Raw genomic sequence first — 71,798 nt, 5'->3', positions numbered from 1 at the left:
TTCTTCATTCACGCAGTTTCTGTTATGCAGTCAGCCGTCCTTGTGATAATGGCCTTCGATCGCTATGTCGCCATATGTAACCCCCTGAGATACCCCACCATCCTCACGAACGCACGAGTAGCTAAGCTAGGGCTTCTGGGTTTGATAAGAGCTGTTCTCTTCATGCTACCCCTGCCCCTGCTCCTGAGCAGGCTGCCATTCTGTGTGAACCGCATTATCCCCCACATGTACTGTGAGCACATGGCTGTGGCGAAGATGTCTTGTGGGGACATCACAGTCAACAGAGCATATGGCTTGGTGATGGCATTTGTAGTCTTAGGGTTAGACCTGATGCTCGTAGCCCTGTCCTACAGTCTGATCATTGGGGCCGTCCTCAGAATCTCCTCCAAGACAGCCCACCAGAAAGCCCTCAACACCTGCACAGCCCACATTTGTGTCATGCTGATGTCTTGTACTCTCTTCTTCTTTTCCACTCTGACACACCGGTTTGGTCAGGGCATCGCTCCACACATTCACATCATCTTGGCCAACCTCTACTTCCTCGTCCCCCCCATGTTCAACCCTATCATTTATGGGGTCAAAACCATAGAGCTTCGTGACAAAGTGGGCAAATACACCTGCAGAATATGCTTGCCTGGCGGCCTCTGACTTTAAACCTGCATGACAAGAGCGGGAAAGGATATCTCCTTCTTAATTAGGGGTGTTCTGTCCCAGCGTAGATAAGCTAAGCATTGTGGAAGTTCAAGTCTGAGAAGCTCAGACATCTTATCACTCCATCACCAAGCAATACACTCTCCTTTCCTCTCTGATCATCACCTGATCTCTTTCAGCGTCACCCTGAGAAACTGGAAAGGATCCGGAGGTGGGAGACAAACATGACCAAAGGGACGGAATGCAAGGCAGATGAGCTGAGGCTGAAGAAACTGGGGACTGCAAACAGGGGAGTTTGAGAGGGACTTGGTAAGAGAATCGCTGCGGTGAGGAAAGGCCGCATCGCCAGTGCGAACGCTGCTCCTCTCTCCTCCACCTGCGCCTGTGTCCAGACAAACAACCTAACCACGGACGCCTCTACCCGGTGATGAGCTGCCAAAATCCTAACAGCCTGTTCCCCCCTCACCCAACGAGGGGGTCGTGGCTTGCCCTCCCAGGACGCCTGCCCCATCCACCCCCTCCTCTGTCCCCTGACTGCCCCCGGAGCTGGGCAGGAGGGTCTCGTGGGCCACCGTAGTGGGTGCCCTCCCCGCCCCTAAGAGCCAGAGGGACCTGCCGGGGGTGAGGTGGGGAGTCTCCTGGGAAGCATCCGGCAGGGCCCTCTGGCTCCTAGGGGTGGGGTAGCATAGGTGGGGGGGGAATAGGGGGAGCAGCCGCTCCCCCCACTGATCACATCAAAAGTGGCACCTTAGGCACCGACCCCGTGGGTGCTCTGGGGCTGGAGCACCCACGGGGAAAAGTTGGTGGGTGCAGAGCAACCACCAGCAGCTCCCCACCCCATGCCTGGCCCCTGCTTACCTCTGCTCCACCTCCGCCTCCTCCCCTGAACATCCCCCACCCCAGCTTCCTGCGAATCAGCTGTTCGCATGGAAAGCCTGGGAGGGCCGAGAAGCAAGCAGCGACTTCGCGCTCAGGCCCAGGGAGGTGGAGGAGAGCTGGGGTGGGGAGCGGTTCCCCTGTGCCCCCCGCCCCGGGTTACCTGCTGCGGCATAGGCAGCCCTCCTGGGCCCCCCCCCGCAGCTCACCTCCGCTCCGCCTCCCTGGGCCTGAGCCTGAAGCCGCCTCTTGCTTCTCAGCCCTCCCAGCTTCGCACGCAAACAGCTGAATCGCGGGAAGCTGGGGGTGGGGGGCAGAGAAGCAGAGCAGGGCAGAGCGTAACTCAGGGGCAGAGGTGAGCTGGGGCCCGGCGGGGAGCTGCTGGTCAGAGGTCTGCACCCACCATATTTTCCCCGTGGGTTCTCCAGCCCCAGAGCACCCATGGAGTCGGTGCCTAAGGCACCACTTTTGGCCAGTTGTTAAATTTAGAAGCCTTTTTAGAACTGGTTGTCCCGCGCAGAACAACCGGTTCTAAGAAGGCTTCTAAATTTAACAACCGGTTCCAGCAAATTGGTGTGAACCGGCTCCAGCTCACCACTGCCTCTATCCATATTCTGGTGTGGATTTGCAGAGATAGTGGCCTGCATTTTCCACTCTCAGGAAGCAAGGCTGGGGGGACCATCCAGTGCAAAAGGTACCTGCTGGTGGAATCTCGCAGGCAGTATCAGGGAGAGCTACAGAAAGAGGTGGCTAGGCTGAGAATCACGCATGCCCATGAGGAATTCCTCAAGAGTATTTACATGTAGCCATCCAAGGCTGAGGAAGCCATCCAGCTACAGAGGATTGCTGTCACACCACTGGGAGAGGAGGATATGGCTCTGTGACAGGGAGGATACTGGCTGCTGGTTACTTCTGGCAGCAGACAGTGCCCCACCCCTGATCCCAAACCACTCAACATGGTGATGGAAAACTGATCTGCTTCCCTGGAAATGAGCAATGAAGAATCACCCCAAAGGAGGAGGAGGAGGAGCCATGTAACCCCAAGGCTGGGAATATCACAGCCACCATTCGCAGGAGGAAATGTAGTCTAGTGGTAGTTGGTGACTTTCTTCTGAGGGGGATGAAGGCACCCATCCTTGGTATGGAAGGATTGTTGAGGATCATTTGGCCCTCTGACCACTACCCCATGCTACCCATCCATGTGGGCACTAATGATACTGCAAGTTATGACCCTGAGCAGACTGGAAGGAACTGCAGGGCTCTGGGAGTATGGGTAAAGGAGTTTGGAGTGCAAGTGGTGTTTGCTTCAGTTCTTCTGGTCAAGAATAGGGACCCGGGCAGAGACAGATGCATCCTGGAGGTGAATCCACTAAGCACAGATGGGGTCCACGTTTCGAGGAAGGGGTGGAGCATATTTGGCTACAGCGTGGCTAACCTAGTGAGGAGGGCTTTAAACTAGGTTCAATGGGGGCAGGTGACCAAAGTCCACAGGTAAGTCAAAAACATGGACATCTGGGAGAAGGGTTGGAATCTGGGGGGAGTATGGGCTGTTATAGCAGAAATAAGGGAGAGACAAGACAGAAGTGTGTGGGGGAGAAATCAAATAGATTATCTTAGATGTCTGTATATTAATGTAAGAAGTCTGGGGTTTAAACAGGAAGAACTCAAAATGCTAGTAAATAAACACAACTATGACATCGTTGGCATCACAGAGACTTGGTGGGATAATACGCATGACTGGAATATTGGTATAGAAGGGTACAGCTTGTTTAGGAAGGGCAGACAGAGAGAAAAGGAAGGAGGTGTTGTCTTATATATTAAAAATGTATACACTTGGACTGAGGTTAAGATAGAAATAGAAGACAGACTTGATAAATGTCTCTGGGTAAGGATAAAGAGGTAAAAACCAAACCTTGATGTCATGGTAGGGCTCTACTACAGACCACCGAATCAGAAAGAAGAGGTGGATGAGGCTTTTTTAAACAAATAACAAAAACATCCAAAGCACGGGACTTTGTGCTGATGTGGAATTTCCACTATCCAGGGATCTGTTGGGAAAATAACACAGCAGGGCACAGATTATCCAACAAGTTCTTGGAATGTATTGCAGACATTTTTTTTTTATTTCAGAAGGTGGAGACAGCTACTAGGGGAGGGGTTCTTCTAGATTTGACAAATATGGGGGAACAAGTGGAGAATTTGCAAGTGGAAAGCAGCCTGGGTGAAAGTGATCATGAAATGGTAGAGTTTATGATTCTAAGCAATGGTAGGAGGGAGAGCAGCAAAATAAAGACAATGGATTTCAAGAAGGCAGACTTTAGCAAACTCAGGGAGTTGGTAGATAAGATCCCATGGGAACCAAGTCTAAGGGGAAAAAGAAGACAGTGGGCAGTTTTTCAAAGAGACATTATTAAGGACACAAGACCAAACTATCCCACTGTGTAGGAAAGATAGGAAGTATGGCAAGAGATCAACCTGGCTTAACCAGGAGATCGTCAATGATCCAAAAATAAAAAAAGAGTCCTACCAAAAGTTGAAACTAGGTCAAATTGTAACCCACACACCTCCTGGGTGAGGTGTTCTGTCCTATCTCATGGCCGGCACTGAGACTACTAAGAGAGAGGGTTATATATAAAATGAGTTTTTTCTACAGCCTTAGGAAAGAGGCAATTGTCTTTTAGCTCATTTGGTAGAGTCTCATGCACTAAGCTCCAGAGCTCTCAGGTTCAATGCTGCTTACTGACGACCGGGATTTGTCGGCGCTACAAAATTACAAAGGATGAGTGTAAACAAATAACACAAGTATGTAGAGACAAAATCAGTCCAGGCACAAAACAAGATCAAACTAGCCAGAGACATAAACGGTAAAAGAAAATAATATACAAATACATTAGAAGCAAGAGGAATACCAAGGACGAAGAAAGCCCATCACTCAAGGGGGGAGGGGGGTAATAATATAAGAAAATGTGGAAATGCAGAGTTGCTTAATGACTTGTTTGTTTAATTTTTCACCAAGAAGGTTTGTGGTGAGTGGACGTCTAACATAGTGAATGCCAGTGAAAATGAGGTAGAATCTGAAGAGGCTAAGGTGGACAAACTTCTGCTGGGGCTTGTAGCTTTTTTTAAAAAGTCAAATTTGTAGTAGGTATCCAAAGAAATCTTTCATTTCTTATTTGATATATAGAGGAATGTGTGAATAAAAAAAAAACCCTTTGTTTCAAGAAATAGCTGGGGCTACTTTTTGGTTAGTTTTTAAGTGACTTTGGGCTATTAATGCAGTAGACATGTGGCAACTCCAGCCAGAACCAGAGGGGCCAGAGAAGGAGCCCAGAAGGCTGAGCTGGGTCGGAGGCAGAGCATCAGTGCTGAGACAGAGCTGGGGAGATGAAGCTGGAGCACACCAGAGCCAGGAGATGGGGCAGCAAAACCAGTTGAACCAATGGGGAGCCAGGGCTGAGCTACAGCAGGGAGCTGCGGGCCAGGATAGTGGATGCTGGCCGTACCACAAATAACATGGCAGCCAAGCACAATAAACAGCTGTAGAGAGTAAGGTAGGGCCATGGGAGGGAGCCCAGCACAGGAAGATGTTACCTGACAAGACGGCCTCGAATGGTGGACTCGGGGGGTGGAGCAAGAATCCAATGGGAGAGCAGATTCTGGGAAGAAATCCCTGCCTTCAAGAGTCTGTGGGCTCTGCTGCCCCTGTGTAGAGGTTGGGTGCCACTCACACTACCTTGTGGATATCTTCATTATACAAACTCTTCCCACTCTGCCACCTTTAACAATGGAATAGTTCACAAGGTCACTTGTTTCAAAGATCATTGCTGGGCTTTAGGATGCACAGGGGCACAGAAATTCTCTCAGACTGTCTGCAAATGACTGAAGGCCAAATGCAGAAATGATATCAATAATGGTATGTGTGTTAGGCGCTAGTCAGCCAAGGTACAGCATTGCACCTGTTCTACTTGGCTTATGATGGGGAAAGTCCCTTTGCCAATGGAAGCGCTACAGATTCACAGGTTTGTTGATTTTAAATTCAAGCTGGGATTGTGGTGCACAAGATACATCTTACAGAGTATCAGACCAGCTCACTGAGGGATGTCAAATGGGCCCAACTGGAGTCTTGTTCCTCAGAACTTGGAATCAGTGTCCAGGATGAGCTTGGCTCAGAACCTCATCAAAGCATCAGCATCTCAACAAAGCGCCGAATCCCTCCACAACTGCCCCCTTTGTGCCTGTGCATCTTGCTCCCAGCATTTGGAACCTAACAACAAACTCCAGCCAAACCCACAATCCCCCACACAGCAGACGCACATATGCTGAGCGGGCAGAGGATATTGTGCCAACAGGGGCTGCTGGAGGCCAGAATTCAGGAAATCATCATTTCCACAATATACCTAAAACCCTGTTAGCAACAAAGATTTCACCCGTAGGATGCAAAAAGAACAGGAGTACTTGTGGCACCTTAGAGACTAACCAATTTATTTGCGCATAAGCTTTCGTGAGTTACAGCTCACTTCACGAAAGCTTATGCTCAAATAAATTGGTTAGTCTCTAAGGTGCCACAAGTACTCCTTTTCTTTCTGCGAATACAGACTAACATGGCTGTTACTCTGAAACCCGTAGGATGGATGGGGCTGGAGTGGGTGCATGAAAGAGGCAGCCAGGACTGTCACTGCTGAGTCTCCCGTCCCCCCCACACACATGGCAATTCACCTTGTGCACGTTAGGCAGAGTTACCACGGAGGGAGCCCAATTGTCTTGCTCCATGTTTTTCTCCTCACAAGCGAAGAAAGACCCATTAAAGTACTAGAGGGACGGGGAGAAGCACCCCAGGGTCTGAGACTCTCAGCAGGGGCTTTGAGCCTGTGAGGCAGGTCGCATATTGTTAGAACAGAGCGTGGTGAGTTTTCATAGCACTTGGACCATCCACTTCCAGTCTCAGGTGGGCAACTGTACAAGATGGGGGATTTGGAGGCAATATTATGTATAAAGAACAGGAGGACTTGTGGCACCTTAGAGACTAACCAATTTATTTGAGCATAAGCTTTCATGAGCTACAGCCATCCGATGAAGTGAGCTGTAGCTCATGAAAGCTTATGCTCAAATAAATTGGTTAGTCTCTAAGGTGCCACAAGTACTCCTTTTCTTTTTGCGAATACAGACTAACACGGCTGTTACTCTGAAACCTAATATTATGTATAACTCCCTTATGTGCTATACCTCAGTTTTGCTCTTTGTTGGAGCCCAGGCCAGATCTCTGACTTTCCAGGACTTTTCAGAAAGCGTTTCAAAAATTGAAGCCTTGGGTCTATTTTATATAAAATACTAAAGGTAATAGCTCTTGGTCAGTTTCGAGAAGAGAGAACTGCACATCGTTTAATGGAGAATCTCTATATTCTAATAAGGGGGAGAGGATGGAAGATGAGGAAATACAAGTAGCATCTGGTGAGAAAGAGTCAAACGTAAAAGAGCCCCATTAAATTGCATCATGTAATGCCAGACAGCTAAAGAGAGACCATTTTTAAGTGTTTATACACGAATTATAGAAGTCTAAATAATAAGGTGGGTGAATCTGAGTACATTGTACTTAATCAGGATATTGATATCATAGGCATCACAGAAACTTAAAGCTGATAATCAATGGCACACAGTAATACCAGGGTACACAAATCTATCAGCAGGACAGAACAGGTCATGCTGGCATAGAATCAAATAATATTAAAATCTTAAATGAATCAAATTGTGCTATAGAATCTGTATGGAGAGTAATTCTGTGCTTCAATAAGAGTGTAGCAGTAGGGATATCACCTGAGGAGGATGGTGATATTGACCGAGAAATGCTCATGTTGATTACAGAGGCTATAAAAATGTTAAAAAGCCCTCAATAATAGTGGGGAATGTCAACAATCCCCATATTGGCTGGGTACATGACATCTCAGGACTGAATACAGAGAGAAAGTTTATTGATACCTTAAACAACTGCTTCTTGGAACAGCTAGTCCTGGAACCCACAAGAGGAGAGGCAATTCTTGATTTAGACCTTAGTGGAACACAGGATCTAGTCCAAGAGGTGAATATAGTGGGGTGAATATAGTGGGGTGGGGGACACCACAGCAGTAGACCACAGTAGCATTTAATTTTAGAAAGGGGGCCTACACAAAAATGAGGAAGCTAGTTAAACAGAAATTAAAAGGTACAGTGCCAAAAGTGGAATCCCTGCAAGCCACATGGAAATTTTAAAAGACGTCATAATAGGCTCAATTTAAATCTGTACTGTAAATTAAAAACAACACGGTAAGAAGACCAAAAAAACACCACCATGGCTAAATAAAAAACATAAAAGAAGCAGTGAGAGGCAACAAGGCATCCTTTAAAAAGTGGAAATTAAATCCTAGTGAGGAAAATAGAAAGAGACATAAACTCTGGCAAATGATGTGTACAATTAAGAAGGCCAAAAAGGAAATGTGTACAAGTAGCCAAAGACTCTAAAAGTACCAGCATCAATTTTTTTAAGTACATAAGAAGCAGGAACACTGCTAAAAAACGTATGAGGTCACTGGATGATGGAGATGCTAAAGGAGCATTCAAGGACAATAAGGCCATTGAGGAGAAACTAAATAAATTCTTTACCTTGGTCATCACAGCTGAGGATGGGTGGGAGATTCACAAACCTGAGCCATTCTTTTCTGGTGACAAATCTGAGGAACTGTCCTACATTGAGGTGTCATTAGAAGACATTTTGGAACAAATGGATAAATTAAACAGTAATAAATAACCAGGACCAGATGATATACTAGTGTAGTAGGAAAAGAGCTAGAGACATAAGCCCTTGTATCAGAGGCCTGGAATGCGGCAGGACCTTCCCACAGAATTTGGCAAGAACAGGGCTCATATTGCAGAAATACACATTCCTAAGGAGAGCTAAGTACAGAGTACCCTCACAAACACATTCTGATACTCAATGATACCAGAACATCCCAATATCAAGGATGGACAAAAACATTCTCCAAGGATAACAGGAACACACTGCCCCCTGCTAAAAGATAAGGTCAGGATGACAGGACATAAATTGCTTGTATCAGGGTGTAAAGATGTATCTCAGAGGGAGTATCTTTGGCCAGCCCAGGGGGCAGTGGAAAGTCCCAACCCATGACTGAAATGCATCCATTGTCATGAGCATACAAGCCTTAGTGTTCTTGTAGAGTCTGCCAAGTGCAATTACCAAGCTTTGTCAACAACAAACCTGGCTGAATGCCTGTGTACCTTAATAGATCTTCTGGTCATTGGGCAGTTTCCTGCCAAAATCTGTGCAGAGCTGGGGCAGCACACACGGAGAACACACATGTTCCATTGTAGATGACTCACAAGCTGTGTCCCTGGAGGTGGGATCTGAGTTTACAGCTCAGTGGTTTGCAGTACTGCCCTGCCAAACCCAGCATTGTCCTGGGCCTGCTGGGTCCGCGCACAGTAGGGCATAACGGTATGGACAGACAACCAAGTGACTGCTCTGCAGACGTCCTGAATAGGCACATGGGTCAGAAAAGCTGCCAAGGAGGCCTGCACCCTGGTAGAGTGGGCAGTGACAATCGCTGGAGGAGGCATCTGTACTTGGTCATAGCAGAAGCGAATGCAGGCCATGATTCAAGAAGAAATTATCTGGGGGCTCTTTTTCATGTGACTGTTTCTCAATAGATCCTACTTGTATGTTATCATCCTCTGTCTTCTCCTCCTTACTAGGATGTAGAGAATCTCCATTATTAGCTGTATGGTCGTATCACTATTACTATTTTACACACAATAGCCCCAAGGCCTCGCTGTATGAAATGTCTGGAAAGACAGAGCTCTGGCCTGGGCCCCAACAAAGGGCAAAACGGAGGTGCAGGACAAGGGGGAGCACAAGAGAATTATACATAATATTCCCTCAGAATCTCTCATCCGGTACAGTTGCCCAGTACAGCATTCACCTGAAAGAGAAAGTGGATGGTCTAAGTACTATGAAAAATAACCAAGTTCTGTTATAAGAATGGGAGATCTGCCTCACCAGTTCAAAGTCTATACTGTGGGTCTCATTCCCTGGGGTGCATCTCCATGTCTCTCCAAAACTTTAACAGGTTTTCCTTTTGCTGGTGAGGAGTAAACCATGGAGCAAGACATTTGGGCTCCCTCCACAGTAGCTCTGCCTAAGCTGCCAAGGTGAATTGCCAGTGGGGGTCAGCAGTGACTGTCCTGGCTGCCTCTTTCCCACACCCGCTCCAGCCCCATCCATCCTACAGGTGAAGCTTTTGCTGCTAGCAGGGTTTTAGGTAATATGTGGAAATGACACATCCCCCAATTCTGGCCTTAGCCATGGCTCCTCATTGGCGCAGCTGGACTGTGCAAATCCACCTCCCAATTCTGGCCTGCCCCAGCTGCAGCTCCCCAGCTCTGCCTCAGAACCGCTGCCCTGCCTCTGGCTCAGTTCTGGCTTTTCTGGTTCAGTGCTGCTTCCCTGGCTCCAGCCCAGCTCAGCCTTCTAGGCTTCCTCTCTGGCCCTTGTGTTTCTGTCTGCTGCTGCTCTGCCTTCAGCTCAGCTTGAGGTGCTGCAGGTTTGTCAGATTTCTACTGCATTAATAGCCCCCAAATCACTTAAAAAAACAACAACTTTGTTTCAAGAAACAGGTCTGGTTAGTTTTTAACATATTGGTCTATTACAACAAGTAATAAAGGAAAGATCTTGTTAGATAACTTGTGTAGTACGATGAGGTCCTGAAACATAAGCCCGTGTATCAGAGGCCTGGTATGAGGCCTGAGACCTGAGCTGAAGTAATGGTCAAGACCTTGCTAATATAAAGCAAAGTTAAGCTGTGAGCAAGAGGCAGAGGCATTCTGCTCACAGAATATGGCAAGAACAGGGCTGATGCTCCAGAAATACATATACCTGAAAGGTACTGGGCACAAGTGATGGAAACAAATGCCAGGACGGTACCAGAACACTCCAGCACAAGTACATTCCCCACAGATAACAGGAACATGCCCACCCATCCTGAAGACAGGGTCAAAAGGATAATATAATGGATAAAGTTGTTTTGGTTGAACCAAAGTCATGTAGAGGGGTTGTACCTCAGTACGTCAGGAGTGAGGTGTAACTTGTTTGTACCTCTGTATAACAATGTACCTCTGAGGGGCTTTCTTTGTCTGGCCTCGGGAGCAGTGGAGAATCCTGCCACTGGTCCTTTGTCAGAGGGCACATATTCAGAATATGTCCTGCAGAGTCTGCGGGAAACTATCACTGTGCTTCGTTTGGCAATAAACCTGGCCGGGTGCCTTCGTACCTTATCAGAGTCTGTGGTCATTGGGGGTTCTCTCGGGGCCTGGTATTCTGGCTATCTGCTCAGAGCCAGGTCAGCACACAGAGGGAGCACACACATGCATCAGAAGAGGTATCAACATTAGACAGAGCAGAGCACCACACCTGTGATGTCTGATGACAACTAGTACAGGTTTGATTAAAAAAAAAAAAGCCACAAGCCCCAGCAGGAGTCAGTCCACATTAGTAACAAAGCTACGGGATGACAATCAGATTCAAATCAAAATCCCAGTACTTCTACTTGTATCCTGAGCATCTCAGCAGAACATTTTCACCTCGCCAGGAGTGGTCCCTTCATCCGGAGGTGGTTAGTTCACTCTTCCACACGTGGAGAACTCTCCAGATGAATGGGTTCATGCCCAGGCAGAACAGGGAATTTCTTCCCAAGGTCATCTCTCATTTTCATTCGAGTCAGGACATTGACTTACCAGTCTTCTTTCCTAAGCCACATAAATCAGAGGAGCATAGGCTACCTGCCTTGGGCATCCGGAGGGCTCTGGCCTTCTACATTGACAGAACCAGGCCGCTCCATAAGTTGACGCAATTATTTGTCCCCGTGGCTGACAGGATGAAAGGTTGCCCTGTATTAAAAGAACAGCAAAAATTGCTGTAAGTACATCCGAAGCAGGAAGTCAATTAAAAAACTAGTGAGGCCATGGGATGATGGAGCACTTAGGGATAATAAGGACATGAAAGTCAGTATGTACTGCTTTCCTCTGGGTGTCTTTTTTGGAAAAGGACCCAGAATATCCACAGCTACTCATTGAAATAGAACTTCAATGATGGGGAGTGGCTGGAGAGGAGCTTTGACCTGGTGTTGGGGTTTTCCCACTCTTTGGCACACCTCAAAAGACCGGACATAGGTAGAAACATCCTTGTCCATTCCCTTCCAGTGGAATGACCCCCCCAAACGGTCTTTGGTCCTGTTCACCCCAGCATGGCCACTAGGATGATCGTGGGCTAAGCTTAAGTACTTGGCCCGGTATTTAGTTGTAACTACCAACTGTCTCTGAGGATGCCAGTCTTCCTGGTGTCCACCAGAAAGAGTTTCCTTGTATAAAAGTCCTCTTTCTACAACAAACCTGGATCAATTAGAAGAGCTGAGAGGTGGTGGATTGCTCTGTGCCACCGTCCAAGCTCTCTGGAGGCTTTCATCTGCTTCCTGTTCGGTCTGGAACTGTTCCCTTGATGCTGGAGACATCAGTTCCTCATTGGATTGTGGACCTGGGCTTGGTCCCTCTGGAAGCGATGTAGGCAGTAGGGCTGTTTCCGTTGACTGTGAACCGCTCTCCGCTGGTGCACTATGTTGGGGTTCAGGCTCCGGCTGAATCTCTTGTGTAGGATTATGGGCTGCTGCTGGTTCAGGTTCCGTGGGACCCTCTGGTGTTGGGGTTCCAAGCACTGGATTCAGTGCTGACAATGGGTCTGGTGCTGGTTGTTCCACCCTTTTTGGTTCTGGGACTGGCTCTGTCTGGGTCTCTGTGACTGGATCCACTACTGCTGTTGCAGACGTTGGCATGGGGTCCGGTTCCATCACCTCTGACTGGGTCCTGGTAGATGTCTCCAGAACAGAGCTAAGTGTGACAGCTTGCTTAGCCTGGCTGTAGGTGACCATTCCCACCCTCTTGGCTAGCTTTACATGACTGGCCAAGTCTTTCCGCAGCAGCATGGGGATGGGATAATCATCATAGACTGCAAAAGTCCATGTTTCTGACCTCCATATCGAGTTGTTTTAATTTGACCAGTCTCTGGTGTTCTTTTTCTTTCTCTTCTGCTTCCAGTCTGACTATCTCCAGTTTCTGTTCGGCATTGCTTTTTGTCGTCTTAGCCTCTCTGTTTTTAACCTAGCTGTATCTGAGAGTTAGGAAAAAAAAACAAAAAACAACCTGTCTTGCAAAATTTGCTGTGCTGTAACCTGATACCTTTGTCTCTGATAAGTGTTCCCAGCCTACAGAAAACTCCTTTTCTCCTGGAGCTGCTCTGTCCCCAGGAAGAGAGACAGAACCTGCAGCTGTAATCACCTTTTAAAATCCTGCTGTGCTTCTAGTTCAAAATGATCCCATCACTCTGCCACCATGTCAGGGTTCCTTCCCCACTCTAAACTCCAGGGTACAGATATTGGGACCTGCATGAAAGACCCCCTAAACTTATTTCTACCAGCTTAGGTTAAAACTTCCCCAAGGCACAAAGTCTTTGCCCTTAGATTAGGTAAAACACCTGCCACCACCAAGTATTTTAGACAACGGACAGGGAAAGGACCACTTGGAGTTCCTATTTCCCCAAAATATCCCACCAAGCCCTTACACGTCCTTTCCTCAGGAGGCTTGAGAATAAATAAGATGAGCACAAACCACTTGGATTTTTAAGACATAAAAAAACAATCAGATTCTTAAAAATCAGAACTTTATTAGAAGAACAAAAAAAAAAGAGAACAACTCTGTAAGATCAGAATGGAAGATAATCTTACAGGCAGTCAGATTCAAAACATAGAGAATCCCTCTAGGCAAAACCTTAAGTTACAAAAAGACACAAAAACAGGAATACACATTCCCTCCAGCACAGTGAATTTACAAACCAAAAAAGCAAAGAAAACCTAAAGTATTTTCTAGCTAGATTACTTACTAACATTACAGAAGTTTGAGGGTTTGCATCCTTAATCTGTTCCCGGCAAAGGTATCACACTAGCAGACAGTCAAAAGCCTTTTCCCTCCCCCTCCAGATTTGAAAGTATCTTGTCTCTTCATTGGTCATTTGGGGTCAGGTGCCAGCCAGGTTACCTGAGCTTCTTAACCCTTTACAGGTGAAAATATTTTGCCTCTGGACAGGAGGGATTTTATAGCGGTGTACACAAAAAGGTGGTTACCCTTCCCTTTATATTTATGACAGAAGGTTTTGGAACAAATGGATAAATTAAACAGTAATATATCATCAGGACCCGACGATATACTGGTGTAGTAGAAAGAGAGCCTGAGACATAAGCCTTTGTGACAGAGGCCTGGTATGAGGCAGGCCCTGCTCACAGAATCTGGCAAGAACAGGGCTGATACTTGAGAAAAAACACATTCCTAAGAAGATCTAAGTATAGAGAACTCAGGCAAAGAAATCATATGTCCCCTTAGTCATCTCTTCTCCAAGCTGAAAAGTCACGGTTTTATCAATCTTTCCTCATTCGGAATCCGTTCCATACCCCTAAAAATTTTTGTTGTCCTTTACTGAGCTTTTTCCAATTCCAGTATGTCTTTTTTGAGATGGGGAGACCACAGCTACATGCAGTATTAAAGATGTGGGTGGACCATGGATTTATATAGAGGCAATATATTTTCTGTCCTATTATCCCTTTCTTAATTATTCCCAACATTCTGTTCACTTTTTTGACTGCCGCTGCGCATTGAGTGAACCTTTACTGAGAACTATCCACAATGACTCCAAGCTCTTTCTTGAGTGGTAACAGCTAATTTAGACCCCATCATTTTATATGTATAGTTGGGATTATGCTTTCCACTGTGCATTACTTTGCATTTATCAACATTAAATTCCATCTGACATTTGGTTGCCCAGTCACCAAATCCTTTGGTAGCTCTTTGCAGGCTGCCTGGGTCTTAACTATCTTTAGTAATTTTGTATCATCTGCAAATTTTGCCACCTCACTGTTTGCTCCTTTTTCCAGATCATTTATGAATATACAAAGTCTTCGGGGACACCGATATTTACTACTCTCGATTATGAAAACTGACCATTTATACCTACCTTTTGTTTCCTATCTTTTAACCAGTTACAGATCCATGAGAGCACCTCCCCTCTTGTCCTTTGGCAGCTTACTTTGCTTAGGAGCCTTTGGTGAGTGACCTCGTCAAAGATTTTTTATACTATATCCACTGGATCATAGAATCCCAGGGTTGGAAGGGACCTCAGGAGGTCATCTAGTCCAACCCCCTGCTCAGAGCAGGACCAATCCCCAATTTTTGCCCTGTTCCCAAATGGCCCCCTCAAGGATTGAACTCACAACCCTGGGTTTAGCAGGCCAATGCTCAAACCACTGAGCTATCCCTCCCCACAGTTTCTCCACATTTGTTGACCCCCTCCATGAATTCTTGTAGATTGGTGAGGCATAATTTCCCTTTACAAAAACCATGATGACTCTTCCGCAACAGATCATGTTCATTTATATGTCTGACAATATTGTTCTTTATTATACTTTCAACCAGTTTGCCTGGTACTGAAATCAGGCTTACTTCTGTGAGAGATGAAGCAAGATGCAGGACAACTAAAGAGCTCATGGCAGAAATCCTGAGCCAAAGATGATTTATTGGGACAAATGTTTCCTAAGGTCTTGAGGTATAGTCGTGTGAAATGCAAAGCATCTACAACCTCTTGAGAAGAACTAGCATTCCATATGGTATAGAAACTATTTAATGGAATTTGCCTTCTCACAAGGGCTGATTTGACTAAACCTCAGTGAAAGCAAATTTCTGTTTATTTTTCAGAGAAAATTACTTGGACTAAGACTAAATTGCCCACCTTTAAGAAGGGGAGAATACTGAGAGCTCTTAAAGAAATAGGTTTCCACAGTTAAGATATGCACTATCACTTGATCTTGACATTTGTCAATTATCATCCTGCATCTCATCTTCAGTTTTTGTTTCAGAGTACTGAAAAGATGGGGATGAAACACCTTTCAGAGACAGCGAAGGAGCCAGATACCCCTTAAATCTGATTTAAATGACAGGTTACAGACTACAGTTTAGTAATTCTGCAATTTCATCTTTGAGTTCCTTCATAACTCTTGGGTGAATCCCATCTGGTTCTGGTAACTTATTGCTGTTTACTTTATCAATTTGTTCCAAAACCTCCTCTAATGACACCTCAATCTGGGACAGTTCCTCAGATCTGTCACCTAAAAAGAGTGGCTCAGGTTTGGGAATCTCCCTCACATCCTCAACCGTGAAGACTGATGCCAACAATTCATTTTGTTTCTCCGCTATGGCCTTATCATCCTTGAGTGCTCCTTTAGCAGTTTGATTGCCCGGGGGCCACACAGATTGTTTAGCTGGCTTCCTGCTTCTGATGTACTTAACTTTTGTGCTATTACTTTTTGAGTCTTTGACATTCTGTCTTGGCCTTCCTAAATACATTTTTACACTTCATTTGCCAATGTTTATACTCCTTTCTATTTTCCTCACTAGTTTCTTGGTTAATATAGACATCCTTTCCATGTCGAGGAGAGGGCAAACTCTATGAATGAGCTTACATTATACAGATCCCTGAGCAGGAAGGTATAATTTGGGGTTTATATTCCAGTGTGTGGGGGCGGGGGGGAGAGGGGTTGAGCCTGGGGAGCTGGGAAATTAGCTGCTGTCTGATGTTTGTACTTGGGTGATAACAGGGCCTGGAGAGGCTGAATCACCAGCAAAGCAGTGTGGAAAAGGGCCAGCCCAGCTGGGTGGTTAGAGAGGCACCACACTTCTTATGGTTCCCAGACTGTACCCCAGGGGTCATAACCTATCACACTCATACTCTCTGGAGCCCAAATTAGGCCCCAGGGCACCTGTAACGCAATCATGGGGGAGGGACTGTAGCCTGAACAAAAGATGAAGATATAGCAATTGCTTGATTCCTTTATCCCTGTGTTATCAGTGGGGCACACCTACTAAAAATACCACCAAACTGAAATGGTCACCGAGCAACGCATCCTTCAAATTCTGTGGCTGTCCCCTCCTGAAAAGTGGAATACCATGTGAGATGAACTCCAGGTCATTTTGGCTCTGGGAATGGTAAAGGATTCACACAATAAGAGGACTACTACACAATAAGAGGACTACCCACGGTACTACTTCCGACGCAGGATAGCACAACCCGTTTCTGCATCGATTTCAGAAAAATCAACACATTATTGAAATGTGATGCTTTCCCGATGCAGAGAGTGGATGCATTATTGGAACAGTTTGAGCTTCCAGATATATATATCCACTTTAGACCTCACGAAGGAATACTGGAAAATATCTTTGATTCCACAATCCTGGGTGAAAAAAGCCTTTTTTCAAGTACTTAGGGTGGTTATGAATTTTCGGAGGCTAATGGACTGGATATTATAACTGCACGGGCAGGATTCAGTGGTGTGCTGCTACGAGCGATTGAAAGTGGTTGTTGTCCCATATCTTCTGACAGCATTCCCACACATAGTGCAGATTCCTATACAGAAAGGAAAACATTGTCAACTGCTAGGCTGAACAGTCTGCAAGACTCAGTTGGCCCTTACAATTTGAGCCCCCTGTGTCAGTGAATCATTTCTTCACTCCCGGGGGAGGCTCTCAAGCTGAAGTTCTCCAGGGTCTATTTTCTGTTTGTCCCACTGCTCATGGAGCTTAGGGAATTGTCTGGGAGGCCTTCCAACCTGAGAGTCTGTAGGGACTGTTCAGGGGAATTATAAAGGTTGTTGTCCTGAATGGCGAGTGTCAGACAAGTGAGATTTATACATTGAGTCTCAGGGCTCTGCCTTCCTGTCTCAATAAGGATATTTCCTCTCTCTGCTGAGCAGGATTTTGGTGAGTTGGCTGTTTCTGCATTAAAGTTAGTGCTAAGGGCTCAGGAAGGATACAGGGTTCAAGTCAAGAACCATTTGGGAAGAAATTCACCAGCACGGCAACTCGAACTGTTTAGCATTGTCAGAAACACCAAAGGATTTACCTGGTGAAATGTAAAAAAGGATTTACCTGGAACTAGAAATGTACTAGAAATTATTTCGATAAATATTTGTTTTTAAGATCAGTTCCTTGTCTTGGAATTAATTGAATTGGTATTGTAATTAATTGATAAACTTAACAGTAACAAGTCACTGGGACCAGATGGCATTCACCCAAGAGTTGTAAAAGAACTCAGATGTGAAATTGCGGAACTATGAACTATGGTTTGTAACCTGTCCTTTAAATCAGCTTCTGTACCCAATGACTGGAAGATAGCTAATGTAATGCCAATATTTAAGAAGGGCTCTAGAGGTGATCCTGGCAATTACAGACCAGTAAGTCTAACGTCAGTACTGGGCAAATTAGTTGAAACAATAGTAAAGAATAAAATTGTCAGACACATAGATGAACATAAATTGTTGGGCAAAAGTCAGCATGGTTTCTGTAAAGGGAAATCACATCTTACTAATCTATTACAGTTCTGTGAAGGGGTCAACAAACATGTGGACAAGGGGGATCCAGTGAACATAGTGTACTTAGATTTCCATAAAGCCTTTGTCAAGGTCACTCACCAAAGGCTCTTAGATAAATTAAGTTGTCATGGGATAAGAGAGAAGATCCGTTCACGGATTGAGAACTTGTTAAAAGACGGGGAACAAAGGGTAGGAATAAATGGTAAATTTTCAGAATGGAGAGGGGTAACCAGTGGTCTTCCCCAAAGGTCAGTCCTGGGACAAATCCTATTCAAATTATTCAGAAATGATCTGGAGAAAGGGGTAAACAGTGAGGTGGCAAAGTTTGCAGACGATACTAAACTGCTCAAGATAGTTAAGACCAAAGCAAACTGTGAAGAACTTCAAAAAGATCTCACAAAACTAAGTGATTTGGGCAACAAAATGGCAAATAAAATTTAATGTGGATAAATTTAAAGTAATGCACATTGGAAAAAAATAACCCCAACTATACATATAATATGATGGGGGCTAATTTCGCTTCAACTAGTCAGGAAAAAAATCTTGGATTCATCGTTCTATGAAGATGTCCATGCAGTGTGCAGTGGCAGTCAAAAGGGCAAACTGGATGTTAAAAATCATTAAGAAGGGGATAGAGAATAAGTCAGAGAATATCTTATTACCCTTTTATAAATCCATGGTATGCTCACAACTTGAATACTGTGTACAGATGTGGTGTCCTCATCTCAAAAAAGATATACTGGCATTAGAAAAGGTTCAGAGAAGGGCAACTAAAATGATTTGTTAGTCTCTATGGTGCCACAAGTACTCCTGTTCTTTTTTTAAAAAGATTAGGGGTTTGGAACGGGTCTCATATGAGGAGAGATTAAAGAGGCTAGGACTTTTCCACTTTGAAAAGATATGATAAAGGAATATACAATCATGAGTGGTGTGGAGAAAGTGAATAAGGAAAAGTTATTTTACTTGTTCCCATAATATAAAAACTAGGGGCCACCAATTGAAATTAATGGACAGCAGGTTTTAAACAAATAAAAGGAAGTTCTTCTTCACTCAGCGCACAGTCAACCTGTGCAACTCCTTGCCTGAGGAGGTTGTGAATACTAGGACTCTAACAGGGTTTAAAAGAGAACTTAATAAATTCATGGAGGTTAAGTCCATTAATGGCTATTAGCCAGGATGGGTAAGGAATGGTGTCCCTAGCCTCTGTTTGTCAGAGGGTGGTGATGGATGGCAGGAGAGAGATCACATGATCATTACCCGTTAGGATCACTCCCTCTGGGGCACCTGGCATTGGCCACGGTCAGTATACAGGATACTGGGCTGGATGGACCTTTGGTCTGACCCAGTACGGTCATTCTTATGTTCTTTTGTTCTTATGTGTCTGACTGTGTCCTTCTAGCTGTCTCAGTAGCTTCCTTTTTTGGTTTTATGTGGCTTTTCCTCTGGTTCAGTCAAGTTTTCCAATTCAGCAACTTTACTGCCCTGTTAGAAAGTGTAGCCAAACCCTCTGCAGCGGGTATCTGTGTTACCAGAAGATTCACAACAAGAATGGGTCACACACTGGCCAGATTCTGCTCTCACATTCTGCCTTCAGTGGGTCACTCCAGATTGACACTAACATCCCAGAAAGCAAAATCAGGACCCGGGTGTTTTGGAATCCCTGTCTTTCATTCGTGGTCTCAGAATGTCACAAAAACTGAGGGTTTACTTCAGACACTTTCAGCACCCTAACAGAGAAGTGCTCTCTGTAGCAGGACCTGAAGCCGTGATTTCACAGCTCAGAGCTGAAAGTTAAACATTGAGGGTGAAATCTTGGTCCCATTGAGATCAGCTGTCAACACGGTCCGGAGTTCAACCTGAGTCTACATGTGGGGATGTAAATAAATGGCCTGATTTACAGTGACCATGACTCTCCAACGACTTCAACTGCAGTTGTCTCGTGGCCTCTAAGGCAGGTGAGCTCATTTGCACTAGAGAAGAACTGACAGGAGAGTTGCTGAAATATCTGACTCAGGGGCTTGGAGGTTTAGAACTCTTAGGATAAAAAAAATTTTTCAGGGAGGGAGACGGGTCTGGTCTCCTTGTACCCCAGCATCTCTGCATCTGGAGAGAACAAGAAGCCCCAGAAGGAAGTAAAAATAACAGCATGTTTATAGTTTAGAGGAAACCAGATGGTGTTGGAAATCTCAATGGGGAGAGTCAAGGAATGCACACTCTGTGTGTGTGTGTTTGCGCGTGGGTGTGTAATGTGCAGCACCCAGATCACAGTTGTGCGGAGTCCTGAAACTGGGTGAAATAGGGAATGGACATCCTGCCTCATGCACAGAGCAAAGAGGCATAATGAGGCCTACCGTGGCAGGGGGTGTCTCAGACTGTAACGTAATGTGGACCACACTGTAGCAGATTTTCTGTGACACCTTCCCCAATCTGGAACCTCACTCCTCATGTGAGCAGCCCCACTACAGCCTCGTGGTTACGTCAGCAATTGCCAAGATGGAAAAACAGCCTCAGGAAGGTGTGTTTGGGTTTCCAGTGGGCTGCAATGTGTTAAAGCTCTGTGTCATTTTGAGAAAGAGTTACTCACAATGGCTCCTTTTAGTCTCCATGTCCTGGCTCCCTCCCGCCAGGTCTGTCCCTCTCTTCTTCCCTGCACAGGTTGAGCTGCTGCTGGGGTTCCCATCACCCCCAGAAAGGCAGTTCAGGCTGATCTCCCCCTTTTCCCCAGTGCAGGCAGACACTGCCTTTAACCTCCTCTGAGGAGGTATTTCTATGAGCTGGTGCTGTGGGATCTAGCACCTGGTTTTGGTTCTGAGTGAGGGACATCACTGTGTGACAGAGCTGGAAGTTATGGGGGTTGGGGAATCTACATGGACAAGTGGCCAGCACTGCGGGGTTCTGGGATATGGAGCGGGATATAAATGGGCAGGCGGGTAGCACTGAGCGCTGTGGAGGCAGGGACCCGGGTGTTCATGGACAAATGGGCAATGCTGTGTGTTGTGAGGGCAGGGAGGGAGGTGTACACAGAGAAGCAGGCAGTGATAAGATGTGTGGAGGCAGGCAAGGGCGCTGGGTTTGTGGGGGTAGGGAGTGCATGTACCTGGAGTGGTGGGGAGCGCTGCTGAAATTGAATTTGTCTTTCTAATTGTTGGTCCAAGGCCAGTGCCGGGATCTTTCCTGGTCCAATGTGCATTTGGGCTGGTCTCAGGGTCTCTTTCCCATGGCAAGCCCCTGAACTGCAGCCTGGGTGTCACAACCTTTGCTCAGTTTTTGTTTCCAGGTGTTGTCGTTGTTGTTGTTGTTATGTAACTTTAGGCCTTTCGCCGGTGGAAAGAACCATTGATCTTTGTGTGACACTGCACCCCGTATTCTTCATAGTGATATAATTATGATATAATTATGGCAAAATTATCATGCACTTTGTGCAAACAGGTCTTGTAAGATGTCATTGGAACAGTTATGATTTTCTGAATACAATTATCCTACTGGTGTGAACGTATCGTTTTTGAATATGAATTTATGAATATTGACTATGTATCTGTACTTCAAATATAGTTACATCTGGGTACTGCCCACTAGGCAAAATGCTGGTTGGGAAGGGCCTATTCAGAGCAATGAGCCATTAGGGAGAACAATAGGTCTGAGGAGAAACTTAGAAACTCACCTTCCACCTGGTGAGCCTTCCTGAGAACAGCCTTTAAGAAATGGATTCTATGACTCTACAAGGGCATGTGGCCAGTGCACATAACTCTGCACTCAATCTTGGGGAGTCTATATTTTCCCAAAAACTGGTCTGGGAACCAAGTTTTGAAACAAAGGGTTCCTGCCATATGCTAAAGCTATATAAGGCAGGGAGTGACATCTTTGTGGTTCCTTACTCCCCACCCAAGGAGACTCCTGGATACACCTGAGGACAAAAGTCTGAACTGGGAGAAGTGCTGGACCCAGGCTAAAGAGATTTCTAGCCTGTGTATGGAAACCTGAGAAACCCAAGCTGCAAAGCAAATGCAGCTTGTGCCTTGAGAATGTGCCAGACTGCTTGTATCATGAATCAGGTTGATACACTGCTAATTCATAGTCAATCTAACTGTTGTGTTAAGCTTAGTTTGTGTTATTGATTATTTGCTAGGTAATCTGCTTTGATCTGTTTGCTATCCCTTATAATAACTTAAAAACTATCTGTTGTAGTTAAAAAAAAAAAAACTTGCTTTATGATTTAATCTAACCCCAGTATGCTGTGAAGTGAAATGTCTAGGGATAAAATCTCAGCTTGGTTACCACAAGTTTACATTGTGCTCTGGGTAACAAATTCATACTGCTTGGAGTTTGGACCATGGCAGGATGGTACAGCTCTGGGCTCCTAGGCTAGGAAGCTGGTGGCTATTTTGGCTGTAGCCTCTCTATTGTTGGTTCATGCAGTGGCTGGTCAAAGAGCCTGCACGTAACTGCAGTTTGGTGTGTCCCTGCCTGTGTGAATGCTGCTGAAGGTGTAGGACCAGGAGTCGGTCTGCAGCTTGTCACAGCAGCGCTTTGAGAGAGGGAGCCCAGGCTGGTGAGTCAGAGGGCTCAGTGGTACCCAAGTTCCAGGTGTCACCCTGGGGGGAACCCGTCACACTTTGCTCCTCAGCTGCTTCAATCCCCCATAATACTCTGACACCCCCTTTCCGTACTCTCCTTCCCCATCTCAGGCTGCTTCGATTCCAACAGCAGTCTGGTCGCTAGTGTCTTCTCCATGCTCCCAAGTCATCCTTGGCTCCCACAATCTCCCAGCTGCCGCATGGTCCCCACAGCTCTTCCCCTGCAGAGGGTGAGGTGCCTCCCATCAGGACTGCTCCCTCGGCTGATGGGGCGGTGGGGAGATCAGTGCTTGTCTCTTACCAGTGAGAAATCTCACGAGTGGCAAATGCCGAGGCATGCACCTGTATGTCCTCTCTTGTTACATCCGTACACAGTGTGTGGTGTTTCAAGGACTGCTACACAGGAATAACTCACAAACTGAGAAGTATGCACATTATAAAATGAGAGCAGGCAACTCTGGGACATGTGATGGCCTAGATAAATAGAGCTGCCATGTGCAGGAACCACTGGTAGGTGATTGAAACAGTGGGCCGCTGGCACACAAACGTTAAACCCGGGATACTCTGGGACCATTTGCTAGCGGGTTCTGTTACTCATTCATGGTGATGGTTGTACATTCATTCTTCACTGCAGACACTTTATGGGCTCAAGTCATTATTTTTCTCACCTAAAATGTTCATCCATGCAGTGACTCACATGATCCTCAGCTTTTTGATATACACACCTATTTTAATATTCCCAAGGTGCTGCAGTCATGTGAGAAATTCTTCCCATAGAGCTAAATTGAATATGGTCATGAATAGAAAAAAAAAAAGAATAATTACTCTCACCTTTTAAAAAAAAATGTATGCCTTATTTCCAGTCAGTCAGAATTTATTTAACTTCAACTTCCAGCCCTTGGAACTTTTTACACCTCTGAATGTTAGGCTGAAAAGCCTGTTATAAAATACTAGTACTCCATATAGGTCCTTACAGACAATTTTCAAGTCACCCGTAATGATCTTTGATAAACTAAAAAAACTGAGATTTTTTGAGTCTATCACTATAATACAGGGTTTCTAATCTTATTATAATTCTTGTGACCTGTACCAATGACAGAGGTAAAATATCTCCTTTACCTCTCCTTGAGATTCCCCTGGTTATCATACAAAGATCACATTGGCTCTTTTGGCCATATGGTCACACTGAGAGGTCAGATTAAGCTAATTTTCTCTTCATGCCCCCAAATCTTGTTCAGAGTGATTACTTTTCCTACTATAGTACCCCAGCATGTATGCATCAGCTATATTCTTTGTTCCTAGATGTAGATGTCTGAATAGCTATATTAGAATATATGTTGTATGATTTGACCGAGTTTACCAACTAGTTCAGATGGCTCTGGATCAGTGACCTGTCCTCTTCATTATTTACAATTCCCCAATTTTGGTGTCATCTGAAAACTTCACTGATATTCAGGCATGTGAAGGGTTAGGAGTTGAGTTGCAGACACATGTCTCTGCTTACACTTGTCACTTAACACTTAACACCAATTTACATCTGAGACAGAGCTGGTTGCCAGCAAGTAAGTGTCTCACCAAACGAATCAAGGGAAGTAACAGAGGTGCAGGCCTGTACCCCTAAATACCAAGACCCTTGTGCCCTTTGCGCCCATTCTTTTGAGCACAAAGTCATAGCCCAGCATGATAGTGTCTGTTTCATAAGAACAGAAGAATGGCCAAACTGGGTCAGGCCAAAGGTCCATCTAGCCCTGTGTCCTGTCTTCTGACAGTGACCAATGCCAGGTGCCCCAGAGGGAATGAACAGAACAGGGAATCATCCAGTGATCCATCCCCTGTCACCCATTCCCAGCTTCTGGCAAACAGAGCTACAAACACCATCCCTGCCCATCCTGACTAATAGTGCTTGATGGACCTATCCTCCATGCACTTATCTAGTTCTTTTTTTTAACCATGTTATAGTCTTGGCAGAACGTTCCATGGGGAAACTTGGTTCCTTTACAAGATACAAATTTGAGCATGGATCAGACGTATTTTCTATCTAGTCCAGTGTCCTCTCTCTGACAGTGACAGCCCTAGGAGCTGCAGAAGAAGGTGTAAGGAAACAGCAGTAGGTGGATGGGGGGATGACATAATGGTCCTGACAGTGTCACCCTAATGGCTAACAACTAGAGATTGACTTGTGCCCTGAAACATATGGGCATAAGGGCTTTCCATAATGTTTATTTATCTGTAAGAATAGTAACTGGATCATCTCACTACCTCTGTAAATGTCCAAACGCTTCCTGATTCTTGCTTAGCCCATGGCGACAACTACTTTCGGAAAGGAATTCCTCATTAGGCATAAACTAAGGAAAGTATTCTTTTTTAATCACTTTTGAATTTGCTACATTTCAAGTTAATTGAATGTTCTCTTGATCTTGTATTATGAGAAAGGGAAAACAGATTCTTGACCTACTCTCTACCAGTCAGTGTTTTCTAGGCTTTTCTCATGTCTCCTCTTATTCCTGTAGTGTGTAAAGGTAATGATCCCAGGCTTTTCAACTTCTCTCCATAGTAGAGTTTCCCCGGGCCATTGATCATTCTCATTGGCCTTCCCTGAACTCCTCTAGTTCTGCAATATCCGGTGTGAGAAGTACTACACAGCCCAGTACTACACAGAGGAGTCCAGAGGAGGGTGAAACGTTGGCTGACTCATCTCACGGCATTGTATTTTCTGTATGCTGTCCCATCCCACTCCTCCTGGATCCCAGTGTTTTGCTTAGTTTCTGTCTGTGCTTGTGTTCTGAAAAGGGTTTCACAGAGCTGTGTACCATGACACCCAGATTTTTGTTTTGAGGTCATACTGTTCAATCAGAACTCGGTAAGGTGTTTGAGGAGTTCAAGTTTTCCCTCCAAAGGGCACAAAAGTTGCAGTTACTTACACTTCATTTGGCTTGGTTAGCTCCCTCTGAGGACTTCTCTGCACTTGGCTGTGACCTAAGTATTCTGGTGCCATCTGCAGATGTTACCATATCACTGTTCACCCCCCTTGTAGCTTGGTAATAACTATAAAATATTTGCTGTGCTATTTGTTCTAAAGTCTGTAATCCTCTTACTGTGCTTCTCTTTCTTCACAGGCACTTTAAGCTTTTCTGAGCCCAATCGATGCATTGAACATCTCATGGAAGTTTTCAACCTGACCCCCTCTGACTCTTCAACATTCATCCTTACAGGCATCCCTGGCCTGGAACCTGCCCATATCTGGATTTCCATCCCTTTCTCCATGTTCTACATTATTGGACTCTTGGGAAATTTCATAGTTCTCTTTGTTGTATGGAAAGAGCAGACCCTGCACAAGCCGATGTACCTGCTGCTCTGCATGCTGGCGCTCACAGACATCAGCATGTGTACCTCCGTCATGCCGAAAGCACTGTGTATATTTTGGTTCAATTTGAAAGGCATTACTGTGGGTGGCTGCCTCACCCAGATGTTCTTCCTTCACACAGTTTCTACTATGCAGTCAGCTGTCCTCGTGACAATGGCCTTCGATCGCTACGTTGCCATATGTAACCCTCTGAGATATGCCACGATCTTCACCAGTGTTGAAATAGCTAAGCTAGGGCTCGTGGGTTTGACAAGAGCTGTTCTCATCATTCTGCCCCTACCCCTGCTCCTGAGCAGGCAGTCATTCTGTGCCAACCACATTATCCCCCACACGTACTGCGAGCACATGGCTGTGGTGAAGATGTCATGTGGGGACATCACAATCAACAGGACGTATGGCTTGGTGATGGCCTTTGTAATCATTGGGTTAGACCTGACACTCATTGCCCTGTCCTATGGTTTGATCATCAGGGCCATCCTCCGAATATCCTGCAAGAAAGCCCACCAGAAAGCCCTCAATACCTGCACAGCCCACATGTGTGTGATGCTGACATCTTATACTCCCTTCCTCTTCTCCAGTCTGACACACCGATTCAGTCAGGGCTTCTCTCCCCATGTTCACATCATCTTGGCCAACCTCTATCTACTTGTCCCCCCCATGCTCAACCCTATCATTTATGGGGTCAAAACCAAAGAGCTTCGTGACAAAGTGTTCAAATATGCCTGAAGAATGTGATCACTGGGGACTATTGACTTTAGACCTGTGTGACTAGAGGGGAAAGGATATCTCCTTGTTAATCACGGATGCTCTCTCCTAGTTTCGCTGAGCTCAGCACTGTGGGATTTCACAGTCTGAGAAGTTTGTCTCATCTAATGTTTTATCACTCCATCATCAAGCACTGATCTCTCGATGGCTGATCTCCCTTGCTCTCACCATCACCTGACCACTTTCAGCATCACCCATCAGCCCGGACTCCCCCCCACACACACCTTTCACTCATCCTGTCTGTTACTTCCAGATCACCAAGAGAGACTGCAGCTTTCTGATGCACAGTGTCTTTCCATTAGTCCCTGTTTGAAAAAGGCTTCTTGATCAATTTAAAGAACAGAAGCTACACTTTCAGATAGCCAAAGACAAAGAAAACAGCTACAATGCTGAACTTTTTTGTCATATATACAGTGATCTGGTGAACACATTTTACCTGATTTCTATACGTCCAATATTTCAGGAGGCCTGGAAGATAAACCAGAAGTTTCTGTGGGAAAGTGCTAATACAGGAAATCTGCAGCAGGAATTGAGGGCATTCTATAGAGCTTATTAGGGAGAGTTCTGAAACTGTGTGTTTTTGAGAACTGGATTGTATTACCCTGTATTTGAGGGGTGTGTACCACAGAATGTGATGAAGCCAATTGCAACCATAAGATGTGCATTCAGCCACTATGAATTACAAAAATAGAATACCACATAGTTTAGGATTAATTGAAAAGCAGGCTTTTATATATGCAAGGTCAAAATATAGCTGGCAGTTTCTGCCAATATGAATGGGAGGAGTGGACAGACAAGTCAGTAAGTGAGAATGAAAGAAGATAAATGCATAAAAACCTTCAGTCTAGACACCTCTTATATTAGAAGTTTATTGGAAATTAGGAAAAGTGATGATCCTATGTGTTTTGTAGAAGTTATTAAAGATTAGCTAACTCAATGTACTTTAGAGCAGTCCTCTGAAGTCATCTTGAGAGACTTTTTCCAGACATTGTTTCTCCCCAGCAGGTGAGCAACTGGCAACTGGGAACCTGCTGTTAATTACTCAGCACCATTCCAGATGTTAGGTAAAATTATCGGGATGTTCTAAACCTATTGCTTATCTCTGTGTATGCTTAAATCTAATAAACTACGGAGTTAGATGATTGCATGATTACTTGCATTTGATTCATGATCAGACGGAATTGCTGGGTTCCCATTGATTTATTCCAGAGACCTCCTGGAGTGAAATAGTTAAATTACCCCTTCTGGGGATTCTGGAAACCACAGGTTACAGACTGCTGTCTTGAACTATGACCTTGCCTTGGGATCCACAACTTACCACTTTGCACAGTTGATTTTGGAGATGATTTCAGTTGGAACTTTCAAAATACACACAAACCATTCCCGTTGTCAAAGACATCAAAAGTAGGTGTTGAGATGTCATCTTGGAGTGTCTGAAATTGATTAAACAGAGATTGCCACCAAAAGTCCAGGTGATTGAATCTTTTGCAGTACTAAGACCTTCTCGACCTAGAATGGTTGATATTTCATTTTTGCCGTTTTTTGTGGAGACCTTGGAGAGTTGAAGCAGCAGTGGAGAGTTTTGTCTATGGTTCAGAGGCCTCATACTCAGGACAATGAAGTTTAGCAGTTTGGGGCTGAATTTCTCGAACACACGGATGCTGCTGAGGACAAAGACTTTTGTAAACTTGGCTTGTTTGTTCTTTCATTGGTGTCGCTACCTTTTAGCAATGCTGCAGTTGGATGTTATTCAGATGAACTTGATAAAAACTAAACAGCACAACAAGATATAAGTTTTAGAGAATATTCTTTATGTTGGAATGTACATGCTGCGACATAAAATCTATTATGAACAATTTGCAGCAACGAAAGGAATGATTGCACTGCTCACTGCTGATATGTATGACAAGCAGCAGAAGCATTCTACTTCCGACGAAGACAGTAAGGATGAAATGTTGCCTTTTAGAGACTAATGGTAACAAACTAATTCAACTCAAAACAGTAACAAACTAATTCAACTCAAAATATGAACACGCATGACCGTCATTGAAAGCAAATAGAAATAAATAATTTAATAATGTTGTTGTTTTTACACTACATATATTTTGGGCTACTTTTGATTTTTTTGACACCCTTATTTGCTGTTTTTGTTTGAAACCCCTGCCAACCTTCAATCGGGATACAAGTACCAGTATGATGGTTTTGATTTTTAGTTTCTTTGATTCATAAATTTGTTGCTAATGTGGACAAACTCCTGCTGGGACTTGTACCTATTTAAAAAAAAATCAAATCTGTAGTAGGTATGCAATGAAAGCTTCCATTTGTTATTTGATGTCTAGATGAGTGTGTGAATAAAAAAACCTTTGTTTCAAGAAATAGATGGGATGACTTTTCTGTGAAGTTTTCAGTGATTATAGGCTATTAATGCAGTAGAAATCTGGAAAACCTGAGCAGCAACTCAAGCTGAATTCGAGGCAGAGCAGCAGGAGTCAGAAACACAAGGGCCAGAGAAGCAGCCCAGAAGGCAGAGCTGGGCTGGAGCCAGAGTGGCGGTGGTGAGGCACACCTTGGAGGGCTACAGCTGGAGCAGACCAGAACAGGGAGCTGGGTCAGCACAGACCAGCTGCTCCCGTGGGGAGCCAGGCCTGCGCTACAGTGGGCAGTTTGAGGCCAGAGCCATTCAAAAGGCCTTTGCCCATTACTGAACACATTGACCATACTTTCTCTGTATTGTATCCCATAAGTTTGCATCTGTACATATCATATTGCTAGTATAGTTTCATTGTTAATTTCAGACTCACCAAATAAATTCACATTTAGAGACATTTTGAAGGCTTGGCTCTGTGTCAAATGGAGCTCCACACTTCTTATTCCTTGCCTGGAGAATGCACCAAAATTTTGTTTCACATGTGTCTGTATGGCTCCAAAATCTTACCCAAGTCTGACATGCACCCCTGTAATGCCTCAATATGGTTGGACTACAGCGGAGACATTCATCAAAAACGTTCTGTCACTGCTCTCCAGAGAATTTTCAAAAGCCCCCAGGGAGCCAGACCGTCTCTATGTAACAAGGGCATCTGACAAGGGCAAGGTGAGAACTTACTCGGTATCGCTGAGCTACTGCACACCCGAACACAGGGTGCAAGATAAACTGTTCGATTCTATGAGCAAAGCAAAGAGACTGCAGAGGCAATAAACAGCACATTAATTGAAGAACTCGACACACACAAACTAGACATGAACAAAGTGTCTTACTACTGTTTCGATCATGCAAACATGAATTATGGAAAGTGACAATCAGTGTACCTTGCCTGCAAATTGCTCAGCCCACGGTGTGCACAATGCCATGAAACAAGCTAGCAAAACCCTGCAACCTGATATCTAGGCTCTGGTGATTAAGACGCTCAATCATTTCTGCCATTCTGCTAAGAGAGTAGCAGTGTTGAAGGATTTGTTTGATGTTGTGAATATGGACTATGCCACTTTACTGCACCACATTCTGACACACTGGTTCAGTCTTTTCCCAGCTGTAAACAGGCTTGTAAATACATGGCAGGCTTTGTCTGGGCAGTGATGAGTATCCAAAATCTCTATGGATGCTGTTTTCCGACATGGAAAATGGTGAACAAGGTGAAGGGCCTAGCAAAGTTGAGGTTCATCCGTTTTTCCTCCGGAATGCCCTGAAAGTCTTCAGTGATACTGTGCTCTGCTTGGAAAATGAGAGTGTGATGGCATGTGAAGTGTATGCCATAATGAATATTCTGAGAAAGTTCAGCAATGGAAGAATAACACATTCGTCTGATCCAAAGCTGAAAACTGAGATGCTGTCAGCCACTGCTGAATGTCTCCAGAAAGACTTCCTGAAATGTTATGGTGTGTCTGTCCAATATCTTGGAAAATGTTTCGTTTTTTTTGACAGCTGGCTACTTGTTCAATCCTCAGTGCTTGAACATCAAAGTTAAGAGGGACTTCAAATACAGGGATCAGGGCACCACTTACATAGCCTATAGCCCACACCCTGAACCTCTGAATTTCATACTTGAGGTCTGCTTAAAGTGCAAGTCCTAGCCACAAAAGGAGCTCTTAAATGCAGCAGAGCTTGTGCTGCTCCTGGCTTTCCCTTTGGAGCAGGGAGTTCATTTATAAACAAAGGAAGGAAAACATTGCCAAGTATCCGTTTAAAAGATAGGAAACAAAGGGTAGGAACCAATGGTGAGAATGGACAGAGGTAAATAGTGGTGTCTCCAGGTGTCTGGATTGGGACCAATGCATGTTCAACATATTCATAAATGATCTGGAAAAAGGGGTAAAAAAACAAAATTACTCAAAATAATTAATGACTGCAAGGAGCCACAGGAGGATCTCACAAAACTGGGTGATTTGGCAACAGAAAGTCAGATGGAATTCAATGTTGATAAGTGCAAAGTAATGCACATGGCAAAATATAATCCCAGCTATACTTACAAAATGATGGGGTCTACGTTAGCTGTTACCGCTCAAGAAAGACATGTTGGAATCATCGTGGATAGTTCTCTGAAAAAGTCTGCTCAATGTGCAGCGACAGTCAAAAAAGCGAACAGACTGTTGGGAATCATTAGGAAAGGCATGGATAATAAGCCAGAAAATATCATATTGCCTCTCTATAAATCCATGGCATGTCCACATCTTGAATACTGTGTGCAGATCTGGTGGCCCCATCTAAAAAAAATTCACAAAATAAAAAGTTGGTATCTTTTGGTTGGTATCTAAAAGAAATACAAAAACTTAAAATACAAAAAATCATAAAAAGCTAATATTCACTAACACACCTCAGATGTGCGGAGAAAAGGAACCAGGAGCCTGGAGGACAAGACACTCGACAGGTGTGGGAGAAGGAAAAGGACAAAATGCTGCAGGACAGTGTGGCCAAGGCAGAGGAACAGCTGGAGCTCCAGAGAGAGAAAGAGGGAGGAGAGGCAGCTGCAGAGAATGAGGGAGGTAGCCCAGCTGGAGGAGAGAATGGGGGCATGGTTCCTGGAACATGGCTGGAAGCTGAGGGCGGAGGACAGAGCTCAGCAGAAAGACTTCTTGGCAGTAGGTTAGACTAGATGACCCTTGAAGTCCCTTCTAACCCTATATTTCTATGACACTTTTGAGCAGCTGGCCACCAAGACACAGGCCCATATAAGATGATTCGTCCAACCACAGAACCATTTTCAGCTCTCTGCAGTCCCTGCTCCCCATGGCAGCTGCTCACTGCGAGGCCGCTGATGGAGGTCCTCCCTGGGGGCACGGTTTTGGCGCTGCTGCACTTGATGCAGTGGCATCGATTTTGCAGGTCTGGTGAAGACACGCTAAATCAATGTGAGAGCGCTCTCCCGTCAATGTCTGTACTCCTCCACCCTGACAAGCATAAGGTAAGTCGACGGGAGAGTGTCTCCCATGGACACAGCGTGATGTAGACACCACAGTAAGTGGATTTAGCTTCCTCGACTTCAGTTACATTATTATTCACATAACTCAAGTATGTCTCAAGGACGGGCATGGTGTGACCGGGCTCCCATTGGGGGCCAGCTGAGGTCACTCAAATAGGGTGAACTGCAAAGAATGGAGCAGGCAATCCTCCAGTGAGGTGGTGGATATTCCAATATTTAGATTTACAAAGCCAGCACAAAACAGCTTCTATTATACCTCACTGGTTACTCAGAAGCTAGCAACACAGTTCCCTTAAAATAACCATACCTCAGGTCTCCACCTAGGCACACAAGTCAAATAGGATAAAGATTACCAAAAATCTCATTTAATCATATAATAGAAAAGGTTCTACCAATCCCAAAGGATTGGACACATTACCTCCCTGGTTATTGAGTATTCCAGATCTTATCCAAATACATGCTTACCACCAGTTAGTAACTAAACTAAAATTTATTAAAAGAAAAAAGAGTGTATAGTTAAAAGCAGGGCCGGCTCCCGGCACTAGCTCTCCAAGCAGGTGCTTGGGGCGGCACTGAGAATGGGGCGGCAGTCCGTCTCCCGCGGTGGCAATTCGGCGGCAACTCCGCCGCTCTTCCGGGCGTGTCAGCTGTGCCGCCCTTCCGTCCGGGCGCGGCATCAATTCGGCAGCGGCTGCTTGGGGTGGTAAAAGTGGTGGAACCGCCCCTGGTTAAAGGATCAATATATATACAGATGTGAATTCAATTCTTGAAGTTCAGATACACAGCAGAGACAGTGAGCTTTATAGTTGCAAAGAATTCTTTCAGAAATAGTCCATAGGTTATAGTCCAAAGTTTATACTTCAGGGCAGTACAGTCGGAACTGGGATCTCAGTCCTTTTGGCTTAGATTTCCCTGCATGAATTCTCAATTCGATCTGAGAAAAACAGAATCAAGACCCAAGGGCCTTTTATACAGTTTTCTAGCATCTACTTGACCATACAGTCCTGGGTAAACAATAGGTTTTAGATGTACCCTTCCGTTTTCTAAACACTACGGATAATAAGTTACACAGATCAACAAAGGGCAATTTATCCATTAGGCAAACTATCCGCACAAATTTCAAAGACACATATAGACAATGACCTTATTTCACCCAAGATTCATCTAAATGTTAATATTCCGTTTTGCCCTGACAATTTGAGCCCCTATTAACAGCAAATCATTTCTTATTCCTGAGACTCACAGGCTGAAGCTCTCCAGAGTCTATTTTCTGCTCTTCCAGTTGTTCACAGAGCTGAGGGAATTGCCTGGGAGTCCTGGCCAACCTGAAAGTCCTCAGGGACTGTATAGGGGAATCATAAAGGTTGCTGTACAGCACAGCGAGTGTCAGACATATGAGACTCATAGACTGATGCTTTGGGCTCTGCCTTTCTGTCTCAATAAGGAGATTCCTTTTCTCTGCAGATTGAGATTTCGGTAAGTTGCCTGTTTCTGCGATAATTTTAGTGCTGAGGGCTCAGGGAGGGTTCCAGGGTTCATGTCAAGAACCATGTGGGCAGGAATTCACCAGCACAAACAACTTGAACTGCTTAATATTGTCAGAAACACCAAGGGATTTACCTGGAATAGTTGGAACTAAAAATTTATTAGAAATAGTTTAGACAAATATTTGTTTTTAAGATAATTTCCTTGTCTCTTACTGTGTCCTTCTATTTGTCTCAGTAGCTTCCTTTTTTTTTGGTCTATGTGTTTTTTCTTCTGGTTCACTCAAGTGTTACAATTCAGCAACTTCACTGGCCTCTTCAGAAGTGCAGCCAAGGCCTCTGCAGTGGGTATCTGTGTTACCAGATGTTTCACAAGAAGAATGGAATACACAGGATTTCACACAGTGGAAAGATTCTGCTCTCACATTCTGCCATTGGTGGGTCACTCTAGATTTACACTGACCTCCCTGAGAGCAAAGTCAGAGCCCCTGTGAGTTTTGGAATCCCCATCTCTCATGCCTTGTCTCAGAACGCCACAGAAACTGGGGGTTTCCCTCAGACTTTTCCAGCACCGTGGATAATAGTGCTCTCTGTAGCAGGATGTGAAGCTGGGAGTGATTTTCACAGCCGGGGGCCAAAATTAAATACTAAGGGTGAAATATTGTACCATTGAGTTCAATGGCAGAACTCCCAGCATGGCCTAAGTCCTCAAGTAAGGACTTAAATGAATGTCCTGATTCACACCGGCCATGAACCTCCAGTGAGTTCAAGTGGAGTGTCCTGTCACTGCTAAAGGTGGAGTGAGCTCATTTGAACCAAAGAGGAGCTGACAGGAGAGTTGCTGAAATCCTTACAGATTCATAAAGTCATAGAAGATTAGGGTTGGAAGAGACCTCAGGAAGTCGTCTAGTCCAACCCCCTGCTCAGGCAGGACCAACCCCACTAAATCATCCCAGCCAGGGCTTTGTCAAGCTGGGCCTTAAAAACTTCTAAGGGTGGAGATTCCAACACCTCCCTAGATAACCCTCCTAGTGAAATAGTGTTTCCTAATATCCAGTCTAGACTTCCCCCACTGTAACTTGAGACCATTGCTCTCAAATCCCCCCTCACTCTCCTCTTCTTCAGTCTAAACAAGCCCAATTCCTTCAGCCTCTCCCCATAAATCAGGTGCCCTGGTCTCCTAATCATTTTTGTAAATGAACAATTAGGATTTTTTTTTTCAGAGAGAAAGGGAGGGTCTGGTTTCTCTGTGGCCCTGCATCTCTGGGTATAGAGAGGATGAGAAGCATCAAAAGGCAGGAGAAATAAAAGCAGGTTTCTGGCTTACAGGAAACCAGGCGGTGTTAGAAATCTCACTATAGGCAGTTCAGGGATGCACAATGTTTGTGTGTGTTGGTGGGAGGGGGGCGTGCAGTACGCACATTACAGTGACACAGATACCTGAAACTGGACAAAATTGGGAATGGACATCCTGCCTAATGCACAGAGCAAAGAGGCGTAATGAGGCCTCCTGGGATAGTGGGTGTCTCAGACTGTAATGGAATGTGGACCTCACTGTAGCAGACTGTCTCTGACCAATCCCCCCTCTGGACTATCCCTCCTCCCGTGAGCAGCCCTACAACAATCTTGCGGTAATGTCAGCAATTGCCAACATGGAACACCAGCCTCAGGAAGGGGTGTCTGGGTTTCTAATGGGCTGCAATACGTTAAAGCGTTTTGTCGTTTTGAGGCAGAGTTACTCACACTGGCTCCTTCTAGTCTCCATGTCCTCTCCCCTTCTCACCGGGTCTGTCCCTCTCTCCTTCCCTGCACAGCCTGAGCTGCTGCTGGGGTTCCCTTCACTGAATAGGCTCCTTTTCCCAGGTTCAGGCAGACACTGAGTTTAACTTAGTCTGAGGACGTATTTCTGGGAGCTGTCTCTGTGGGATCTGGCACCTGCTGATGGTCCCGGCTGAGGGGTAGCACAGTGTGGCAGGGCTGGAAGTTGTGAGGTGGGGAACATACATTGACAAGTGGCCAGCACTGGAGGTTCTGTGGCAGGGACTGGGATATATACAGTCAGGTGGGTAGTACTGAGTGTTATGGAGGTGGGGAGAAGGGTATAAATGGACAAGCAGGCAGTGCTGAGGGTTGTGGGAGTAGGTAGGGAGATCTACACAGAGAAGCAGGAAGTACAGTGGTTTGTTGGGAGAGGCTGAACGTGTAAAGTCTCAGTATCCATGTACATGTCCAAACCCTTCGTCATTCTTTCTTAGCTCATGGCCATGAATACATCTTGTGGCAAGGAGTTCCTCATTCTATTTAGGCATTGGGGGAAGAAAGCATTCTATTTTTATCAGTTTTGTATTTACCACATTTCAGTTTAGTTGAATGTCCTCTTGACCTTGTGTTATGAGACAGGGAGAACTTATTCTCCATCTACTCTACCAGTGAGAATTTTCTCATATCTCCTCTTATTCATCTCCTCTGTAACATAACAATCCCAGTCTTTTCAACCTCTCTCCAAATGTCAGTTTTCCCAGGCCCTTGATCATTCTCATTGCCCTTGCTCGAATCCCTCTAGTTCTGCAATATCCTGTGTGAGAAGGGTGCCCAGTACTACATAGAGGAGACCAGAGGAGGGTGAAATATTGACTGACTGATCTCATGCCATTGTATTTTCTGTATGGTTTCCTATCCCACTCTTCCTGGATCCCAATGTTTTGCTTAGTTCAAGCTTTTTCCTCCAATGGGCATATACATCACAGTTTATTGACATTGAAATTCATCTGCCATCTTGCTCCCTGTTGACTTGGCTTGTTCAGTTCCCTCAGAGGACTTCTCTGCACTTGACTCTGACCTAAATAGTCTGGTGCCACATGTAAATGTTGCCACTTCACTGATCACCTCCAGATTGTTGTTAACTATAAAATATTTATCATACTATTTTCTATAAAGGGTGTAACCCCCCTTCACTGTGCTTCTCTCCCTTTACAGGCACCTTGAGCATTTCTGAGCCCAATTGATGCATTGACCACCTGATGGCAGTTTTCAACATCACCCACTCTAACCATTCAACATTCATCCTAATGGGCATCCCTGGCCTGGAAGCTGCCCACATCTGGATTTCCATCCCTTTCTTTATATTCTACATTATCAGCCTGTTTGGAAATTTTACAGTTCTGTTTGTTGTATACAAAGAGCAGACTCTCCACAACCCAATGTACCTGCTGCTCTGCATGCTGGCACTCACAGACATCGCCACACCTACCTTTGTCGTACCAAAGGCACTGTGTATATTTTGGTTCAATTTGAAAGCTATTACTATGGGTGGCTGTCTCAGCCAGATGTTTTTCCTTCACACTGTTTCTCTTATGCACTCCACCATCCTTGTGACAATGGCCTTTGATCGTTACGTTGCCATATGTAACCCTCTGAGATACACCATCATCGTCAATAACAGACGTATCACTAAACTAGGGTTCGTGGGACTGATAAGAGCTGTTCTCTTCATTCTTCCCCTGCCCCTCCTCCTGAGACGGCAGCCATTCTGTGCAAATCGCATTATCCCCCACACTCAATGCGAGCACACAGCTGTGGTGACGATGTTGTGTGGGGACATTAGAGTGAACAGGATATATGGCCTGGTGCTATTCTTTGTAGTCAACATGTCAGACCTGACACTCATTGCCCTGTCGTATGGTCTGATCATCAGGACTGTCCTCAGAATCCCCTCCAAGAAAGCCCACCAAAAATCCTTCAACACCTGCACAGCCCACATCTGTGTGATGCTGACGTATTATACTCCCAGCCTCTTTTCCAACCTGACAAACCGGTTTGGTCAGGGCATCGCTCCCCACATTCACATCATCTTGGCTGACCTCTATCTCCTCATCCCTCCCATGCTCAACCCTATCATTTATGGGGTCAGATCCAAAGAGCTTTGTGACAAAGTGGGCAAATATATCTGCAGAAAATGATCACCATGGGTCACCGATTGAAATCTTTGTGACAAGAATTAGAAAGTATATGTCCTCATTAATCCAGAGTGCACTGTCCATGTTTGGCTGAGCTCAGCATTGTGGGAAATGTTACCTTTTTTTTCAATGTCCAATACTTCAGGAAGCCTGGAGGATAACCAAAGACTAACAGTAACAAAGTAATTTAATAAAAAATATGAACATTGACTAGCATCACTCGCAGTATCTTAAAAAGAAAAGGAGTACTTGTGGCACCTTAGAGACTAACCAATTTATTTGAGCATGAGCTTTCGTGAGCTACAGCTCACTTCATCGGATGCATGCTGTGGAAACTGCAGCAGACTTTATATATACACAGAGAATATGAAAAAATACCTCCTCCCACCCCACTGTCCAGCTGGTAATAGCTTATCTAAAGTGATCATCAGGTGGGCCATTTCCAGCACAAATCCAGGTTTTCTCACCCTCCACCCCCCCACACACAAATTCACTCTCCTGCTGGTGATAGCCCATCCAAAGTGACAACTCTTTACACAATGTGCATGATAATAAAGTTGGGCCATTTCCTGGATTTGTGCAGGAAATGGCCCAACTTTATTATCATGCACATTGTGTAAAGAGTTGTCACTTTGGATGAGCTATCACCAGCAGGAGAGTGAATTTGTGGGGGGGGGGTGGAGGGTGAGAAAACCTGGATTTGTGCTGGAAATGGCCCACCTGATGATCACTTTAGATAAGCTATTACCAGCTGGACAGTGGGGTGGGAGGAGGTATTTTTTCATATTCTCTGTGTATATATAAAGTCTGCTGCAGTTTCCACGGCATGCATCAGATGAAGTGAGCTGTAGCTCACGAAAGCTCATGCTCAAATAAATTGGTTAGTCTCTAAGGTGCCACAAGTACTCCTTTTCTTTTTGCGAATACAGACTAACACAGCTGTTACTCTGAAACCTCGCAGTATCTTGTGGATATTCTTCCACTGTGGCTAAACAACAAAGGAAAAGAAGAGGCAAAAAGGCATCTTTTAAAAAGTGGAAGTTAAATTCCATTGAGGAAAATAGAAAGGAGCATAAACTCTGGCAAATGAAGTGTAAAAATAGAATTAGGAAGGCCAAAAAGAATTTGAAGAACAGCTAACCAAAGACTCCAAAAGTAACAGCTAAAATTGTTTTAGCTACATCTGAAGCAGGAAGCCTACTCAATAGCTAGTGAGGTGACTGCATGATTGAGATGATAAAGGAGCACATAAAGACAATAACACAGAAACAAAATGAATTCTTTGCATCGGTCTTCATGGCTGAGGTTAAGAGGGAGATTCCCAAATCTGAGCCTTTCTTTTTAGGTGAAAGTCTCAGGAACTCTCCCAGATTGAGGTGTCATTAGAAGAGGTTTTGGAGCAAATACACACATTTAAAAGTAATAAATTGACAAGACCAGTTAGTATAGTAGGAAGGATATGATTCAACATATTCATAAATGATCTGGGAAAAGGGTAAACTGGGAGGTGGCAAAGCTTGGAGAAGATACAAAACAACTCACGATAGTTAAGTTCAAAGCAAACTGCAAAGGTTTACAAAGGGATCCCATAAAACTGGGTGACAGGGCAATAAAGTGGCAGATGAAATTCAGTGTTGAGAAATACAAAGTAATGCACATTTGAAAACATAATCTCAACTGTACATATAAAACGATGGGGTCTAGATATGGTGTTACCACTCAAGAAAGAGATTTTGGAGTCTCTGTAGATACTTCTGTGAAAACATCCACTCAGTGTGCAGTGGCAGTCATAAAAGCTAACAGAATGTTGTGAATCATTAAGAAAGGGATAGATAATAAAACAGAAAATATTGTATTTCCTCTACGTAAACCCACGTTATGCCTCCATCTTTAATACTGCATGCAGATCCAGTTGCCTCATCTCAAAAAAGGTATATGGGAATTGGAAAAGTTTCAGAAAAGGGTAACAAAATGGTTAGGGGTATGGAACGGCTTCCGTATTGGAGAGATTAATAGGACTGGGACTTTTCAGCTTGGAAAAGAGAAGACTAAGGGGAGATATGGCAGAGGTCTACAAAATCATGACTGGTGTGGAGGAAGTAAATAAGCAAGTATTATTTATGCCCTCTCATAGCACAAGAACTAGGTGTCACCAAATGAAATTAATAGGCAGCAGTTTAAAACAAACAAAAGGAAGTGTTTCTTCCCACAACACACAGTCAACCTGTGGAGGTCTTAGCCAGAGGATGTTGTGAAGGCTAAGACTATAACAGGGTTCAAAAAAGAACTAGATAAATTCATGGAGGATAGGTCCATCAATGGCTATTAGCCAGGATGGGCAGGGGAAAATCAGAGCTCCAGGTACCCCCACTGACCAAGGTGGCAAAGAGCTGCTAGGTCCTTGAACACCTTGGGAGCTGAGAGCTCAGGGTCCTCCACCAGCTGACAGCTCTGGCTCAGCTATTCTGGAGTTTAAGTGAAAAATGCCATGAAGGTCTCTGAAAATCATGGAACCCACGAACTCCATGACATGAATGTCATTGCTTCAGGAACATGGTTCAGCCTGCTCAGTCCTTGTGTCCTTGGTGCTCCAATGTTATCAGTATCAGCAGATAAGGAAGCCTGCTCATTCAGCAGACCACAAAGTTATTCATAAAGAAAGACCACAGGAACGGTTTGGTGACAAATGCACTCAGCCAAGTTTATTGACCTCTTGCCACAGTCCTAGCACCCTGGCTATGAACCAAATAAGCAAATGAGCTTATGAAATTCCTCTCCCAGGTGGTATTACACCAAGAAATCCTTACTGATCAAGGACCCAACTTCACATTACAACTCATGAAATAACTGTGTGATCTACTGAGGGTAAAGACATTTTTGGGGAGGGATAGCTCAGTCCTTTGAGCATTGGCCTGCTAAACCCAGGGTTGTCAGTTCAATCCTTGAGGGGGCCATTTAGGGATCTGGGGCAAAAATTGGGGATTGGTCCTGCTTTGAGCAAGGACTAGATGACCTCTTGAGGTCTCTTCCAACCCTGATATTCTATGATTAAGAAGTGATGAGTTGGTAGAGTGATTTCACAGAACTTTGGTGGTGACGTGGCAGAAATTTGTATGCTCAGATTGCAACCACTGGGACCAACTCTTCCCCCAGCTCCATTTTGGTATCAGGAAGTTGCCTCAAGCCTCCAAGTTTTCTCCCTTTGAACCACTGTCTGAGAAGCAGCCTCATGGTTTTCCAGACCTCCTTGGAGAAACATAGAAGAGCAAAGACCCCAGGTGATGAACATAGTCCAATACATTCTTCCATTAAGAAATCACCTCAAGATTTTGTGGACGTTTCTAGAACAATTTTGCTAAATGCAGCACAGGTACAAGAAAAGGCCTGTAAGAAAGGGATCCAGCTCTGAATGTTCAAACCGGTGGAATGAGTGTTATTCTGACTATCGAGCTTGTTCAAATTACTAGTTCCATGGAAGGGACCGTTTGAGACAAAGAAGCATTTGGACCTCATTAGCTATGATGTCCAGCACTCAGATAAGAAAAAGGAGACTCAGATAAGAACATAAGAATGGCCATTCTGGGTCAGATCAATGGTCCATCTATTCCAGTATCCTGACAGGGACCAAATGCCAGGTGTTTCAGAGGGAAAGAACAGAAGAGGGTTATTATTGAGGGATCCATCTCTTGTTGTCCAGTTCCATGATCTAGCAGTCAGAGGCTAGAGACCTCCAGAACATGGGGTTGCATCCCTGAACATTTTGGCTAACAGCCATTGACGGGCCTATCCTCCATAAACTTATCTTATTCTTTTTCAAACCCCATTATACTTTTAACCTTCACAACATCCCCCGGTTTCATAGGTTGACTGTGTTGTATGTTGTACTTCCTTTTCTTTGTTTTAATCCGGCTGTCTATTAATTTCCTTGTCTGACCCCTGGTTGCTGTGTTATGTGAAGAAGTAAACAAGGCTTCCTCATTCATGTTCTCCACACCATTCAAAATTTTATGGTTCCAAGCTGAAAGGTCATATGAGACTGTATCAAAATCCTTACTAAAAGCCTTACCTCATCTACCATTTCCCCCCATCCACAAGGCTTGTTACCCTGTCAAAGAAAGCTATCTTATTAAGAAAGTAGGGAAATACACCCTAGATGGAGCTACTATAAGGTGGGAGCATAACTTGTTGGAAAACCGCTCCCAGAGAGTAGTTATAAATGGTTCACAGTCAGGCTGGAAGGGCATAACTAGTGGGGTTCCACAGGGATCAGTTTAGGTCCGGTTCTTTTCAATGTCTTCATCAACGGTTTCCTAACTGTCAGGTTGGTTAGGCATTAGGATAAATTGCCTGGGGAGGTTGTGGAACATCCATCATTGGAAATTTTTAAGAGCAGGTTAGACAAACACCTGTCAGGCATGTTATAGATGGTGCTGGTCCTGCTATGAGTGCAGGGGACTGGACTTGATAAGTCTCGAAGTCCCTTCCAGTTCTATGATTCTATGATCTATATCTTGAATACTGCATACAGATCTGGTCACCCCATCTCAAAAAAGATTAATTGGAAGTGGCAAAGGTACAGATAAGCAAATAGAAATGATTAGGGGTTTAGAATTCCTTCTTTATGAGGAGAGATTAAAAAGATTGGGACTTTTCAGCTTGGGAAAGGGATGAATAAGGAGGGATATGATAGATGTTCTATAAAATCATGGCAGGTGTGGAGAAATTGAATAAGGAAGCGTTATTTACTCCTTCTCATAACACAAAAACTAGGGATCACCCAATGAAATTAATAGGCAGCAGATTTAAAACAAACAAAAGAAATAATTTCTTCATAGATTCCAATAAGAATTAGATAAGTTCATGGACAGTAGAGCCATCAATTTTTATTAGCCAGGATGAGCAGGGATCCAGCACCATGTTCTGCATGTCCATAGCATCTGTTTTCCACAGCCTGGGAGTGGGGGACAGGGGTGAATCACTTGATGATTACTTGTTCTGTTCATTCCCTCTGAAGCATGTGGTATTGGCCACTGTCAGAAAACAGGATACTGGACTGAATGGACCATTGGTTTTACCCAGTATGGTCATTCTTATGCTCTTATATAAACCCCAGGTATATCTGCCCTCCACTGTAATGCACCATAACCCTCTCCCATCCCAGATAGAACCCAGGAGTCCTGGCAGGGTCTCCTTCTCCACAGAGTTAGTAATAAAGTAAGACTATTCATTAGAATTTTAAACCTAAGCAGTGTCCCTTAAGTGACTTGCCAGAAGATGCCAGAATATGTTAGTACTAGAGCTGAGTGGGTCTAATATTTATTTTTTTCTTTCTTTTATATAGGAATTAGATACAGTACTCCTGTCAGCTATTTGCTAAGTTATCTGCCAAAAAAAAATAGAGTTTTGAGTGCCTGTGTAGCCCCTTGAATAACGGTTAAAGTTGTCATCCCTAACCAAATCTGAAATGGCACTCTTGCAGCTAGCAGGGGAGGGACATGGAGATGATCCAGCAAGTGATAAGGGGATGAGAGGAGTAAGTGACAGGGGCATGGCCTTTTGGGGGAAAGAGGCAGAGCAGGGGCAGGACCTTTGTGGAAGAGGTGGGGAAATGGTGGGACCTTGGGGGTCAAGCTAAAAGCAATTTGAAAGGTGTCAACTCAGTTCCCCAGTTTGTCAGGTTTGTAAGGTCAAGAAAGGGTTTAAAGTTTCTCTGACTGTCCAGTATGTAATCCAGCAAAGAGGGCCCATCACCATGTCACAAGCCAGCTCTGTGCAGAGCGTGGTCTGAGAGCAAAAGCACTATGAGTAAATATTAGGTCCATTTAGGAGTAAAGAGCTGGAGCAGCCTGTCCCAGATCTGTTTGGTCCTCACACCAAAAATGATGGGATTTAGCATGGGGGGTTCCAGCAGGCACACATTAGCAAGGAGATTGTGGAAATGCAGGGCCACATGGTGGCCAAACTGATACGTGAAGAGAGTGAAGAGACCTGGGATGTAAAAGGCTAAAATGGCAAAGAGGTGGGAGCCACAGGTCCCAAAAGTCTTGAGCCGGGTGTCCTTTGTGGGGAGGCTGAAGATGGCCCTGAGGATCTGGGTATAGGACACAGCTATAAAAAACATATCTAGACAAATGACCAAGTTTGCCACAGTGAGGCCATAGTAACTACTGATGCGGATGTCAGCAGAGGCCAGATTCACCACGGCCATGTGCTCACAGCATGTGTGGGGGATGATATTGGTTCTGCAATATGGCAACTGCCTTGCAAGCAAGGGACAGGGCAGTGCAAGCGTGCTGCCATGCAAAATCACAGCCAGGCCAATCTTGGCCACAATTGGGTTTCTCAGGGTGGTGGAGTGTCTCAGTGGATCGCAGATGGCCATGTAGCGATCAAAAGCCATGGCCATGAAGATCCCAGACTCTGTTGCAAAGAAACAATGAATGAAGAACATCTGGGTGAGACAGGCACTGAAATCGATCTCCCTGGAATTGAACCAGAAGATGCTCATCATTTGGGAACTGTGCTTGTGCACAGGACCAGGTCGGTGACAGCCAGCATGCAGAGGAAATAGTACATGGGCCCATGGAGGCTTGGCTCTGTCTTCATGATGAACAGGATGGTGAAGTTCCCCAAGATGGCTATGATGTACATGGTGCAGAAGGGGATGGAGATCCAGACATGGGCGGCCTCCAGGTCAGGAATGCCCAGCAAGATGAAGGTGGAGGGGTTGGTGAAGTCGGTTGTGTTGGAATCTGACATGGAGTAGGGGGAGAAAGTGTCCAACTCTGAGGCATAACAGTGTCTCCTGCATGTACCGTATATTCCCCTGTCTTCCTGTAGGTGCCCAGGGTCTAGGGTGAAGGTCGCAGGACAAATGCCTGGATGGAGAGACAATGTTAATATGAGACACAACATGCACAGCTGGAGGCTGTTCTCATGCGTGAAATAGATTGCTCAATCTTCACAAACAGAGAAATGCCATTTTCATTATTTAGATCAATGAATTATGAAAAACTTTAACCCTACTAATGCCAATTCCATTTTTATGGTGCTCCATGCATCAATCTTCCTACACGTTGTGTTGAGGGAAACCTGAAAAGGCATCAGCAGGAAACACAGACACTGGGTCTTGCTCTGCTTCTCTCTGTTAGATTTCAGAGCCCATTAGTACCCAGGGTTTTCTCCCCATGAAAGTCTTCATTTGATCCTCTTTTTGATAAGATAAATAGATGAAGCTCATTAAGACTCAATGTCAGAGGCATTTTCTCCAGCCGCCAATCATTTTTGTTATTTTTTTATGCAACCGCTCCCATTTCTCAAGATCCTTTTGAAAAAGTGGAACCCAGGACTGCATGGAGTCAGGTTCACCAATGCCATATGGAAAGGTAAAATCCTTTCGCTGCTCCAACTCACCACTCCCTTGTTTATGCATCCAAGGATCTCATCAGCCCTTTCCACCACGGCATCACACTGGGAGCTCATGGTGAATTGGTTCTCCACAGTCACCCCTAAATCCTTTTCAGGGTCCCTGAATTTCATACACCAAACCCTCCACAGCAATAAATATGCCTGCCCTGTTCTCCTTATTGTAATCAATCTGCAAATCTTCGTATCCTCCACAAATTTTATCTGCACTGATTTTCTATTTGCTTCCAAATCATTTACGACAACACTGAATAGCATCGGGCCTAAAACTGATTTTTACAGAATACCACTAAAAACACCCCCATTCGTTGACAATCAAACAGACTCCAACGAGAGACTGCTGAATTGGAATTAATTTGCAAACTGGATACAATTAAATTAGGCTTGAATAGAGACTTGGAATGGATGGGTCATTACACAAAGTAAAACTATTTCCCCATGATTATTCCCCCCCCCACACACTGTTCCTCAGTTGTTCTTGTTAACTGCTGGAAATGGCTCACCTTGATTATCACTACAAAAAGTTCCCCTCCTCCCCCGACCATGGTCTCCTGCTGGTAATAGCTCATCTTAATTGATCACTCTCCTTACAGGTTTGGGTTTTTGGTTTTGTTTTTTTTCTCATGTTCTGTGTGTATATATATGTCCTCACTGTGTTTTCCACTAAATGCATCCGATGAAGTGAGCTGTAGCTCACGAAAGCTTATGCTCAAATAAATTGGTTAGTCTCTAAGGTGCCACAAGTCCTCCTTTTCTTTTTGCGAATAAAGACTGACACGGCTGCTACTCTGAAACCTAATAACTGCTTTCTGAGATCTGTCAGTTATCCAGTTTTTAGTCCATTTAACATGTACTCCACTGCTATTGCATTGTGTTCCTTTTATATGTGAATGTTTCCCCTACAAAATCAAATGCCTCAGAAAAATCAGTCTATTGCATCTGCATCATTCCCCTGATCAACCAAACATACTCTCATTAAAGGATGAAAACGGGTTTATTTGACAAAACCTGTTTTCCATAAACCTTGGTGTTGACTGGTACTAATTATATTTGTCAACTTTTTTTTTAATTAATCCCATATCAGGATTTTTTTCCTCACCTTGTCAAATATTTTAAATAAACTTTCCCTTTATTTTGTTATAGTTTACATTTAACACAGAACTGTCCTCTACTTGCCATTTTTCTTTGTCTCTGCTGCTGCCTGATTGCATACCTCTGGTTCCGAATGAGGTGTGTGGTTGATCTGGGAGTTTGTAACTCAAGTTCGTAATTCTAACGTACTACTGTAGATGCTGTTTAAAATCCTCATTGACTGCTAATGCACTGGAAAGTATTTCATCACCGCATGTGATAGAGCACTTGATACTGCTTCGGAAAAAAATATTTCTTGAACACATCTAACTTTTCTTCAACATTAACAAGTTTCCTTTCCCTTTGTTATGTGTTGCTTTCCCCCCTTTAATTGATGTCTGTATTTTGCCATTGAACCTTGTTTTTGTCCAAAGTTTTCTGCTTTCTTGACTGTGGAATCTTGGCTTTCTATCTAGGTAATAATCTCTTCTTAAAGAAGTCCCAATTTTCATTCCCATTTTTTGGTCTAAATTTTTCCTCCCAATCTGTTTTGTTGATAATTTGCCTCAGCTTTGGAGAACTTGTCCTTTTGAAGAACTAAACGTCTTTAGATGTTACTGGTTGGGAACTCTTCTCTGTTTGTCTGTTTGAATGTAATCAGTTCCATTCTTTATTTTGTTCTCCTCTATCAAATGTCCCTTTTCTTGTTTCTTTTCTAAACTAAACAGTCCCAGACTTTTCAGTCTGTCCACATAGGGCAGCCTCCCACATTCACAGAGCCTGTCTTGGAACTCCCCTTTCTATCAGCTATGTACTTGGGTGACCAAAACTGAGCGCTTATCCAGAGCAGGTTATTCTCTGCCCCATTCCTTGGGCATCTGAACATTATCTGTTTTGCCCACTACTGTGAATGAGCAGGTGTTTTCATGGAGCTGTTAACAGTGAGGTCCAGATATTTCCCCTGGGATGTGTTCTATTTGGGATATTTGCCCCGGCACCTGTCTTGGCAAAGGTTTGGGTTTTTTCCATTCTCATGTTTTGAGCAACCGTGTTCATGGGAAAGTCACAACATCATGGACTCTCTAGCCTGGCTTTCATTGCATTAAGGAACAATGATGGATAACCAGTCGGAAATAAGGGCCAAAGATTTAGGACTGAAGGTGATTAACTGTTGCAATACACTGCAAATGGAAGTGGTGGGTTCTCCAACTCCCCATCGTCTGCTGATGCAGGCTGGATGCTTTCTTGGAAGATCTTCAGGGCTTCTCCACACTGAAAGCACTACAGCGGTGCGGCCATAGCGATTCATTGTAGACATCACTTACACCGACGGCAGGGGTTCTCCCATCAGCGTAGGTAATCCACCTCCTTGAGAGATGGTAGCTAGGTAGATGGAATAATTCTTCTTTTGACCTCATGCTGGCTACACCAGGGTTAGTTTGATATAGCTACATCTCTCAGGGGTGTGGATTATTTTTGCTCTTTCAAAAAAATGAAAATGCAATGTTAAATTGCATTATCAGAGGCATAGCAGGCAAGTCACGAGAGGTGATATTACCACTCAGCTCGTTGCTTGTTAGTCCTCCTCTGAGTTCTGTGCCCACTTTTGGTCACTGCTGTATACAAAGGATGTAGAGTAACTGGAGAGGGTGCAGAGGCGAGTGACAAAGATCATCAAAGGGAGGGAGTACAAGACATATGAGCAAGCTGAAGGAACCGGGTATATTTGGTTTCTAAAAGAGTCGATTAACAGAAGACACAATAGCAGTGTTCAAATTCTTGAAACACTTCCATAAAAATGTGGAGGAAAGTTGTTAGCTCTTGTTGCAAAGCACAGGACAAGAGGCAATGGGTTCAAACTACAGCATGGCAGATTTAGATGTCATCTCAGGAAGAACTTCCTAACGTAAGAACAGTAGGACAGGGAAAAGATGCCAGGGAAGGTCATTTGATCTCCTTCCCTGGAGGTTTTCCAAAGGAAGTGGCTAACTATCTGTCTGGCATGACTAAGATAGAACAAATCCTCCATCTTGGCAAGGGTCAGATTCGATGACCCTTGCGGTCCCTTCTAACCCTATAGCTCTGTGAGTCCAAAATCCTAGTGTAGACCAAGTCTTAATCAAACAGAAGTCATGGAGCTTAATACAGGAGGAAATTTAGTGGCCTGTGTTATACAGGAGTTCAGAGTGGGTGATCTTATGGTCCCTTCTGACCTTGAACCTTATTAAACTATTGATAAAGCAAGTAGATCAGACATTCATATTTACTGTGTATCATACCACTCAAACAAGGGAACATGGAATTACACTGAAAGTCTGAACATATCACATTCAGAAAAGAAAGTTGTTTACATAATCCATATTTAGCCTGTGGAACTCCCTGCCACTGTCATTATTGGAAAGAAGAGTTTAGCTTGATGTGATTCACAAATGTATTGGCCGTTGTGGGTCATGCTGGTGTCACCAACTTCAGTTAAGGCTGTCTGACACCTTCAAGTAGGAGACCTCATTTTCTGTTCCTTATAAATTTGCCAACTTTAATCAATTTGACTGAAATTTCCCATGCTTGGTGTCTGCATCTGGCTGATTTTTTTTTTTTTTTAATTTTTCAAGCATAACAGTACAGGCAAATTCTTGAAATAAGTTAGGAGAGAAGATGTCTTACCTATGTTGAAAAATTCTTATAATTGTTCCAGTGAAGAGCCCTAGCACCTCCATGTTTTCCAGCAAATAAAAAGTCAGGTAAGGGAACCCGCACCCCTATGCACCAGTTAACTACCAGAGCCCTGAAATTTAAGAGGAGGAGGACAGGGTCTGTGCATTAACACACTGCTGGCTCCCGAGGTCTTTATTCAGTTCTTCCTCCAAGGGGAGTTTTGATTCAGTGGAGCAAATTATAAGCTACAGCCTCAGAATTTGGCCTTGTATCACACATCCTCTAACACCTTTCATCCTGAAGCATCCCCTGTGCCACTGAAATGCAGCCATGTTTGGGCAAGAGGACATCAGCCATGGGGACACAGCAAAGTGGGACATTCTGTCCCATGATATTGGAGCAAGCTCATGTCCTAAGGGAAGGGCCCAAGTATGTTTCATGGCTGTGCTCAGCGGAAAAGACCACAGACTTACTCTCTCTCTCATCACGCCCATGTTGCACTGGGTTTTTTGAGCAGGTGAGCTCCTCAGCAAGAGATGGGTAGCTGTGAATTCCAAGATAGAAGCGTCTTCCCTGGGAATCCCCCTGAGATAGTCGTGTCCCACATATGTCTCACTCCAGCATCTATAGCAACATTCCCCAATGATAACTGACACCAGGATGTGCACCGTTTATAATATAGTTCTGTGGAATCCCAGTGGGGTTCACTCAGCCTCCAGTGGAGAAGAGGCATTTGGATGTAAACAGGCTGGAGACAAGCCTGTCTGCTCTTCTGTGCTGTTTATACAGCTTTAGGAGTAAAAGAACTCTTGGGATCTGTGCTGAGTCAGAGAGGAATTGGCTGTCCTGCACAGACACTGTGTTCTCTCTAAAGTATCAGAGATCACTAATACTCCTCAGTAATGTTTCATTGAAGGATCTTGAAAACACTAAGCATAATGTTTTGTGTATTTGTGTATATTGAAAAATTATAGTTGATTAGTAAGAAAACTAGGGTTAATGTTAGTTCTCTATTGTGTCTGATACCCAGTACATGCCAGGGTAGCTGGGTAGATAGTAGACAGAATGATCTGTAAAAAGATGACTAAGGGGAAATATGAGCAGTTTCTGCACACACACAGAGTTGTCTCTAAAGGATCAAAGATCACTAATACTCCTCAGTAACATTTCATTGAAGGATCATGAAAACACTGAGCATAGGAAAGTGACTAGGAACATATCCCCATTATACTGATAGGTAAACTGCGGGATGGGGAGACATGACTTGGCCAACGTCACAAAGCGAATCACGACAGAACCCAGGAGTCCGGAGTTCCTTGCCGGTAACCACGGTCTCTCTGTCAGTAACTGAGGGCATGACAAGAGGGAAATGGACTCATGGTCTAGCAGGACCTCTGCCTTGTGTTGGATTGATGGACTTCTCTTCTGTGCAACCGGGAAGTGGAGTACCACTGAACCCTCTGGCATACCAATCTCAGGCCCTTTTCACATGGTGAGGCTATGACAATGTGTAATCCTCTCCAGGTCTTCCACTTACACAGCCATACACAGATGGGGATTCACCCAGCTGCCTTTCCATGAATACTTTCACTAGTCACTCATGAACCAGCAATAGTGGGGCTCCAGACAGTTCCCCCCAGCTCCATAGCATAGGACCCAGAGCTGTATCATCTTGTCCTGGTCAGAAGCTTGACCAGTGTTGTCAAGGTTACTCCCACACTCTGAACTCTAGGGTACAGATGTGGGGACCTGCATGAAAACTTCCTAAGCTTACTTTTACCAGCTTAGGTTAAAACTTCCCCAAGGTACAAATTAATTTTATCCTTTGTCCTTGGAATATCCACTGCCACCACCAAACTCTAACTGGGTTGACTGGGATATGTAGTTTGGACACGTCTTTCCCCCCAAAATCTTCCCAACCCTTGCACCCCACTTCCTGGACAAGGTTTGGTAAAAAGCCTCACCAATTTGCCTAGGTGACTACAGACCCAGACCCTTGGATCTTAAGAACAATGAACAATCCTCCCAACACTTGCACCCCCCCTTTCCTGGGGAATGTTGGATAAAAAGCCTCACCAATTTGCATAGGTGACCACAGACCCAAACCCTTGGATCTGAGAACAATGAAAAAGCATTCAGTTTTCTTACAAGAAGACTTTTAATAGAGATAGAAGTAAATAGAAGTAAAGAAATCCCCCCTGTAACATCAAGATGGTAGATACCTTACAGGGTAATTAGATTCAAAACATAGAGAACCCCTCTAGGCAAAACCTTAAGTTATAAAAAGATACACAGACAGAAATAGTTATTCTATTCAGCACAATTCTTTTCTCAGCCATTTAAAGAAATCATAATCTAACGCATACCTAGCTAGACTACTTACTAAAAGTTCTAAGACTCCATTCCTGGTCTATCCCCGGCAAAGCAGCATATAGACAGACACACGGACCCTTTGTTTCTCTCCCTCCTCCCAGCTTTTGAAAGTATCTTGTCTCCTCAGTGGTCATTTTGGTCAGGTGCCAGTGAGGTTACCTTTAGCTTCTTAACCATTTACAGGTGAGAGGATTTTTTTTTTCTGGCCAGGAGGGATTTTAAAGGGGTTTACCCTTCCCTTTATATTTATGACACAACCCCTTTTGCAAGGCCTGCATTTGTTTGCTTTAAGAATCACGAGCCTTGAAAGAAAGAAACTGGAAACAGAGTGCACCCAAGGCGGAGCTCTGAGAAAGCTATGCTGAAGTAATCGGAGCGCCTGGGGGAGCTGGGCCTGAAACTAGCCTTAGGGCCTCGGCATGCTGCTCTCCACTCCCAGAGGGAGGGGTTAGAACAAAAGCTGCACCCCGAGAGCGGGCCTAGAAACCCAGATCCCGAGGTGTGTCTCTGTCTCAATGTGAACAGGAGCAGCAGTGGGACTGTGATAGCAAACTTCGAGCTGCTACCCAGATGTTAGGGGACTGTGAGGGGAAGGGGAGTGGGGCTGGGCAAAGAGGTGTGAACAAGATTTTCTCTTCACCCAAATGTGACTCATTCATCCCTGCCCTCGATGTTTCCCTGAGTGCTCAAGTTCCTGGACTGACCTAGCTGGGTTGCCCTGAACCAGGCAGTGCTGGTTTAGGGTCAGGGAGGAGATTTGTCTCTCCCTTAGTAAGTGCTCCCCAGAACGGCAGAGGCAAGGAGACCCTGTTCTACTGGGTTTTGTCCCATCTCTCTCTCTCTCTCTCTCTCCCCCCACCCCCAATGTGTGAATATAGAACCAGACCCCCTTAAGCACATTCTCAGAGATCAATCCAGACAGCACTCGGTTTGCAAGAAGGCTACGTTCCTTTGAGATTTGCCATGAAGATGCTGATGATGACTGATGGGACAAATGGCTCCCCACATAGAATCAAAGAAGAATCATAGAAGATCAGGGTTGGAAGAGACCTCAGGAGGTCATCTAGTCCCATCCCCTGCGCAAAGCAAGACCAACCTCAACTAAATCATCCCAGCCAGGGCTTTGTCAAGCCAGGCCTTAAAAACCTCAAAGGATGGAGATTCCACCACCACCCTAGGTAACCCAGTCCAGTGCTTCACCACCCTTCTAATGAAATCGTGTTTCCTAATGTCCAACGCAGACCTCCCCCACTGCAACTTGAGACCATTATTCCTTGTTCTGCCACCACTGAGAACACCTTAGCTCCTTCATCTTTGGAACCCTCCTTCAGGTAGTTGAAGGCTGCTAACAAATCCCCCCTAACTCTTCTCTTCTGCAGACTAAACAAGCCCAGTTTACTCAGCCGCTCCTCAGGAGTCATGTACCTAATCAATTTTGTTGTCCTTCACTGGACTCTCTCCTATTTGTCCACATCCTTTTTGTAGTGGGGGGCCCAAAACTGGATACAATAATCCAGATGTGGTCTCATAAGTGCCGAATAGCAGGGGGAAAGCACTTCCTTCGATCTGCTGGCAATGCTCCTACCAATGCAGCCCAATATGCCGTTAGCTTCTTGGCAACACGGTCACACTGTTGACTCATATCCAAGTTCTCATCCACTAATCCCCAGGTCCTTTTCTGCAGGACTGCCACTTAACCAGTTGTGCAGTTATGCATTCTGGGGAGCACTTTCAAAGGGAAAGACAAACCCTCTCCCTGACCCCAAACCGGAAATTCCTTGTTCCCAAACTATTTCCTTCAGGGGAATCTGGTTGGATCAGTCTGGGAACCAGAACACTCAGGCAAAGACTGTGGGCAGAGGAACCATATTTGGGTGAAGAAAACATCTTTTGGACATGTACCCAGCCAGCCTCACTCCCCTTCCACTCACAGTCCCCTCGCTTCTTTGTAGCAGCTCCAGGTTTCCTGTCACAGCCCCACTCAAGCTCTTGTGGTTAGGCACCCCCCCGGTGGTTGTGTCTGAATCCTACACACTGGACCCTTGTGATTTTGAGTTGCATCAGCGTTCAGGCCCTTCCTCTGGCTCTGCATTTCTAGGCCTGCTCTCAGGGTGAAGCTTTCATTCTAGTGCCTCCCTCTGGGAGCAGAGACCTGCTCACCAAGTGCCAAGGCCAGGAGACTCCTTTTGGCTCAGTTCTCCAGACACTGCAATTGCTTCAGCACACCCTTCCCTGACCTCCACATTGGGAACACTTTGTTTCCAGTTTCTCTCTTTTGGGTCACAGGATCCTTAAATCAAAAAGACCCAGACCTTGCAAAAGGGGTTGCTAAAACAATTCCTCAACTTTAGACAGAACAAGAAATATCTGAATCTAGGTAAACTCAGTGGAATATCTGCATGTCATTCTCTGCCTCAGTATCCTCACCGCCCAGGAGCGATATGTGGGATTTGGTGAGAGCCATCTAGAGTGTCCAGGGGCCATGTCCTGCAGCTCGTGGCTTCTTCTCAAGCTGGAGTCTGTATCTCTGCTGCAGCCATAGCCCTGCAAACAAAGAGCCCCCTCTGCAGCCCTTGTGCCTCTGTCCTGCCCCAGTTTCTTCTGGCTCATCCTCTCTGTGTGTTTTGAAAGGGCTGGACTTACACCACCTCTCTTTTTCCACTCTTCTGTGGAGGTTCCATTCCTTCCATGCCCACCCCACTGCTGAGACACTGGAGAAAACTGGCTTTATCTAGAATGCAGTTACTCCTTTCTTCTGTCTGGGCAAGATCGTGTTAGGGCTGATAGTCTTTAACAACAAACCTATTTATACAGAGATCCTCCCAGCTTATGCCTTTAGGACAGGAAGTGTGTTTATGAACAGAGGCAGGATGATTAGGATAACAAAGGGCTGGTCATTAAATTAAGTTAAGGCTTGTTAGACGATCCTAAAAGCAATATCAGCCCCCCCCGCCCTTAAAAGATAGGAATGAAAGGTGAGAATGGAAAGAGGTAAATAGTGCTGTCTGCCAGGGGTCTATACAAGAACCAGTGCTGTTCAATATACTCATCAATGATCTTGAAAAAGGGATAAAGAGTGAGGTGGCAAAATTAGCAGATAACATAAAATTAATCAAGATTGTTAAATCCACAGCAGATAACAAAGAGCTACAAAGAGATGTCACAAAACTGGGTGATGGGGCAACACAATGGCAGATGAAATTAAGTGTTGATAAATGCAAAATAATGTACATGGCAAAATACAATGCCAACTATACAGACAAAATGATAGGGTCTAAGTTAGAAAGTAAAAAAATCTTGGAGTGATGGTGGATATTTCTCTGAAAACAACAGTGGAAATCAGAAAAGCGAACAGAATGTTGGGAAGTATTAGGAAAGGGATAGATAATGAAACAGAAAATATCACATTGCATCTATAAATCTATGACAGGTTTCAGAGTAGCAGCCGTGTTAGTCTGTATTTGCAAAAAGAAAAGGAGTACTTGTGGCACCTTAGAGACTAACCAATTTATTTGAGCACAAGCTTTCACGAGCTACAGCTCACGTCATCGGATGAATGAGCTGTAGCTCACGACAGCTTATGCTCAAATAAATTAGTTAGTCTCTAAGGTGCCACAAGTACTCCTTTTCTTTTTATAAATGTATGGTACATTTGTGCTGATTTAGCTACAACTGGAGTATTGTGTCCAGTTCTGGGTGCCAGAGTTAAGGAAAAATATGGACAAATTGAAGAGAGTCCAGAGAAAAGCAACAAGAATGATTAGGGGTCTGGAAAACTCGACCTATGAGGGAAGATTGAAAGAACTGAGTTTGTTTAGTCTAAGAAAGAAAAGACTGAGAGGGGGACAGTCTTTTGAGTGGACAATCTGGTGAGGTTCAACAAGGAGAAGCTCAGAGTCCTGCGCTTATGATGGAAGAATCCCATTCACTGCTACAGACTAGGGATCGAGTGGCTAGGCAGCAGTTCTGCAGAAAAGGACCTAAGGGTTAGCGTGGACAAGAAGCTGCGTATGAGTCAACAGTGTGCCCTTATTGCATGTAAGTCCCCACATCTGTACCCTAGAATTCAGAGTGGGGAAGGAACCTTGACAGTAGCCCTAATAAAGCATTTGGTCAGCTTCTTGAAAAAGGAATGGGCAAGTTAAGTGCCCAGTCAAGAAGCACTTAATGGACAAAGGATCTTGGAAGGCTCTAATCCACATAAGAAGTCTATTTGAAGACGTTCAAGGCAGCATTTGAACCATGGCTGCTATCTATAAGTTCTGAGTCATGCATGGATATGCGACTTGCCCATGTGACTCCAAAACTCCATCTTGGAGTTGAACTTTGCATAGGAGAGAGGAGGGGGTCTCCACCCACAAGAAAAAGTTTATTTAAACCCCTGGGAGACCCCTCCATTTGATCTTCAGCTGGCTCAAGAGACAGCCTCTCCACCCCCAAGGATATCTGAAAGAAACTGGAACAAAGGACAGTAACTACAGGGGGTGTGAGTGATTGCTGGACCCAGACTAGAAGGAGACTAGTCTGTAAAAGGAAGCTTTCTGGAACACTTCTGAGGCTGAGGTTTTAACTGTATTTAGTTTTCTTACTGTATTAGTCATAGACTTGCATGTTCTATTTTATTTTGCTTGGTAATTCATTTTGTTCTGTCTGGTACTACTTGGAACCACTGAAATCCTACTTTCTGTATTTAATAAAATCACTTTTTACTTATTAATTAACCCAGAGTATGTATTAATACCTGGGGAGGGCGGGGGAGGGGGGGAAGGGGCAAACAGCTGTGCATATCTCTCTATCAATGTTATAGAGGGAGAACAATTTATGAGTTTACCCTGTAGAAGCTTTATACAGGGTAAAACAGAGGTATTTGGTGTTTAGACACCACTGGGAGTTAGGCACCTGAGTGTTAAAGACAGGAACACCTCTTAAGCTGCTTTCAATTAAGCTTGCAGTTTGTGGGACGTGGTTCAGAGGTGGGTCTGGGATTGCAGCAGGCTAGTGGGTCTGGCTCAAACCAGGCTGGGTACTGAAGGCCCAAGCAGCCAGAACAGGAAATCAGGGGCAGAAGTAGTCTTGGCACATCCGTTGGCAACCCCAAGGGAGTTTCTCTGATCCAACCTGTCACACCTTCCAACCCTGATATTCTATGATTCTATGATCCTGTGACATGATAACAGTTTTCAAATACCTAAAAGATTGTTACAAGGAGGAGGGAGAAAAATTATTCTCCTTAACCTCTGATAGGACAAGAAGCAACAGACTTAAATTGCAGCAAAGGAGGTTAAGTTGGATATTAGGAAAATATTCCTAACTGTCAGGGTGCTTAAGCATTGGAATAAATTGCCTAGGGAGGCTGTGGAATCTCCATGATTGGAGATTTTTATGAGCGGGTTGGACAGACACCTGTCAGGGATGTTATAAATGGTGCTGGGGACTGGACTTGATGACCTCTCGAGGTCCCTTCCAGTTCTGTGATTCTGTGATGTACATCTTGAATACTGTGCACAGATCTGGTTGCCCCATCTCAAAAAAAGATACACTGAAAGTGGCAGAGGTACAGAGAAGGACAACAGAAATGATTAGGGGTACAGAATGCCTTCTGTATGAGGAGAGATTGATATGATAGATGTTCTATAAAATCATGACAGGTGTGGAGAAATTGAATAAGGAAGTGTAATTTACTCCTCACAACACACAAACTAGGGATCACCCAATGCAATTAATCGTCAGCAGATTTAAAACAAACAAAAGAAATAATTTCTTCACAGTTTGCAATAAGAACTAGATAAGTTCATGGACAATAGATCCATCATTTTTATTAGCCAGGATGGGCAGGGATCCAACACCATGTTCTGCATGTCCATAGCATCTGTTTTCCACAACCTGGGAGTGGGGGACAGGGGTGAATCATTCGATGATTGCTTGTTCTGTTCATTTCCTCTGAAGCACATGGTATTGGCCACTGTCAGAAAACAGGATACTGGGCTAGATGGACCATTGGTTTTACCCAGTATGGTCATTCTCATGCTCATATAGACCCCAGATATATCTGCCCCCTGCTGTAATACACCAGAACCCTCTCCCCTCTTAGAGCTGAGCTGGAACCAGGAGTGGCTGACAGGGTCTCTTCATCCACAGAGTTAGTAACAAAGGAAGAATATGCATTAACATTTTAAACCTAAGCAGTGTCCCTTCAGTGAGTTGCCACAAAATGCCAGAGTATGTTAGTACCAGAGCTGAGTGTTGGATTAAAGTAATAATTAATATGTTTATGTTATGGGAAAGTGTGAGAAAGAATGGCTCAGAAGAGGCCCAGATTTGGCATGCCCATTAGAAAGAAATATGCCTGTCAGTTTACAAGGTCCGGGTTGAAAGTAGAAGCACATCCCGAAACAAAAAGTCTGTTCTAACCTGATAAGATTACCTTTAAATAGGTATATAGATATTATTATATATAATAATTAATAATTAATAATTAATATAGATATATTAAATAGGATATAGATATTCAGGCCTGTCTGTAAAGGCCTATACTCTAAGAATTTAGGTGTATTCTTATCACTTGGCTAGTGATAGAGGTATAAAAGAAAGAATCAAAATCACTGTCTGCCGGTGTAAGGGCCTTCTCTTACTGTGACAGTTTGTGGCCCTGTGCTTAGGCTAAGGCCTTTGGCTAAGCAGCAGAGGCAGCCATAAGCTGGGAAGCGAACGGTCACCTCCTCACATTCCAAACTAGTCACATTGAAATAAGGTGCTATTGGGCTGTTAGGCACTATCAGGACAGGATTGTATTCCTATCACCTCCAGAGAAAGGGAAGTGCCTAGAAAATGTAAAAGGAAACTTAGTTTGATAGCATCCTGTCTGGCAAGAACTCACTTATCAATAGCTGGGATGTGAAATCCTCACTTCTGTATTGGTTTGTCATTATAGTTCCCACTTTGCTGTTGTTTGTCTGTATAATCTCTGTCTGGTTCTGTGATTGTTCCTGTCTGCTGTATAATTAATTTTGCTGGGTGTAAACTAATTAAGGTGGTGGGATATAATTGGTTACATAATCATGTTACAATATGTTAGGATTGGTTAGTTAAATTTCAGGAAAATGATTGGCTAAGGTATAGCTAAGCAGAACTCAAGTTTTACTATATAATCTGTAGTCAATGAGGAAGTGACTGGGGTGTGGGTGGGGGTGGGCATGTGGGTGTGTGAGATGGGAACAGGGAATGGGGGTAAGAAAATTGGAATCATGTTTTGCTAAAGGGGGAAATGGGAACAGGGAATGGGAGTAAGGAAGTTGGAATCATGTTTGGCTAAGGGCAGGAATGGGAACAGGGACACAGGTGTAAGGCTCTGTGGTGTCAGAGCTGGGAAGGAGGATACTAAGGAAGGAAACTGGAGTCATGCTTGCTGGAAGTTCACCCCAATAAACATCGAATTGTTTGCACCTTTGGACTTCGGGTATTGTTGCTCTCTGTTCATGCGAGAAGGACCAGGGAAGTAAGTGGGTGAAGGAATAAGCCCCCTAACATCTTGGTGCCGTGACTCGGATGCATCGCATTGGATAGGTGAGTGGCAGCCTGTAAGTCCCCCTCCCCAACAGTACGCGCAGCTGCTTGGAGGGGGTATCGCGAACTCTCGTGATGGTAGTTGCGGGTTCTGGCAAGCCAGGGTAAAGGATTTTTTGGATAAATGGATAAGGGAGGACCAGGACCCATACCAGGTACAGGGGTCAACCTGGGATAAGATTAAAAAGGAAATGGAGGAAGTGTTAGGGGACCCAGAGGGATGGGGGGTGGCTGAGGAGCCCACCCTCCTTGGTACATGGGTAGTGGAAGAAGGTCCCTGCCCATGGGGACTGAATGCCTTCCAGGGAAAGGAGGCACTTCAGTCTGCTTGTGAGAGATTTGAAGTAAGGGCAGCATTATGGGAAGCTGCCAGTAATCTTTCAAGTTTGGTGCTGCTTCAGCAAGGGGTGCTGAAGGGTTGTAAATTAGTTAGGGGTAGTTAAAGATGATTTGGGACAAAAGGGTTTAAAGTCAAAAGCAGAGTTAACAGACCACCTTTAGAGACTGGATCTGAGACTTGGTCCTCGGGGAGTGGAGAAAAAAAAAGTTTCAAAGTACAACCTGCCTTTCCACACTCTTTTGTTTTTCTGAAGTTTTAATGGAGGGTATTTTGGATACTTATGTGAGATGTCAAGAAGGAAGTTTTTGTTTAATGATAAAACCCAGTTATATAAATGTAACTGTATGTGCAACTCTGTGCAGTCACATTGGATGGAAGCTTGGTAATTAAATTTTCCAAGGGGGTCAGGTAGAGTGGCTACTATCACCACTACGCTTCTGTCCCCAGAAGCCTTTACAGCTATTCTGAGGGAAAATGGGCCCTTTTCCCACAGAAATGGTCTATAAGGGGCTGCTGCAGGCAGCAGGCGGAGAGAGAATCTGATCAAAATTATTTGACTACTGGGTAATGTAATCAAAATCACTAAAGGATGGAAGGGGTTTCTTTTGGAACTTAACTTGGCTGCCCCTGGTTTTGTCTAGTTGGACAAGATGGAAGTGTAATTGGGATACAGTTGTGTAAAAAAGAGTAATCACAGTGCAAGGGATGTTAGGCAAAACAGAATGTTGTGTGTGTGTGCACAGGTAAAAGAAAAGGAAAAGGGGAGGAATTATGGGAACACTGAGCCTTGGGATGGGTCTGGGGGATTAGATTGTTGCTTTGGTGGGTGTGCATGAAAACTCTGTAGGCATGGGGGAGGCAGTTATACCTTGTGTAAAATTAATTTGGCTAATATGATGTTATGGAGGTTAAACTATATGGAAGGAATTTGCATTTTCCCAGGACATGTGCAGTGTATATTGGAAAAGGAGTAAAAGAAATGCAAATAAAACATGGTACTTCATTAAAATCCTAATAGGGCTCCAAAAGGAGCCACAATAGGTTGTGCTTTCTTTTCCAGATCGCTGTGTTTTGGAGCAGGAAATGAAAGTGGAAAGTAATCAGAACTCTGGTGGAAGTAAAATGCTTCCCTTTTAAGACAGTGTCTGAGCTGCTAACAGCTTTGGATCCAAAAGCAAGCTAGTAAGCCTCTGTGTGTAAATGCAAATTACCTAGCTGATGGGCACAAAGGAGCTGCAAATAACAAATACATCCGGTCAGCAAACAAGCTACTAGAAGACTCAGATTATGGCCCTTCAGGAAAGGGAGGTGAAAAAAAAACAAAACAAGTTAAGCCTGAAAATAAGGGGGACAGGTTAACCTTAAGGGGTGTGTGTGTGTGTGTGTACAGTGCTAAAATCTGAAGCTGTGTCTCAGCTATTACCTGAGAATAAACTTAAAGCTTGGTACAGCAGAGAAACTATTGCAAACTTGGTCTGTTGTACAAGAGGGGAAACTGAGGTACACCATCTCATGAATTTCATAAATGACCAGTGAGTGAGGTAATCCACTAGACTGACTATAGAACAAAATAAGGACAGTCTGGAGGTAATTCTTCTGTTTTTCCTGCAAGTAGCAAGGACATTTGTAAAAGAAAGTGGTATTATTATTAAGCAATAATCTGTCCCCACCATGGGGAAGGAAATTTTTTCTTTTGCTTTTCAGACACTCTACAGGCAAGCTGGCGCCAGTGGGAAAAATAACCCAGAATACCATGGATCTATGTTTTGTGTTGTTTGTCTGTGGTGTTCGTCTTGTTGCTAGCATTGTTGTGTTTTAATGAACGGAAAACCTCATGATGTGGATGGGGGATGGCTTCCAAAGGCTGGCCTTGGGGTGGAAGATGTGTATGGGAATGCAAATTCTCAACTAGGAGGCCAGCACCTGTGTAATAGCTACTGTGGTACCTGGAAATGGAATGGCAACTAAGGTGGCCCCCACAAGCCCTATGGAAATAATGAAAAGGGGAGGAGCTCACTGGGAATTAATGGAGGGGGTGTAAAATAGTGTAAATCAATAGAAGATGTTTGGATGTGCCCCTCTCCTATGACTATAGAGGAGCAGGATCAATGGCCTATGCAAGGGGTGGACAATTGGATGTACTGTGTATAAGGTGTTTTGCTGGGAATGTACATATTACTGGGGTTACAATTACACCAGCCCATAACCAAACTACACCCATCTACATGCTGCTATATGGACTTTTGTACCTCACTACAGCCAAATCGCTGCCCCACTGACAGACCTAACCAAAAAGAAACAGCCAAATGCTGTTCAGTGGACCGAAAAGTGTCAGAAGGCCTTTAACAAGCTTAAAGCGACACTCATGTCTGACCCTGTACTAAGGGCCCCAGACTTTGACAAACCGTTCCTAGTAACCACAGATGTGTCCGAACGTGGTGTGGGAGCAGTTTTAATGCAGAAAGGACCTGATCAAGAATTCCACCCTGTAGTGTTTCTCAGCAAAAAACTGTCTGAGAGGGAAAGCAACTGGTCAGTCACTGAAAAAGAATGTTATGCCATTGTCTACGTTCTGGAAAAGCTACGCCCATATGTTTGGGGACGGCGTTTCCACCTGCAAACCGACCATGCTGCACTAAAGTGGCTTCACACCGTCAAAGAAACTAACAAAAAACTTCTTCGGTGGAGTTTAGCTCTCCAAGATTTTGATTTCGACATCCAACACATCTCAGGAGCTTCTAACAAAGTGGCTGATGCACTCTCCCGTGAAAGTTTCCCAGAATCAACTGGTTAAAATCGTCCTTGAGATGTGGAAAATATTGTTAGTCTTTATGTACTTGGTAGTATATTTAGAGATGCATGTGTCTTATTAACTCTGTTTTCCTAGAGCTCCAGGAAGAAATCCCAGCCAGTGTTTCACCCTAGCTGAGATTTGGGGGGCGTGTCATAAATATAAAGGGAAGGGTAAACCCCTTTGAAATCCCTCCTGGCCAGGGGAAAGCTCCTCTCACCTGTAAAGGGTTAAGAAGCTAAAGGTAACCTCGCTGGCACCTGACCAAAATGACCAATGAGGAGACAAGATACTTTCAAAAGCTGGGAGGAGGGAGAGAAACAAAGGGTCTGGGTCTGTCTGTAGTCGTCTTGGCCAGGGACAGAACAGGAATGGAGTCTTAGAACTTTTAGTAAGTAATCTAGCTAGGTATGTGTTAGATTATGATTTCTTTAAATGGCTGAGAAAAGAATTGTGCTGAATAGAATAACTATTTCTGTCTGTGTATCTTTTTTGTAACTTAAGGTTTTGCCTAGAGGGGTTCTCTATGTTTTTGAATCTAATTACCCTGTAAGATATCTACCATCCTGATTTTACAGGGGGGATTTCTTTATTTCTATTTACTTCTATTTTTTATTAAAAGTCTTCTTGTAAAACACTGAATGCTTTTTCATTGTTCTCAGATCCAAGGGTTTGGGTCTGTGGTCACCTATGCAAATTGGTGAGGCTTTTTATCCAACATTTCCCAGGAAAGGGGGGGTGCAAGTGTTGGGAGGATTGTTCATTGTTCTTAAGATCCAAGGGTCTGGGTCTGTAGTCACCTAGGCAAATTGGTGAGGCTTTTTACCAAACCTTGTCCAGGAAGTGGGGTGCAAGGTTTTGGGAAGTATTTTGGGGGGAAGGACGCGTCCAAACAGCTCTTCCCCAGTAACCAGTATTAGTTTGGTGGTGGTAGCGGCCAGTCCAAGGATAACGGGTGTAATATTTTGTACCTTGGGGAAGTTTTGACCTAAGCTGGTAAAGATAAGCTTAGGAGGTTTTTCATGCAGGTCCCCACATCTGTACCCTAGAGTTCAGAGTGGGGGAGGGACCTTGACATGACGACTACAGACAGACCCAGACCCTTTGTTTCTCTCCCTCCTCCCAGCTTTTGAAAGTATCTTGTCTCCTCATTGGTCATTTTGGTCAGGTGCCAGCGAGGTTACCTTTAGCTTCTTAACCCTTTACAGGTGAGAGGAGCTTTCCCCTGGCCAGGAGGGATTTCAAAGGGGTTTACCCTTCCCTTTATATTTATGACAGGTGCACAAATGGATCTGTGAATCTTATTGCTGTGAATAAGCCAGGGCTTACTGCCTGATTCCATACCAAGTGGTCAAGCTGGTTTGGACAATATCCCATTTCTCTGTGAACATTCAATGGACTTGTGATATGGACAAAAGCATACAAAACTTGAAGGAGCAGCTTGTTGCAACTGCCAGCAACTGGACACAAGATCGTGACCCCATCGAAGGAGGAGAGGCAGTATTTTGGGGGTGTCTCGGATGTTGGACCATACTGCAGTGGTCAGGACTCGGTGTTGCTGTGGATTTTGTATTGTTAACTGTACTTGTATTACGTTGCATAGGGAGATAACCTATTAGGAATGTAATAAGCTCTCCAAACCCTGCAGTGTACTAGACAACCCGGACCCAACCTTCTCAGGCCCACTCTAATGGGAAGTCTGGAACACTAATTGGAATAGGTGTGGTATGCCCGTATGAGAGAAGGTGCAGGGCACAATACTACACAAGGGGCAGTGGGACAAATGGAATATCGACACCTTCCACCTTGATGCCTGGCCCTATCAGGAAATGTTGCCATATGTCCTATGCTTTTCCAGGGATACCTGGGCAGGAGGATCCCAAAAGAAAAAGGAAAAAAAAAAAGGGTGGAGTGTTAGGATATAGATATTCAGGCCTGTCTGTAAAGGCCTATACTCTAAGAATTTAGGTGTATTCTTATCACTTGGCTAGTGATAGAGGTATAAAAGAAAGAATCAAAACCACTGTCTGCTGGTGTAAGGGCCTTCTCTTACTGTGACAGTTTGTGGCCCTGTGCTTAGGCTCAGGCCTTTGGCTAAGCAGCAGAGGCAGCCATAAGCTGGGAAGCGAACGGTCACATCCTCACATTCCAAACTAGTCACATTGAAATAAGGTGCTATTGGGCTGTTAGGCTCTATCAGGACAGGATTGTATTCCTATCACCTCCAGAGAAAGGGAAGTGCCTAGAAAATGTAAAAGGAAACTTAGTTTGATAGCATCCTGTCTGGCAAGAACTCACTTATCAATAGCTGGGATGTGAAATCCTCACTTCTGTATTGTTTTGTCATTATAGTTCCCACTTTGCTGTTGTTTGTCTGTATAATCTCTGTCTGGTTCTGTGATTGTTCCTGTCTGCTGTATAATTAATTTTGCTGGGTGTAAACTAATTGAGGTGGTGGGATATAATTGGTTACATAATCATGTTACAATATGTTAAGATTGGTTAGTTAAATTTCAGGAAAATGATTGGTTAAGGTATAGCTAAGCAGAACTCAAGTTTTACTATATAATCTGTAGTCAATGAGGAAGTGACTGGGGTGTGGGGGGGTGGGTGTGTGAGATGGGAACAGGGAATGGGGGTAAGAAAATTGGAATCATGTTTTGCTAAAGGGGGAAATGGGAACAGGGAATGGGAGTAAGGAAGTTGGAATCATGTTTGGCTAAGGGCAGGAATGGGAACAGGGACATAGGTGTAAGGCTCTGTGGTGTCAGAGCTGGGAAGGAGGATACTAAGGAAGGAAACTGGAATCATGCTTGCTGGAAGTTCACCCCAATAAACATTGAATTGTTTGCACCTTTGGACTTCGGGTATTGTTGCTCTCTGTTCATGTGAGAAGGACCAGGGAAGTAAGTGGGTGAAGGAATAAGCCCCCTAACAGACAGCTGCTGTTACAACTGTTTTCCTCAACTCAGGAATAAGATCTGTTAACCCCACTCTTGCATTTTTTTTATCTTGCTTCTTTTCTTTTTAAAGGTAACAAGTGATATGAACAGATTAATTGGAGTCTGTCATGCCTCAGTGATTTTAGAATGGTTATGATAATGAATTGATAATAAAATGTAGATGTGATCAAAAGAAAATATTAAGTGTGATTGTGGTTGTATGTTTGGATGGGTAATAAAACCCATCCAAACATACAACCACAATCACACTTGGGTTGAGGTGCCAGCCTTAGAATCGTAATAAATGACACTGCATCTGGAGGAAGAAAAACAACTACCTTCCGAGAGGACCATTTGGCCGAAGAATGCGCTGGGCGATATAACCCGATAACCCTGAGGGTACACCGGAATCCAGCCCCATCTGCCCCAAGAACAGGGGGACCAAAGAAACAAAGATCAAAATAACAACAAACTATCATTCCTGTGCCATCTACGTGATTGTGTATCACTTCAAATCTGAGAACAGCATGACGAGGCAAACCAATAGACTTGTATGAGGATGGAACCCTGTAAAGACAGACCCAAAAGACTGAGGAATTTGGATCTGGTTTTGCAAACAACTTCCAGTATCATCGGATGCGCATGTGACAAGGCCTGACTCCATCCTCGTCTCCAGGCCACCTGGCCAATGACTTGGCACGAGCACTGCTAGGCTGGTAACTATAACAACAACCTGGCAGAACTTGTCTGTGTGTGAATGAATGTGTGAGTGAATAGAATGTTATAGCTATAACTGATTGCTTACTCTGATTCTTTCTGTATTCAGAATAAAAGTGGCATATTGCCTTATCCCCTGAAAAAGATCCTGCTGGTTTTCATTTTCAAAGTATCACATGAGTGGGTCTAATATTTACTTTTTATATGTATTTATATATATATATGAATTAGATAAAGTGCTCCTGTCAGCTCTTTGCTAAGTTATCTGCCAAAAAAATTAGAGTTCCGAGAGCCTAAGTAGCCCCTTGAATTGAGGTTAAAGATGTCACCCCTACCAAAATCTGAAATGGCGTGCTTGCAGCTGGTGGGGAGGGACATGGAGATCATCCAGAGAGTGACAGGGGAACAGGAGGAGCAAGTGACAGCAGCATGGCCTTTGGGGGGCGGGGAAGAGGCAGAGCAGGAGTAGGGCCTTGGTGGAAGATGTGGGGCAAGGAGTGGGGCCTTGGTGGTCAAGTTAAAAGCAATTTGAATGGTGTCAGCTCAGTGAGTTGTACACAGACCAGTTCCCCAGTTTGTCATGCTAAGCCAACACAGTATGGTCAAGAAAGGGTTTAATGCCTCTCAGACTGTCCTGTATGTGATCCAGGGAAGAGTGCCCAACACCATGTTACAAGCCAGCTCAGTGCAGAGCTCGGTCTGAGAGCCAGAGCACTAGGAGAAAAATTTAGGTCCCTTTATGCGTAAAGAGCCGGAGCACCCTGTCCCGGATCTGTTTCGTCCTCACACCAAAAATGATGGGATTTAGCATGGGGGGTACCAGCAGGCACACATTACCAAAGAGAATGTGGAAATGCAGGGCCACATTGTGGCCAAACCGATATGTGAGGATAGTGAAGAGACCTGGGATGTAAAAGGCTAAAATGGCAATGAGGTGGGAGCCACAGGTCAAAAAAGTCTTCAGCCGGGCGTCCTTTGTGGGGAGGCTGAAGATGGCCCTGAGGATCTGGGTATAGGACACAGCTATAAAAACCATATCTAGACAAATGGTTGAGCTTGCCACAATGAGGCCGTAGTAATTATTGATACGGGTGTCAGCACAGGCCAGATTCACCATGGCTATGTGCTCGCAGCATGTGTGGGGGATGATGTTGGTTCTGCAATATGGCAACTGCCTTGCAAGCAAGGGACAGGGCAGTGCAAGCGTGCTGCCACGCAAAACCACAGCCAGGCCAATCTTGGCCACAGTTGGGTTTCTCAGGGTGGTGGAGTGTCTCAGTGGATCGCAGATGGCCACGTAGCGATCAAAAGCCATAGCTATGAAGATCCCAGACTCTATTGCAAAGAAGCAATGAATGAAGAACATCTGGGTGAGACAGGAATTGAAATCGATCTCCCTGGAATTGAACCAGAAGATGCTCATCATTTTGGGAACTGTGCTTGTGCACAGGACCAGGTCGGTGACGGCCAGCATGCAGAGGAAATAGTACATGGGCCCATGGAGGCTTGGCTCTGTCTTCACGATGAACAGGATGGTGAAGTTCCCCAAGATGGCTATGATGTACATGGTGCAGAAGGGGATGGAGAGCCAGATATGGGTGGCCTCCAGGCCAGGAACGCCCAGCAGGATGAAGGTGGAGGGGTTGGTGAAGTCGGTTGTGTTGGAATCTGACATGGAGTAGGGGGAGAAAGTGTCCAACTCTGAGGCAGAACAGTGTCTCCTGCGTGTACCGTATATTCCCCTGTCTTCCTGTAGGTGCCCAGGGTCTAGGGTGAAGGTCACAGGACAAATGCCTGGATGGAGAGACAATGTTAATATGAGACACAACATGCACAGCTGGAGGATGTTCTCATGGGTGAAATAGTTTGCCCAGTCTTCACAAACAGAGAAATGCCATTTTCATTATTGAGATAAATGAATTATGAAAAACTTTAACCCTACAAATGCCAATTCCATTTTTATGGTGCTCCATGCATCAATCTTCCTACACGTTGTGTTGAGGGAAACCTGAAAAGGCACCAGCAGGAAATACAGGTGTGAAAATGCTATGAAAGCCAGGCTACAGGGTCCATGCTGTAGGGACTTGCCCGTGCACCCAGTTGCTCAAAACCTGAGAGTGGAAAAAACCCAAACCTTTGCCAAGACAGGTGCCAGGGGCAAATATCCCAAATAGAACATACCCCAGGGAAAATACCTGGGCCTCATGTTAGCAGCACCATGAAAACACCTGCTCATTCACAGTAGTAGTCAAAACAAAGATAATGTTCGGATGCCCAAGGAATGGGGCAGAGAATAACCTGCTCTGGATAAGCACTCCATTGTGGTCACACAAGGACATAGCAGATAGAAAGGGGAGTTCCGAGACAGGCTCTGTGAATGTGGGAGGCTGCCCTATGTGGACAGACTGAAAAGTCTGGGACTGTTTAGTTTAGAAAAGAAACAAGGAAAGGGACATTTGATAGAGGAGAATAAAATTAAGAATGGAACTGATTACATTCAAATGGACAAACAGAGAAGAGTTCCCAACCAGTAACATCTAAAGACGTTTAGTTCTTCAAAAGGACAATTTCTCCAAAGCTGAGGCAAATTACCAACAAAGACCAAAAAATGGGAATGAAAACTTTGGACAAAAAACGGGTTCAAAGGCAAAATACAGACAGCAATTAAGGGGCTGAAAGCAACATGTAGCAAAGAGAAAGGAAACTTGTTAGTGTTGAAGAAACAGTAGATGTGTTCAAGAAATTTTTTTTTTTCTGAAGCAGTATCAAGTGCTTCTATCACCTGAAGTGATGAAATACTTTCCAGTGCATTAGCAGTCAAGGAGGATTTTAAACAGCATCTACAGTAGTATATTAGAATTACGAACACAGGTTACAATCCTCCCAGATCAACCACACACCTCATTCAGAACCAGAAGTATGCAGTCAGGCAGCAGCAGAGACAAAGAAAAATGGCTAGTAGAGGACAGTTCAGTGTTAAATGTAAACTATAACAAAATAAAAGGGAAAGTTTATTGCAAATCTTTGAGAAGGTGAGGAAAAAATGGAAAAAATCCTGGTATGGGATTAGTTAAAAAAAAAGTTGAGGAATATAAGTAATGACAGTCCACACCATGGTTTATGGAAAACAGGTTTTGTCAAATAAACCCAATTCCATCCTTTAATGAGAGTACATGTTTGGTTGATCAAGGAATGATGCAGATGCAAAAGACTTTGATTTCTCTGACTCATTTGATTTAGTAGGGGAAACATTCAGATAAAAAATGAACACAATGCAATAGCTTAGAGTACACGTTAAATGGATTAAAAACTGGATAACCGACAGATCTCAGAAAGCAGTTATAAGTCAGTGATTGTCAACAAATGGGGGTGTTTCTAGTGGTATTCTGCAGGGATCAGTTTTCGGCCCGATACTATTCAATATTTTCATCAATGATTTGGAAGCAAAAAGAAAATCAGTGCAGATAAAATTTGTGGACGATACAAAGACTGCCAGATTGGTTACAATGAGGAGAACACGGCAGGCATATTTATTGCTGTGGAGGATTTGGTGAGCTTGGCCCATGCATACACAATGTTTTAATACAGTTAAATGCAAAATTATCCTCTCGGAACTGGGAATTCAAGCCTGACCCACAGACTAGGGCACTATAGTATTACATGCAGGGACCCTGAAAAGGATTTAGGGGTGACTGTGGAGAACCAACTCCCCATGAGCTCCCAGTGTGATGCTGTGGTGGAAAGGGTTGATGAGATCCTCTGATGCATAAACAAGGGAGCGGTGAGTTGGAGCAGCGGAAGGATTTTACCTCTCCATGTGGCATTGGTGAAACTGACTGTATGCAGTCCTGGGTTCCACTTTTCCAAAAGGATCTTAAAAAATGGGAGAGGGTACATTAAAAAACAACAACAAAAATGATTGGCAGCTGGAGAAAATGCCTCTGACATTGAGTCTTCATGAGCTTAATCTATTTATCTTATCAAAAAGAGGATCAAACAAAGACTTTCATGGAGAGAAAACCCTGGGTACTAATGGGCTCTGAAATCTAACAGAGAGGAGCAGAGCAAGACCCAATGCCTGGAAGCTGAAAACAGACAATCTCCAGTTGGAAATAAGGGCCAAAGGTTTAGCACTGAAGGTGATTAAGTGTTGGAAAACACTGGAAATGGAAGTGGTGGATTCTCCAACTCCCCATCGTCTGCTGATGAAGACTGGATGCTTTCCTGGAAGATCTGCTTCAGGGCTTCTCCACACTGAAAGCATTACAGCGGTGCGGCCGTAGTGATTCATTGTAGACATCACTTACACCGACGGCAGGGGTTCTCCCATCAGCGTAGGTAATCCACCTCCCTGAGAGGTGGTAGCTAGGTAGATGGAAGAATTCTTCTATTGACTTCATGCTGTCTACACCAGGGTTAATGTGATATAGCTACATCTCTCAGGGGTGTGGATTATTTTTGCTGCTTCAAAAAATGAAAAGGCAACTTTAAGTTGCATTATCAGAGGCATAGCATGCAGGTCATGAGCGGTGATATTACCATTCTACTTGTCGCTCGTTAGTCCTCCTCTGGAGTACTGTGCCCAGTTTTGGTCACCTCTGAATACAAAGGATGTAGAGTAACTGTAGAGGATCCAGAGGCGAGTGGCAAAGATGATCAAAGGGAGGGAGTACAAGCCATATGAGTAAACTGAAGGAACCAGGTATGTTTAGTTTCTAAAAGATTAGATTAAGAGAGGACACAATAGCAGTGTTCAAATACTTGAAAGCCTTCCTTAAAAATGTGGAGTAAAGTTGATCTCTCTTGCCACAAAGCTCAGGACAAGAGGCAATGGGTTCAAACTACAGCATGGCAGATTTAGATGAAATCTCAGGAAGCACTTCCTAATGTAAGAAAAGTAGGAGAAAGGAACAGATGGAAGGTTGTTCGATCTCCTTCGCTGGAGGTTTTCCAAAGGAAGTGGCTAACTATCTGTCTGGCATGACTAAGACACAACAAATCCTGCATCTTGGCAGGGGTCAGATTTGATGACCCTTGCGGTCCCTTCTAACCCTATAGCTCTGTGAGTCCATAATGTAAAATCCTAGTGTAGACCAAGTCTTAGTCAAACAGAAGCCATGGAGCTCAATACAGGGGGAAATGGGTGAAATTTACTGGCCCGTATTATACAGGAGTTCATGGATAAAGATAAAGAAAGTATCTTTATTGATAAAGAAATTAGATCAGACATTCATATTTACTGTGTATCATAACACTCAAACAAGGGAACATGGAATTACACTGAAAGTCTGAACATATCACATTCAGAAAAGAAAGTTGTTTACATAATCCATATTTAGCCTGTGGAACTCCCTGCCACTGTCATTATTGGAAAGAAGAGTTTAGCTTAATGTGATTCACAAGGGTATCAATGTGATGTATTGGCCGTTGTGGGTCATGCTGGTGTCACCAACTTCAGTTAAGGCTGTCTGACACCTTCAAGTAGGAGACCTCATTTTCAGTTGCTTATAAGTTTGCCAAAGTTTAACCTTTTGGACTGAAATATCCCACACTGGGTGTCTGCATCTGGCTGAATTGTTTTTTTTTGTTTTTTTGTTTTTTTGAAATTTTCCAGCATAACAATACAAGCAACTTCTTGAATTAAGTTAGGAGAGAAAATGTCTTGCCCATGTTGAAAAATTCTTATAATTGTTCCAGTGAAGAGCCCGAGCATCTCCATGCTTTACAGCAGATAAAGGCAGGGTAAGCATTTCCCCCTCTCCATGCACCCATTAACTACCAGAGCCCTGAAATTTAAGAGGAGGAGGACAGTGTCTATGCATTAACTCACTGCTCGCTCCTGAGGTATTTACTCAATTCTTACTCCAAGGGGAGTTTTGATTCAGTGGCGCTTGAACAAACTATGAGCTACAGCCTGAGAATTTGGCCTTGTATCACACATCCTCTAACACCTTTCATCCTGAAGGAGCCCCTGTGCCACTGGAATGTAGCCACATTGGGGCTCGAGGCCATCAGCCATGGGGACACAGCAAACAGGGACATTCTGGCCCATGATACCGGAGCAAGCTCATGTCCTGAGGCAAGGGCCCAGGTATGTTTCATGGCTGTGCAGAGTGGAAAAGGCCACAGACTTACTCTCTATCTCATCACGCTCACATCGCATGGGGTTCGTCGAGCAGGTGAACTCCTCAGCAAGAGATGGGGAGCAGTGAATTCCAAGACAGACGAGTCTTCCCTGGGAATCTCCCTCAGATAGTTGTGTCCCACATCTGTCTCACATTGCAAACTGAGACCTGACAGCGGGATGTGCACCTTTTATTATATAGCTCTGTGCT

At 44.4% G+C, this 71,798-nt stretch overlaps 4 protein-coding genes and 1 pseudogene across 4 annotated transcripts in view; 3 read left to right on the top strand and 2 right to left on the bottom strand.

Moving 5' to 3' along the window:
• LOC140905557 (olfactory receptor 52D1-like) overlaps positions 1–648 on the top strand; it is a 1,497-nt gene extending 849 nt beyond the window's left edge. The window contains exon 2 of the mRNA XM_073329084.1: positions 1–648. This exon is cut by the window's left edge and continues 355 nt beyond it. Within this exon, the coding sequence (XP_073185185.1) occupies positions 1–648 (648 nt within the window).
• Positions 649–25,225: 24,577 nt separating this feature from the next.
• On the top strand, positions 25,226–26,693 carry LOC140915869 (olfactory receptor 52P1). Its single transcript, XM_073356438.1, has 2 exons — positions 25,226–25,277; positions 25,720–26,693. Exon 2 carries the CDS (start codon positions 25,764–25,766, stop codon positions 26,691–26,693), a length of 930 nt encoding a protein of 309 aa, XP_073212539.1. The 5' UTR covers positions 25,226–25,277; positions 25,720–25,763.
• Positions 26,694–36,611: 9,918 nt separating this feature from the next.
• Positions 36,612–37,589, top strand: LOC140915830 (olfactory receptor 52E4-like). Its single transcript, XM_073356300.1, has one exon. It carries the CDS (start codon positions 36,651–36,653, stop codon positions 37,587–37,589), a length of 939 nt encoding a protein of 312 aa, XP_073212401.1. The 5' UTR covers positions 36,612–36,650.
• Positions 37,590–43,398: 5,809 nt separating this feature from the next.
• On the bottom strand, positions 43,399–44,345 carry LOC140915799 (olfactory receptor 52M1-like; annotated as a pseudogene).
• Positions 44,346–66,190: 21,845 nt separating this feature from the next.
• Positions 66,191–67,138, bottom strand: LOC140915721 (olfactory receptor 52E4-like). Its single transcript, XM_073355930.1, has one exon. The coding sequence runs from the start codon at positions 67,136–67,138 to the stop codon at positions 66,191–66,193; it is 948 nt and encodes a 315-aa protein (XP_073212031.1).
• Positions 67,139–71,798: the final 4,660 nt, after the last annotated feature.

Source organism: Lepidochelys kempii, chromosome 1 (assembly GCF_965140285.1).
Source record: "Lepidochelys kempii isolate rLepKem1 chromosome 1, rLepKem1.hap1, whole genome shotgun sequence".
Lineage (NCBI taxonomy): Eukaryota > Metazoa > Chordata > Testudines > Cheloniidae > Lepidochelys > Lepidochelys kempii.
Note: the sequence above shows the minus strand (reverse complement) of the source record. Positions and strands in the feature narration are given on the sequence as shown.

Bases quoted from the DNA above. Each gene is read 5' to 3' on its own strand.
- LOC140915869 (XM_073356438.1), top strand. From the start codon at position 25,764: ATGGAAGTTTTCAACCTGACCCCCTCTGACTCTTCAACATTCATCCTT.
- LOC140915830 (XM_073356300.1), top strand. From the start codon at position 36,651: ATGGCAGTTTTCAACATCACCCACTCTAACCATTCAACATTCATCCTA.
- LOC140915721 (XM_073355930.1), bottom strand. From the start codon at position 67,138: ATGTCAGATTCCAACACAACCGACTTCACCAACCCCTCCACCTTCATC.